At 47.3% G+C, this 68,522-nt stretch overlaps 4 protein-coding genes across 6 annotated transcripts; all 4 read right to left on the bottom strand.

Annotated features, from left to right (window-relative positions):
• Positions 1-479: 479 nt before the first annotated feature.
• On the bottom strand, positions 480-8,082 carry FAM161A (FAM161 centrosomal protein A). 2 transcript variants are annotated; one of them, XM_027902233.1, is made up of 7 exons: positions 7,886-8,074; positions 6,401-6,648; positions 4,779-5,963; positions 2,150-2,249; positions 1,599-1,750; positions 957-1,041; positions 480-653 (listed from the first exon to the last, which is right to left on the bottom strand). In XM_027902233.1, the coding sequence occupies exons 1-7, from the start codon at positions 8,006-8,008 to the stop codon at positions 531-533; spliced, it is 2,016 nt and encodes a 671-aa protein (XP_027758034.1). In that variant the 5' UTR covers positions 8,009-8,074; the 3' UTR covers positions 480-530. The 2 variants fall into 2 exon arrangements, with proteins under 2 accessions (XP_027758034.1, XP_027758035.1); XM_027902234.1 differs by having other exon boundaries at positions 480-1,041; positions 7,886-8,082.
• Positions 8,083-9,293: 1,211 nt separating this feature from the next.
• On the bottom strand, positions 9,294-15,001 carry CCT4 (chaperonin containing TCP1 subunit 4). The gene is made up of 14 exons (XM_027902235.1): positions 14,813-15,001; positions 14,367-14,419; positions 14,017-14,106; positions 13,562-13,670; positions 12,906-13,048; positions 12,449-12,570; positions 12,228-12,360; positions 11,879-12,018; positions 11,557-11,653; positions 11,152-11,262; positions 10,757-10,887; positions 10,436-10,670; positions 9,792-9,905; positions 9,294-9,498 (listed from the first exon to the last, which is right to left on the bottom strand). Exons 1-14 carry the CDS (start codon positions 14,928-14,930, stop codon positions 9,481-9,483), a joined length of 1,614 nt encoding a protein of 537 aa, XP_027758036.1. The 5' UTR covers positions 14,931-15,001; the 3' UTR covers positions 9,294-9,480.
• Positions 15,002-21,791: 6,790 nt separating this feature from the next.
• LRRN4 (leucine rich repeat neuronal 4) lies at positions 21,792-30,285 on the bottom strand. Of its 2 annotated transcripts, XR_003573307.1 has the most exons (6): positions 30,096-30,285; positions 27,984-28,707; positions 26,610-26,814; positions 25,924-26,061; positions 21,996-24,838; positions 21,949-21,959 (listed from the first exon to the last, which is right to left on the bottom strand). XR_003573307.1 is itself a non-coding variant. In XM_027902238.1 (5 exons), the coding sequence occupies exons 2-5, from the start codon at positions 28,669-28,671 to the stop codon at positions 23,095-23,097; spliced, it is 2,775 nt and encodes a 924-aa protein (XP_027758039.1). In that variant the 5' UTR covers positions 28,672-28,707; positions 30,096-30,285; the 3' UTR covers positions 21,792-23,094. The 2 variants fall into 2 exon arrangements, 1 of the variants encoding a protein (XP_027758039.1); XM_027902238.1 differs by having other exon boundaries at positions 21,792-24,838.
• A 4,779-nt stretch (positions 30,286-35,064) lies between these two features.
• On the bottom strand, positions 35,065-52,664 carry FERMT1 (fermitin family member 1). The gene is made up of 15 exons (XM_027902237.1): positions 52,568-52,664; positions 48,911-49,084; positions 47,642-47,875; positions 46,091-46,237; positions 45,352-45,565; positions 44,533-44,635; positions 43,329-43,436; positions 42,333-42,464; positions 42,155-42,204; positions 40,330-40,454; positions 39,818-39,924; positions 39,044-39,259; positions 38,369-38,493; positions 36,430-36,571; positions 35,065-35,672 (listed from the first exon to the last, which is right to left on the bottom strand). Exons 2-15 carry the CDS (start codon positions 49,059-49,061, stop codon positions 35,499-35,501), a joined length of 2,028 nt encoding a protein of 675 aa, XP_027758038.1. The 5' UTR covers positions 49,062-49,084; positions 52,568-52,664; the 3' UTR covers positions 35,065-35,498.
• Positions 52,665-68,522: the final 15,858 nt, after the last annotated feature.

The raw sequence follows: 68,522 nt of genomic DNA, 5'->3' as shown, positions 1-68,522 counted from the left end.
CCACCAACCCCCAGAGCTTTTATTTCCATTCTTTGTTGTGTAGCAGCTGAAATCCTGAGTAACCTGTGTGTGAAAAGAGCTACTCCAGCACTGCTCGACAGAGCTTGACACGACAAGAGTCACCTGAGGTAAACCAGAGGCTCCCTTTGCTGGGATAAAATTGCATTTACTGCTCCAAAGTCTTTGCCAGCACGTGGAAAAAAGCTGGATATGAGACCTCGGTACCTGCACAGCACACGAGGTGTTGTTGTTATTAAACAGTGGTTTAATAACAGATCAGAGGTTCACTAATGCCACAGGAGACTAGAATAAGGAAGTTTAATACAAAAAGGAAATTATTTTCTTGGTGGAAAGCAGCAACTTGAGCTTCCTTACTGGAAAACCAACAAAAATTCTGCACTGGGAGGGCTTTTGAAGCCAAGAGGTAAGAATTCACGGGATTTTGTGTCGGTAGCAAAGCACCGGGTTTCTCTCTGGTGTCTGTTCCTCTTCCAGCCATGGAAGAGGTTCCTGAGCCCCGGGACATCCTGTCAGGTGGCTTCTTCATCGCTGCCTTTGTCTTCAGAATCATAACTTTCATATTCCTCCCCCTCGTACTGGGAGGCCCCCTCGGCCTCAGGGTCGGAGTGACCTTCCTCCTCCTCCTCCTCCTCCTGCTCCTGGGAGCGCTCAGACCGAGGGCTGGGGCTGGAATGATCCTCCTCCTCCTCTTCCTCCTGGGAATGGCCAAGTGACTGATCTGCCTTTGCTTCCTCCTCCTCTTCCTCCTGGGAATGGCCAAGGGCCAATCCTGCCTTTGCTTCCTCCTCTTCCTCCTCCTCACTGTTGCGGATGGAGGGTGGGCTGGACTCGGGCTCAGCAGCATCAGGGCTGGCTTTGGGCTCTTCCTCCTCCTCCAGCTCACTGGACTGCTCATTTGGGGTGGAGGTTTTCACACCTTTTCCCTTCTCTTCCTCCTCCTCCCAGGACTGCTCCGAGTGGGGACTGTCCTCGGCTGCTCCCTCAAGGAATCCCCTTCCCTTCACTTTGATCCTGATGACTCTGAGAAGACAATTTACAGGTGAGATTCTGTTTTCATGGAATACAGGACAAATCCCAGTATTCTTAACTGGGGAAGGAAAAGGGAAGGTGGGGGACACACACACACACCAGAGTCTCTTTTATGCTAAAAAGTAACTCAGCAGTATGGCTTATATATCCCAACTTTTTTATTTCTGCTTCCCTTTAAATCATAGCCCTTCGTGGGTATTGAAAATGACTTTTTATAAAATCATTTTTTAAAAATTCAACTTTGGATTTGAAATTAGGTTTAAATTTTAACACATAAAAAAAAAATGTTTTCTTTGTTTTTCTCTGAAGTGCATTCTGTAGCCAGTGCCCTCCTCTGTTTTATGAAATGCTATTTATTTCAGGGAAAAGGATAAAAATGACATACTACCACTAATGTTAGTAAAGCAAACCACATGGTCAAACAGTTCCCTGGGAAATGCTATAAATAATTAAAAAAACCCGCCCCAAATCTACACACTCAGAATTTCCTTCTAATTATTACACATGCAGTGGGTGAGAAGAACAAAAGCCTTCAGTAATATCTCTACCTTTCTCTGGCGTCAGTGGAGATGAAATCTTCAGCAGTGGAGCACTGGAGCAAAATAGTTGTTTGTCCTTTCTTTGAAACAAACTCTGGGTTTATCCCCAGTGCTCTCAGCCTGTTGGAATAATGCTTTTCTGCAGCTATTCTGGCGTTTTTCTGCGGGGAAAACCACAATGGTTACGCGTTACCTGATGCACTGAACGCCTGCCTTTTGATATTTTATTGGTATTAATCCTCTGTTTCGTTAACTGCAGCTGACAAGTGGAACGATTATTCGCTGCAGGCAAGAACGGCAAAGCCACACTTGAAAATTTTACATCAGATTGTCCTCTCCTGCACTGGCGATTTCTGGTTGTGTTCAGAGCTACTCTTTGTTGCACCTGAACTGGACAGCCTTACAATGGTGAGTCACAAACATTAGTAACATTTACGAGGGGCAAGAGACATTGAAACAGGTAAATGCTGGTCCCAAAAGCGGTTTTCAAGTGTCTTCTCAAAATGTTTGACTGCAAATGCCTTATTCAGTATCTGCAATAACACAGAAACAAGGCAAACCTGAGTGACTCTTTCGAAAAGCAGAGGCCTCTGTTTAACTCTTTCTTCCATTTCTTGCAGCTCTTGCAAATATTCCTGCCTTCTCTGCTTCTCGTTGTTCCTGAGGGAGGCAGAGCACAGGAGGAATTGCGTTATTAATTCACAATACAGCAAGTGACTCATAACAAACTAAACATTGTCCTGCTTAAAGATGAATAAAAGGTGAGTCCTGAGCAAACCCCATCTCTGCAGCTGTCACTTGGGCTAAGCAGAGACAGGTTACTGAGGTTAAACACAGGCTGAGTTTGGATTCTTGGAGGTTTTGGGGATTTAAAAAAAAAAATCTGGCTACTTGGGGGTTTTTAAATGCTGATTTCACCCAGATCTTCCAGTTGCTCTAAGCAAAATTAACCAGAGTACACCATAGGATGTGAATAGCATTAAAAATCAGTGCTTTTCAAGCTTGGAGAGAATCCTGCTGCTTTAGCAGGTGACTTCCCACGTTCTGGATCATGGAACACTTTTTTCCTGGTTGGCTTGTCAGAGGCCCAATCAACAGAGCAGGACGATGAAACTGTTGATTCAGCAACTGAAATGGGCAGTGGGATCCCAGCAAGCACTGGATAATCCAGGTGGGATGGGTTGTAATCCCCACTGTGTGACAGACACCTCACTAGGTCAAGGGTGGGATCCAAGGGGCCTTTTACACTCCTGTCTCCTCCTGCCTCTCTCCCTGCCCATCTGGGAATTCCTGGGGCATGGCAAGTTACTCCCCAGTTTGGGGAGTGAACTTCCTTGTTGCTGCTCACTTGGGAGAGCATTTACACTGAGAGACCTCGTCACCCAGCCCTGCTGAAATGAGCATTAGCAGGTTAAGCCCCTGGAGCAGCCTCAGAGCGTCAGCAGCAGGGAAATAACCTTGCTCTGTAATGGCATCCCCTTCTGTGCAGACAGGAGTAAAGCCCTGAGTGTTTTACAGAGCTCCTCGAATCTGATTAAGCTGAACACCGCAGTGTGAATTTTGCTGGTGAATGAACTCACATCGAATCTGCAAGAACACCTACACTGTCTCCCTTCATTCTCCACCTACTCTGACTCCAGTTGTTTTCTGCTTCTGTCCCGGAGTCAGCAGATTGTCTCCAAGGACACATTCATCATAAAGCTCCTGTTCCCAACAGAATGCCTGCTGACTGGAAATTAGGAGTCCTGTTTGCCCAGGAATCCTGCCCAGGCACGAAGCAGCAGGGGCAGAGCAGTCCGTGCCTCTCACAGTCACCTGAAATCGGTGATGCTCCTGCAGTGCCAGGCCAGACCACAAACCTCGCTGAAGACTCAAACAGGATCCATTTTTTGTAGGATTAGAAAGAGCAAGAAGCAGAAATGGTTTTAAACTAGCCCCAGACCCCAGGTCAGGCAGCAGTTCTGGGAGTAGACCCGTGTCAGAGAGCTGGAGCCGCCTGGAGTGCCAGCTCCCAGCACTCACATCATTCCCTGTGTGCTGCTTTCCTCAGGCATATGGAAACAGTCTGCGAATTGTGTCCCTCCTCCAGGTAACTTTGCATCCCATTCCTCCCAAACACCAGCAGCTCCCTGGGTAGCTACTGTTAACACATGTGAAGTTAAAATAATATTCCTGCTCCAGTTTTCCCTCTCCAGTGGGGCCTGCTGGGACAGGGGAGTGAATTGTGGCGTGTTCACTGCCCCAGTGTAGCGACCCCAGGGCAGTATCCAACTGAGCAAGGATATTCCCTCACTACACTGTTCCTTTTCCTTTGAATTGTCAGGAACTTTCCCTCTTTAGCTGATGTGTCAGCTGAGAAAACACAGGAGTCCCCTGCTAGCTAACCTGGAATACTCTGAGGTGGAATGTATAATATACACGTTCTAATGATTTTAGTATAGATTAACAACAATTTCCCGGTTGAAATACTAAATCTGACCATTTTCACTGTCTGCTTGCACAGTGCTTAATTTCTCACATGCCATTATGTCAACCTAGACTACTTTTTTACACATTGTATGTTTAACATACAATGCAATCCTGAACCCCTCATTCTCACTGTTGGATGAGAGGTTCTGGATTCAGGGGAATGCCACAAAATACCTGAATGTTTTTAATTTGGATTTAGACATCTGAGCAAGGCTCTGATGTGGGTCATTGGCCTCAGCCCGAGCCAGTACAATTTTCTGGAATTTTTTCTTTCTTTGTTTCTGCTTTGTTCTGTTCCTTTTTTGTTGTTCTTCCAGCTTTCTCTTTTCCTCGAGTGAATTCCTGGTGGGGAAAACAAACTAAGGCTGAATTCGTATTAAATCAAGAGCACCACTTCAAAGGAAGCTTTGGCAAAGATGATTCCAAGGAGGAAAACGGGCTTGCCATGAGAGGACACAAAGTATGTGCCATTTTAAGGGATTCAGGATATCCCTTTCCTAGGGACATTCTGAGAAAAATTCACTATTGTTTCTTCGACAATCGTAAACTTTAAGTATTTTGTTTCATATTATTATAAGTTTTATATTATAATTAAGCCCTTATATTAACAAGTTCAGTCCTATATTTACTGCATGGAAGAATTAATTACACGTGTAGGAACACACACAAAAAAATCTACTTTTAAAGTACGTATAAACTAGAGCATCTCTAAATAATCACCTTAGGGCTTGTAGCCTTCGTCTCGTGGATTCTGTGTTTTTGGGAGACTTGGATTTTCCAGATCCCAAGAGCTGGGAATTTGCACTTGGATGCCTCGTCTGGGGTGTCCGTCTGGGAGAGGCGAAGGGCCACCGGGTTTCCTTCAGCTTCTCCTCGTCCTCCTCGATGTCCTTCAGAATCTTGCCCTTGTTTGAGGGGATACAGGAAGTCAGAAGATTGAAGGGCTCGCACACTGTGAGGTCTTTCACTTGCTTTTGCTGCAGGAGCCGTTTCTGGAATCTCTCGTGTAACCTCTCGAAGTCTGGGACGCTGGGGTTGATCCTGGGTCTGTGTTCCGGTTGCTTTGGGTCGGCGCTCTTGTGTTTCTTGGGTTTGTTGGTCCCTTTTAAGGCCAGCCTGCTGTTGGGGACGGAGGAATTCCGCAGCATCTCCTCAGCTCTCATCCTGATCCTGATTTCCCTGTAGAGCTCCTCCTCCTTCAGCCTCTCCTTAAAATCCGGGCTATAAACACACTTGGGAACCGGTTTTGCCCTGAACATTTTGACTGGGTTTTCGGGCACGGCGAGGTCTCTTAACTGCATTTTCCTGATTTCACTCCTTTGCCTCTCTCGTTCGATGAACTTAAAGGGCTTCTGGGAGGCCAAGAGCTTGAGTTTGCTCCTCTCCCTCACAGACCTCCTGCGCTCCTCGTTCCGCTGCACGATGTCGTGGTAGAGCGGCAGGAAAATGGCGGCGGGCACCGGATTGGCCCGGAATTTTTTCTGGCACTCTGCTTCTTCCTCCAGTTGCTTCTTCAGCAGGTGATTCTCCAGCTCGACCTGCGACTTGGATTTCACGTTCTGCTCTTTCTTCTGAGCTTCTCGGATGGTCATCTGGAAAGGCTTGGGCACGGTGACTTTGGGGGACCACTCCTTGTGTTTCTTCCACCCCTTCCTGCCGGTGGGTGAGCCAGGGGGGCTGTCTGGGAGGCGGGAGATGTAATCTTCCACGGAGAAGCCATCCCACATCTTCTCAATCTGTTGCTTAGCGAACGAGGATGATCCGGTTTCACTCCCGTTTCCTTCGAACGCTAACTCCACATCGGACACGTCGGATATAGTTGAGCCCAAGGGATCGCTTAAGTCGGAGTCTGAAAAGGATTTGTGCAAGTTTAGAGGCTGATACGAGCTCTTGTCCCAAGTAGGCCTTGGAAAAAGGGGGGAAAAAGAAAGCTTGGTTTGAGCCAGTCTGACATTGGTGCAAAGGCAGTAATTTCACTTTAAGGAATCATTGCTAGGAGCAAAAATGGCAGTGGCTGAGGGGGAAAAGAGGGAAAAGAGCAGCACGCTGGGCACTGACACCAGATGCCAGTTTTAGTGCTGATCACCAGGTCAGCACTACCCAGGGAAAGGCCCTTTCTTAAACATGCTGCCCAGACCCTGCTGCACACCCTCCTCTAAACATCCCAGCCTGGCAGCGACGTGAGGAGCGTTTTTATTATTAAAACTGTCTGTTCTCTGATCCTGTGCTCACAGGAGATGGGGAGATGAACACTTTCCAGCCCCGGAAACACAGCCTGGTTGATTTACAACTGCCTGCAAAGCATCTGGGAATCTTCAGCTAAGAAGTGCCCCCCAACTTACCTACAAGACTTAAAAGAGGGGTCCTTTCTCCTGTCCAAGGGTTGTGCTCCCTTTAAATGCAGTTTGTTCCGGTACAGACTTTCCAGTTTTTTCATGGTCTCCAGGTGGGCGTTCTTCAGCTCTTCCAGCTTCAGGTAATACTCCTGATTTGAATTGCACATTTGGGAGATGTCTATCCACTTGTCACAGTCTCCTTTCAGAGGAGGGGTCTGCACTCTGTTGGTATTTGAGTCCAAATCAAAGCCATCCTGGAAAAGATGTTTGTACAATTTTCTGACTGTTAAAAGGAAGGGGAAGAAGGTTCTTAACGTTGCTTTATCCTAATTTAGTCTAATGGATGATACAGTAACAGCAAATAGAGTTAACCTGTATATAAATGTTACTGCACAGCTCCCTGGAATGATCTTACTGCATATTAATTTATGTCCTGGGGGTCCTATTTAAAGCCTGTAAAAATTCCCAAGTCTGTCCTGTAATCAATATATTTATACCAGGAATTATGATCAAAAGGACTTACCAAAAGCAAAAACTTCACTATTTTTGTAAAGTGTAATTTTTCCTTGATTACTATGCAGCTCTAAAAAAAGCCTTTAGTTAAAAGCAAACAAAACCAACAGAACCTTCTCTGCCTCCCGTTTCCATAAGAACTCTAAAAATAAGTCATTAGAGATCTGGTGTATAAAAGGTTATTCTCATTTCCATAATTTACTGTGAGATGACAGGGATTCTGTGCAGCTTGTATTTCCAGTACTGTTGGAACTACATCTGCCAGCATATAGATGACTATATATATAATATATATAATATATTTATATAGCTACACATATATATATATAAAAATATACTGGCAGCTGTGTGCAGGTAATATTCTTTAAACATCTTTAAAGCTTACACAAATCAGGGAAGTTACTAAAGCCAGGTTAATCTGCATTACAAACGCTTCATTTTACCCCCTTTTTAAAAAAAAAAAAAAAAAAAAATCACGGGGCAATTTCTCTATCCGAAAAATTAGAATACAAGTCTTCCACACCGGAGGTATTTTAATAAGCTTTGACATTCCAACAAAAAGTCTTGGAGGTTTTCACAGCAAAAGTCCGGCGTGGAGGAAAGGAGTGGCCCAACGCAACGGGAATTACACGATCGCAGAGGGAAATTTGAAGCGAGCGTCGTTACAGAACACCCCGTGACGGGCATTATCCGCCTCTCCCTGGACCTGCCGCCGCCAGCACGGTGTGCAAACCCCTCCAAGCCTCTTCCCCGGGCTGGACACCGCCAGCTCCTGCTCCTGCCTCTGCCCCAAGCTCCTTAAGGGATTGGCGCTGCCGCGGGACCATCTGCCAGGCCTGGCCCTGCCTGTCCCTGCACATCGCGCCCCGTTCCGGGCCGGGAGGTGCCGACCCGCCTCGGGCTGCCGGTGCGGGCGGGTCCCTCTGCGGGGCCGGGTGAGCCCGTCAGGCCGTCCCAGGGATGGATGCCCCGCGGTACCTGCGCGGAGGGTGCTGGCGGCGGCCCCCGCTCGTAGAGCGCGGCGGGCGCTCTGGTGCGCGGGTCCAGCGGGGTGCGCAGGCAGGACGCGGCCAGGCAGGCCGCCCGGTGCGCCTCCTCCATCCCGGCCCGCGGGCTCGGATCGGCCCGGCCCGGCCGGAAAGCGCGGAGGGAAGCGGGGCCGGAGGGAGGGAAGGAAGGAGGGAGGGAGAGAGGGAAGGAGGCGGCTCCCGCTCCGCCCCCGCGCGTTATAACCGCCCTGCCCCGAGCCCGCCCCGCTCCCGCGGGCCCGGCACCGCATCGTCCTCTGCGCCCGCGATCCAACTCCGGGGCTGGGGCTTGACTCCGTCCCCTCTCCGCGTCTGCTGTGATCCCGAGTTTTAGGTCGGTTTTTTTGCAGGATTTTAGTCTGAACCTGCAGCTCCCTCCTTGACAAGCTCGCGGTTTTTACGCCCTCAGGTCACTGAAGCAGCTTTTTCAGGTAAGCAGTACCGGAATACAGCTACACCAGGATAAGCAGGAATGTTCTACCCTAAACTAGGATAAGCAGAAATATTCCCCTCCAGGAATATTCTATCCTAAACTGGGATAAGCAGGACTATTCTTCTGCAGGAATATTCTACCCTAAAGTAGAATAATCAGGAATATTCTACCCTAGGAATATTCTATCCTAAATCAGGGTAAGCAGGAATATTCTGCCTCTGTAGAGGCACATTGATGACTGATGGACCCAGCTGTTGTAGTAGAACAAAATACTTTTTATGTAAAGAAACAACATACCTTTTGTGTAAAAAGATATGAAAAGATGAAATCACACCCAGTTGTTGTTGTAGTTCTTGTGGAGAACTGGAAGTTTGTGATAGTGGGGAATGAAAGCTTTAATCAAAGTGAGTACCTAAACTGAGAGATCCCTGCTGGATGTAACCCCTGTGGGGTAAGGCATCGTTTGCAATTTTAATCAGCCAATACATAATTCATGCAGAACATTAATGCCTAAATCAACTGTCTAATTTATGTAGTTTTATTTTAATTATTCTCTGTGTTCCACTTGGCAAGTCACAGGGAAGTATTTCAGCAACAGCAGGTCAACAACACAGTGGAAATTTCCTCAAAGGCTCCAGCTCCAACCCCTCACTGCCAACTTCAGGAGACAGAGCAGAGCAGGGAACGTGGCAGTGCTCCCCAGCGCTGTCACTGCACAGATCCTCCTCCCCTCCAGCCCTTCAGGAAAGCTTTTGGAGAAGCAGATGTAACCCAGCACGTTACTGGAGTGCACTTCAGGGGTGTTCTCAGAGTACATCACAAGAGCCCACGAGTTGCTGTTAAACTTTACAGAGCTAAGTGGGAACACAGAGGAGCAAATATAAACCAGTGTTCTATAATTCTGCTAGAAATAAGGTAAAGACTCGGTAGGCTACTGTGTGTTTATTGATAAACAGCATTTCCTTTTTGCAAACAAACCGGTTTTAAGTTAACCTGATCAACATACACAAGTCTCAGTGGGGTTTAAGACCATTCACACAGGCGCTTTGGGTGAGGAAACCGCATTCCAGGTTCCAGGGCAGGAGCCCTCGGGCACAGCTCATCAGCTCAGCTCAGCCTCGAGTGTTCACCTGCGAAGAGTTCACACAGTCAGGCATAAGAAATCACAGGATACACCACAATTACTTCTTTGCTTAAAGATCCTGGGGGTTTGGTGACTCCAATTCCTTGCTTTAGGGTGCAGTATTTATACAGTGGTTTTGTCCCAACTGCTGTTACTAAAAGGCCAAACGGTCTTAAGCAGCACATAAACAGAGAATACTACACAGTAATTGTATTTTGAAGCACAGCAAGTTAATGCCATGAACTATCCTGGTGCTTGTGAAGGAAAGATAAACCAAAACACGGTGCCAACACTACTCACCACGTCATCGATCTTGAGAATGCTGCGCACGGTCTCTGTCGCCAGAGTCAGCGCGCTCAGAGACACCAGCAGAGGCTGCACGACCAGCTCCTCCAGGATGTTGGAAATGCCACCCTGGGGGAACAAGGAGCCTTTAGTTTGTGCAAGTCCCAATACAGTTAGATTTAGCACACTCTTTTTCAGTAGAATCCTGAGGGCAGTCGATTCTTAGACTACCACAGGGCTCGTGCTCTCCTATTCGCAACAGCAGCATTACAGAACTCATCTTCTCTCCCCAAGCACTTGACATACCCTGTCAAAATTAGCCAAGAGAAAGGCTAAACAGTGACAACTGAAAAGGAGCTGGGCTGTGGTGCTACTCCTGACAGGAGTACCTTCCACTGCACTTCGTAATGATGGATGATTCTAAATGCATCTACTGTTGTAGCTGAAATGCTTTTGTAGAGACACAGGATCTTTCCTGTCCTGGGGGTAGGGCTTATAACATCTGTTACCAATGCTCAGGGTGAGCTGTTTGTTGGGAGAACAAGCTGTAGTTTCCCTCAATGCTAATTTTAGGGAGACTGTTAAGAGACAAGAACTTGCCCTCTCACTAGTCCAGCCCTAAGGGGAAGCCTTTTCCAGGTGTTACAACTCCTCCTTACCTTCCTGACATTAATGCCAGCCGTTTTCTCTCCTTGGGCATGTCTGTTCCTCAGCTCTGTCACTGTGGAAATGGGGTTGAGGCCTGCATTCTCAGCCAGGGTGGAGGGGATCACCTCCAGGGCATCCCCGTAGGCACGGACGCAGTAGGAGTCCATGCCCTTCAGGGTCCGGGCGTACTCGTTGAGGCGCAGCGCCAGCTCGATCTCTGGGGCTCCCCCTCCTGCAATCAGAGCTCTGGGGACACAAATGAAAACCAAACCTCGTTACAAACAGGCTTTGTGTCTTCCTGACACACCACATCAACCAAAAGGTGTCGTTACCTTTTCTTAACTAAGCATCTTATGACACACAGGGCGTCGTGAATGGAGCGCTCGGCTTCCTCCAGGACGAGTTTGTTGGATCCACGGACCACGATGCTCACGGTTTTTCCAGGGTTTGTGCAGCCTGTAATCTAAACCACAAAACCAAATACTGAGAGTGAGGGGGAAAATAGATTCTGGACAAAAAAACCCACTTCCATTGGTGTTCTCAAGTTCTGGACAGCACCGATGTCTGGCCAAGCAAAATCATGGCACTGCCCAAGCTGGTGCTACTCAGAGCTTAGAAGCAGGTATTTAAATGTTATAAGTTCAGTAGTAAAAACCATGAAGTTAGCACCTGTTACTAAAATAAGTGGCAGATGTTAAGATGTATTAGCATTCTGTCCCTCACTCACCTTTATTAGTTTCCCAGAACCGTTCAGGTTGACCTCCTCTGCCAGCTCAGCAGAGCCCAGCATGTCAGGGGTGAACTGGTCAATGTGAGCCACGGGCTTAGTTCCAATTGTCTGAAAAAATAATGGGGAAAAAAAAATTAATCCAGAGCCTGACTGCAGAGTCAGCAAGTACCCTGCATGTTGTTCTTCTGCTTATCACAGTAAAATGGAGAGTCAGGACTGTGGTTTTACATCCATCCTGAATCCTTCTACAAGTGTCACTGCTTAACAGAACGGGAATGGTTTTTGGGAAATGGCTGGTTTTGCATTATAGTCAAAACATGGAATTTGAGAAAGTGTCATAATAAACAGTTAGTTTTGGGGTAGATTTTAAACACTGCTACTAATTCATAGAACTCACTTTACCTTACATATAAACTCAATGTCTTCTCTTTCAATGTCTTTAACCACCATGATCTTCACTTTGTTCAGAAAATGGAGGGCCAGGTCACTGAGAGCATCCCTGGAAAAGAGAGGGAAGGAGTCAGGCCACAGTGCTCAAATTCCTTCAGAGTACAAAGCAAGGATGGCATGAAACTCAAAATACAGACAATGAGAGTGCTTTCTAAAGGTACAGTCACTGTTACTCTGCCAAGTGTCACTGTTACCATTTGGCTTAATTTTTCCAGGTTTTTCAAACAATTCCAACTGCTCCCCCAGCCACACACAGGAAGTAAATCCAGCACACCTCAGAATAGACTTCTGAATGAGCAGCACATTGCAGCCAGCCTTCTTTATCTGCTTCACCAAATTCAGAATATAGGCTCTCTCTTCACGCAGCACTCTGTCCATCTGAGCATAATCAGAAACGACTATCTGGTTGTCCATCTATTTAAGAATGGAAAAGAGAAAAGCAACTATGAGCAACTGCTGACTTTAAAAGCAAGTGTCAAAACATTCCATGCTCTTTAATTTAGTCCCCAGTGATTCAAAAACAACCAGCACAACAGCATCTTAAAAAAACACGTGTTGCCATTACATTTGCATCTCCCAAGTCCCAGAGCACGAGGTTCCACTCTAGCCCCAGCCTGACTTACATCTGTCTTTGGAGCAGACAAGCAGAACTGGATGAGGCCAATTTTGGCTTTTTCCACTCTGGTTACACCGGTATTTGCCACTTTCTGAGTCAGGACCAGTCCTTCAACCAGTTCACAGTCATCAATTGTGCCTCTGGAAACAAACACAAGCCGTGACTGGAGCGCCCCGGGAAGCCGATTTCACAGGGATAAAATGTATCCAATGACAAGTTGTTCCTTACCCCAACTTCTTAACAATTTTAATGTCTCTGAGGTCCACACTGTTGGCCGTAGTTGGGTCAATCACCTTCATCACGGCGTCCACGCTCATTGGAGAAAGCAAACTGGAATACTGGCACACAACCTGAGGGATTTGGTAACACAGAGAGACTGAACACTGAGAAACAGCCACTTCCAAACCACGCTGTCACTGCCTTTCAGTGTTTGACTTTGGAATTTAGAAATCAAAGCTTGTTTTCCCTCCCTGCCCGCCAAGTGTCTTAGCAAGGCACTTTCCCAATGGCTGCTCCGGGGCAAGGAAGGAGCGACGCCGGAATTTCTCCTTCTTAAAAAAGCACTTAAAGTGAGACTTTTGAGCCCAGATTTATGATGTTCAGGGTACTGTTAGTAAGGGAAGAGCAGCCCAGAGTGGGAAAAGCCTGGCTTGGCTGGAGGTTCCCAGCCCAGGAGCTGCCGCACCTTGGAGTTGAGCGACGTCGTGGCGCTGTTGAGCAGAGTGTCCCTGTCACTCAGCTCCACCGGCTGGGCCATGTTGGTCAGCACTTCAATGCCCTTCTCCAAAGCTTTCTGGAATGACTCCGAAATGATGGTGGGGTGAATTCCTGGCCATAAATAACAAAAGGCTGTCAGGCAGTTCATACTTTTTCAAACCAATGGTTCTTTCTTTTTTTCCTTCACCTCCTTTTTCCCTTTGAAAATTCAAGAGACTCAGGTCAGAATAAACTGAAGAAGACTCATCAACATGTTCTTCACAGGTTCATGACCTCCCTTATTACTTTCCACTGTTAAAACCAAGGGGGAAAGCTGTAACATTCCAAATAACTTGTCCTCACAGACAATTCCTGCCATGCCAGAAACACCTTCCCCAAATTCTCTTTGCCTCTGGCATTCTCAAAGCTGCTGCTGTCCAGGGGATGCCTGTGAGGAGCCTGACACGGATTTTATTTCACATTTTCAAAGGCTGTTTTCCCACAGTCCTGTAGGAAGCTCCCCAGTTTCCCTGGAATGGGATGTACCCTTTACTTTTTCACCTGAGAACAGCTCCTTTAAGTCTTTGTCATACAAGTGGAGAGAAAGCTTTACTACTTGCATATTAAATATATATATATATTTACCTTTTTGAAGGAGTCTGGAACAGGCATCCAGAAGAGCTCCAGCAATGACAACAACAGATGTTGTGCCATCACCAGCTTCAATATCTTGTGCTTTGGACAGCTCTACCAACTAAAGGAGAAATTATGACAAAAGTTTACATCTATATATAAAAAATGAACATCGAATATAAAAATATAATAAAATAGTAAAAATATTAATTATAAATATAATATATAAAAATATTGGGGTTTATTCAATATACTTAATTATATTATTAAATATATATATTCCTGCTCAAGTACAAACACAATAATAAAACCCAAGATATTCAAACCAAGATGTTCCCTGAGCACAATGCACAATGTTTCCTCTCTGTCACCAGTGGGCAGTGCTCCTCAAATCTGTATTTTCTCATCCCAGAAACTGAGCTACAGCACAGATCACCCTCCCAGCCCCGGGAAAAGGAGCCACTCACCATTTTGGCCGCAGGGTGCAGGACCTGCATCTGCTTCAGGATCGTGGCACCGTCATTAGTGATTGTCACATCTCCTTTAGCATCCTGGATCTGGGAACGAAGGGGAGGGGCACAGCTCTCATCAGCAAACCTTTCATCTGAGACTCAACACGAAGTGTTCGCCCTGACAGCTTCATTTCCCACACCCACATGTGCATTTAGTTCCCACTTTCCCTTTAGTAACTGAAACCTGGGAAAAAAAATTAAGGCAAAAGGTGGCATCCTATATAGGACACGTTGCATTTACGGGATCTCCACTAAGCTTAGTGTTTTAAAAACGGGAAAAAATTTAGAAAAAAGTAAGAGTTTACCATTTTATCCATTCCCTTTGGTCCAAGGCTTGTTCTAATCGCATCGGCAACGGCTGGGAAGAGAAGAACACGTTTGCAAGCTCATCCAGAGAACTACAAACGCTCCGGCACCTAAATGTGCCTTCTAAACATTAAGTGCCTGCCACTATTAGACAGCTCCCAGACATACTAAATGATCCCAAATAATGGAATGACGAAAAACTCTGCAGTACCAGGACTGACTCCCACAGATCTTTCTTTTAAAGGATTAATATCCGATGGCTCGATCGCAGCCATTTTAAAACCGAGAGATAACAAAGAAACGCGATGCACGCCGCAATCCCGCCGGGAGTCGTGTCAGCGCCGGGTACCGCATCACCCCTCCACCTCCAGCCGCTAAAACCATGGAATTCCAGCTCCCAGGGATCGGGCCACGCGGTTCTCCCCCCCCACACCCCCTCCCGCACCTTTGCCGGCCGCGATGTTGCTGAAGCGGATCTGGGCGGGCTTGTCGCGGTCCTGGTAGGCGCTCTTGGCCTTGCTGGCGGCCCCGGCGGGGGCCCTGCCGTGCGCGTTGTCGGGCATGGCGGGGATATCGGGACAGGCCGGGAATATCGGGATGGGCGCACCGGGATCCTTCCAGAACGGGGGGCCTTCCGCCTGGGGCTGCCCCTCTGCTCGCCTGCGCGCCTCTGCGCCGCCAGGAAAGCTCGCTCTCTCCGCCTGCCGGCCGGCGAACGCCGCGGTCGCCTATGGAGGAGCCGCGCGCACGGGCGCGCGCGGGGAGAGGGGAGGGGCCCTCGGGAAGGTTTTTCCCGCCCCGGCGGGGCCGCGCGCGGCGCGAGCCGCTCTGAGGGAGCGCCACCGCTGGGGGGCGCCAGGGAGCGGATCCACCGGGATTGTCCTGAGGGGACACCGGGAGTGGAGAGGGGGAGCTGAGGGAGGGATGGGGTAAGACAGGGCTGTAGAGACCCGGGGGTCCCGCCTCATCCAGCCGAGGCGCCGAGGGACGGATGGTGTGTGGGGTGGAGGCCCGGGGGATCTCTCCATCGTCCCCTCAGGGAGCCGGGGCACTGAGGGACGGACCGTGTGGGACGGGGTCCTACAGTTCGGGAGAACGGCCACAACGCCATTATCCCCTCGGGGAGAACGGGGCGCTGAGGGCTGGATGGTGGCGTAGGGTCCTACAGGCTGGGAATACTCTGAAGAATGGGTGGTGCGGGGTGGAGTCCTGGAGAATCTTTCCATTATCCCCTCGGGGAGACGGGGCTCTGAGGAGTGGGTGGTGTGGGATGGAGCCTCGGGGGATCCCGCGGCCTGCCCCTCAGGGGAGCCGGGGCACTGAGGGGCTGGGGCTCCACTGCCCGGGGAGCTCCGGTCACCACCTCCCCAGGGAGCCGGGGAACGGAGGGGTGGATGGTGCGGGATGGGTCCTACAGCCCCGGAGATCCCGCCATCCTCCCCTCAGGGAGCCGGGACACTGAGGCGGGGATGGGGCTCCAGAGCCCGGGGAAGTTTAGGGTGCTACAAGAAAGTATACGGTTTTTTCCATTCTTTTCCTCTAGCTCAAGCCTGTCTCGCGTCACTCTCGACAAAGCTGCTGCTTAGACCCCTTCTTGGCAACGGGTGCTGCAAAAAGATAAAAAGAAACCAGCTGCTCAGAACCTACCCAGAACAGGTGGGCTGGCACAGCAGGTCCCGGAGTTAAGAGGGAAAAGCTGGAAGATGCCATAGGGAGACAAATTAAAGGGGATTGGCTGGGGCTGCCTGGCCCTGGGTCAGAGCGGGACGGGCATGGAGCTACACCCCCATTCCCGGGTTTATGTGGCACCGATATTAAAGGTTTTATAACAGTTATACCTCTTAAGATGATCTTGCCTCGACTACAGTGTTGCCATAAGAGGCTCCTGTATGCTTTTAAAAAATTTCTGAGTAGCTATTGAAATACTTTTTTTTTTTTTTTCACCTGGGAGAGAACACAAACATGACATGGTTTAAATGCAAAGCACACACTTGAAACCACACAGTGAATTCATTCTGTTCAAAGTAACACAGCAGTTCAAAAAAGAGCTCTGAGTGAAAGAAAAGTGTCCATGTAATACCTAAACACTGTAATTTTTTTTTTTTTTTTTGCATATCTCTGACTGGGTATGATAAGTCAGGGTTTAAAGTGCTTCTGTGTAGGGACAATTATCAAAGAAATGTGTCCCTGCACCAGCAAGGTGCTGCTGGTGTCAGATGCTGGATGAAGGATGGGAGCTCTTGAGGTTGTTTTCCATTTCCAGGTGTATCAGGAGCTCATTGCAAGCGAAACACACCCTCATAGTGAGCGATCTTCTAGTGCCAGCTACAGCTTTGTACCGTCAGATGTCAAAATAAAGCATTTCTGCAGTTACCAGGACAAAAAAAATAGGGGGGGAAAAGATTCCACAGTCACGTGATTTCATCACCCTCTCATTTTTAGCAGTTGCCTTCAATTTTTATTTTTCTAGGTTTATGCACCACTGAAACAGAGGTAACTGAGAGGAGGTTTTGGAAGTGGTGTTTGCCTTTTAATATTCAGTTTTTAACAGGCAGGGAAGAAAATAGATGTAAGTGTGAAGGTAGAGAAAGGTATGTCCAGGTCATAGGTGGGGAAAATGTCTATTAGTAATAGTCTTGATTTATATCACCTGGATATAAATCTGGATTTTTTTTTTTTTTAATCACCTCCAAAACCATCAGAAATGCACCATAAATGACTGAAGTCACTGGGAACTCTGACCCTGCTCTTTAGTTCCACCAAACCCTGCATATTTAACAGTAATGTAACAGTAATTGTGGCTGGAATCAGCAGAGACCCGACAGGAAGACACAGCCAGGCTTGTGTTGGTACCAGCAGTTATCACGTGCTGCTCAGTGTTGCCCTAGGGTCAGGAGCAAGGATTTCCCGGGATTTTGAAGGAAAGGAAGGTTGGATCTGATGCTGTCACAGCCACCCCGTTACACACAGCTCTGTGCTTGGCAAAACCAGCCCCTCTGGAGTTGGGAATCATTTGGGGTCAAGGTTTGTTCCGTTGCTGGGTGGAGCCTGGGGTTTGAGTTGGTCTGTAGGGAGCTGCTGAGCTAAGTTTAGGGCTGCTGTGGTTAGTGGCTGCCTTCTTCCTGACAATTTTGGTCTGGCAGGGTTCCTTCCCTGGAGCTGGGCCTCAGGCAGAGTGAGGGTTTCATCAGCCAGCAGGTTGGTACTGGATTTGAGATGACTTTTCTGGCTCATTTAAGGGGTTTTGTCACCCACTGTCACTGCATCTGCCTCATTCTGTGTCCCACAGAACTCCCCTGCTGGGGTTTGATTTGACCTCAGGTCCTTGCAGGTGTGAAGGTGGCATTGGCTGGAGGCTGATCCAGAGCAGCCTCTGGGATTTATCTCTTGGTACCATAAACAAGTCATAAAAATTACTTGTTGCCTGCTAGCTGCAATTTAGATGAGCAGACACGAGGGGCTATCAAGCTGTTGAGTTTTGTTTAGGACTCTGGCTACTACTCATTTTTTTTTTGCTTCATTCTGTGTAAAATAGAGATTATTTTCCTTTTTACTTGCCTGTATTTAGGGGCAGCCTTATGGTTGTGCTTCCTCCTGCAGTGTCCCGTTGACTCACGTCCTTCCAATAGGACTTGGACCTGGTTTTGGCTGAATGGGGATGAAACTCTGCCCGTTGTGGCTCTGTGTGAACCGGCAGCTGCACAGAGGAGAGATTTTTAGTGAAAGGCACGCTGAGGACAGAGCTCAGTCCTCTGGGATATCTGCTGCTGCCACAGTGTTCCCGTGGCTTTCAAAGTTTTATTTTACTCAGGCAGAGGCAACAAACCGCTGCCAGTGGTGGTGATGACAGCAGGAGGAATGATTGCCAAAAAGGGGGTGACATCATTTCAGCTCGTGGCCTTAGATAAGATATGAAGTACCATTCCTTAATCATGCTCTGATAAGAGCGAGTGGCTTCTGAACATTTAATAAACACAATACTCCTGCCTTCCCAGCACAAAATATTGTGCACAGCAAGGATATTTTATTTTTTTCACGGAAGAAGAAAGTCTCAGCCTAGTGCTGAGTGTGGGATGTTTTTTTTCCCCCTCTTCTCTTTGGAATTTCATCCCAGAAGTTATGGCTGCTGAGCCCTGCAGGAGCTGCCAGCCCTGCATGGCAGGGATAGCTGCATCACTGCTTCCACCTCCTGGGGCAGACAATGAATGAGGGATTCTGGTTTTTGTGGATTTTCTTGGCATTCTTTTACTCAGTTTCTTCTGATTTTCCCTCCTCGCTCTTAAGAAAAATATGTACATTATTTTCCTTGGCAAGTGGGCAGAGAAATTCCTGGCCACAAGGCTACAAAAAGAATTAGAGGCAGGGACAGACAAGTTGCTGAGTAACAGTTTGTGGGGCTGGGACTGTTGCTGCTGATAATTCTCAGCACTTCTGCCCTCTCTCCCTTCCCATGTGAGTAGGGAAGGACACACAGGAGAGCACATGGGTAGTGTAAATGAGCCTTGGTCTGTAGGGTGGAGTGCTGTGGTGAAAGGATGAGTATTTCCATGTGGGAGAGTACCTGGGGAGATGATTCCACCCTCTCCCTCTAGATGCCAGCAGAACACTAGCCTTGCTCTAAGGGATTGCTTCCTGAATGTATTTCAGATTATTATTATTATTTGTTGTGCTGCTTGATTAGTCTTCAGAGAGATTGGGGTTACCTTTGTAATATATTGCCCTGCTGCAGAACAAACTTCATCCTTTGGACAGTTGAGAAAAGAAAAAGCACCGGGAGTTTAAACGTGTTCTTTTATGAATATCTCTGTCTGCAAACGCAAAACGTGTTCTCACCTGTGATAAATATCTCTGTATTTCACAGGGAAAGAGGAAATCTTGGCAAGCAAGATCCTGAGCCCTTGGAGCAGTCCTGAGTGTGGTGGTTTGACTTGTGCATCCTTCTATGAAGCAGCTGATGGAGGAGCAATGTGAGCTCCCTGCCTTGGACTGTGTTGAATTAATGGCTGGCCCATTTAATGCCTGTCTCCTCTCTGGCCTGGGACAGCTCTCCAGAGCAGGCTCCCTTCTGTCACTCAGGAGGATCAGGACCAGGCTGAAGCACCTGGTGCTGCTGTTCTGCACTTTCCCACCCACCTGCTCTCAGGGACTGCTGCTCTGAATGACTTTTTCGCATCAGCACCGAACACAAGGTGGTCCCTCTCTGTTCCCTCACAGCCAGCAAGGATTCTGGTGCTTAGAGAGGAGGCCTGTTCAGGGATCTGCTCCTTTTCCCAGTGTGTTTCTGCTGGGAGGCTCCATGAGACTCAGTGACCGATTTCCAAGTGCTGTTAAGGACAGAGCAGTGCTCCCTTCTGCCATGACACCCTGGGGATCCCCCCCGGCACTGCTGGCTGTTGTGGACTTGCTTTGCTTGGACTTGGTTCTTTGGAAAGAAGAAAAACACTGACAACTGAATGGAGAAGGATCTCGATAAGACTTTCTTCTTAGGAAGAAAAGCCAGAAAAAAACCTACAGAAGCTGTTCTAAGAACGCATTGAAATGCTCCCTGTGACCTTCCCCTCACAGAGACACGGGACAAGTGGAGCTGCAGAACTGTAAGTGGAATATTAATTATATATATATTTTTAATGGGTTGGCTTTATATAGCTTTTAAAATTGTTTCAGAGGTGTGTGGTTACCCCGGTCGTGCTGGCAAAGGTTGATGTGTTTGAAGCTGGAGGTACAAACAGAGTTTGCTGTTGAGTGCAAATGGGAAGTGGAGGAGGAACAACCAGGTGGAGCAAAGCTGGGAGCTTCCTCACGTGGCTTTGTGTGTGGGTGGGAAGGTTTCTGTTCAGCCCCTTGGTTGTTCTCACTGCTCCAGTCCCCAACAGCACTGTGAGAGCTCATTCCATTGCTTGGAATATTGGGAATACTGGAAATATCCAAACTGGTTATGAGTCGTGTTTACAAGGACAGCTCTGGGTTTTGAGGTTGTGAGTGGGGATGACATTTTTTTCTGCAGTTACACTTGGATGTTGAAGAAACCAGAAAATGGGCTTCAAGATAACTTTGCTGTATTCATTAAAATATTGCTTGTTGTGGTATAGTTTCTAATTCAGTGGATGAAGCTACAATAAGATACCTAGAGGAGATAAAGTGGTGATTGAGTTTTTCTAGAGGTTTACATCCTTTTTGAGAACTAACAATAGCAGTGCTTCCAAAGAAAGGTTTTATGCTTGAATACTTACTTTGAAAATGTTGTGATTTACTCAAATGAGAGTTGCTCTCTTGAATAATTGTCATTTTGCGTGTTCTTGGGCTGCAGCAGCTTTTTACAAGACACAGGAGTTCTGGGTGGGAATACAGGAAGGACTTTTTTTATCCAAGCTGGAATTTTTCAAGTACAGCAGAATAAAGCCATTTGCTTTTGACCCTTATAAATTATTTCAGTGTCTATATAACATAACCAAGTAAGACTTGTTGTAAGCTTAGCACAAATATCAGGAAAGAGTGAGGAGAAATCAGTTGTGACAAACCCGCATCTCACAGTGGGAAAGGTTCAAGAGACTGAAGTTGGTGTGAGGTTGCACTTCCAGGTGGTGTCAGGTTGGAGTGTGCCCTGGTCGCTGATCCTCAGGGAAGTCAGATTCTGTTGCTTTGTGGCTTTCTGGTTCGCTGATTATAAGCTGCAGTGTGGTAAAGGGTAATTAGATGTGTCCTTTCAAATTTGATTTTAAACAATGTCCTCTTGCTTTGGACTAACTCACAGTTGAGCTGGAACAATCTTTATTTTCAGTTGCAGTATCTATTTTTTTTTGTCCTCCCCTAGGGCTAATCTTCAAGACAATATAAATTGCTATTCAGAAATCTCTTATTTTGCTCCACTTTGTTTCTGTTTCTTGTAAACCAAAATACCCCAGCCAAGGTCTCTGTGTTGTACAAACACAAGGGAATATATGATCTCTGCCCCACTTCGGGAAAATGAGTCTTTGACTCATTCGCTCACTTCAGATGAAATAATGACTATCATCTGTGCCTGCTCACTAACCCTTCCAGAAAATGCAGGAAAAATCAGGCCAGAAATAAATATGAAAGCCCAAGTCCAAACAAAGAAAGGTCTGAACTACCAGAGTGTGAAAATAAGGGATTTTCCAAGTGAAAGGTGACTCCATCCTTCTCCGTTTGCATTTCCCTTCTGTTGTGAATTTTAGTCACGGGGCTCAGCCAAGCTCAGGAGACACACACAGCAGGAACCTGTACCTGTTCAGGGACAGTGTCATTCCCAGTGCCACAAACTCCCATGAAAGGGCTGCCACCCACAGTGGTGAGCATGGCACAACCACCTTCTGCACAGGAAAAACGAAAGCTCTTAAAGACACGAGAGAACACAAATTTACCATCACAAAAACATTTATTTACTAAACGCTGAAAGTTTCTTCCAGAACAACAAAACGAGTTGATTTCTCAGGCTAAACATTGTAGGTGGTAAAGACAACACCAAGATCTGTGTTTAACAAAGGGCCAGAACTCAGCTCTGTAGCTTTTATTGCTGTTAATACTGGAAGCATCAAAACAGACCAGAACAGAGAGGCTCTTGCACTGTACAGCACCTTTCCCTCGGAGGGGACCTTACACAGTGTCAGTACAGGAACAGGAGCTGCTGGAACATAAACCCCTGGGGAAGTATTTGGCTGGCACAAATGTCTCCCCTTCCACAAACACCTCTCTGAATTTTAATGGCAAGCTCAAAGCTGGGATTGTCAGCATCTCTTACTATCATTGTAGCAGAAAGTAGCACCTGAAAATTAATCTGAAAGGTGTCTGCAGAACTCTCTGCTGCCAGTGGATGGGATTTGGGTTTTTTCAAGTCTCAGAAACACACACATTAAATTGTTTCATCGCTCATCCTTTTGCCTCTCTGAGGTAAATCAGGTGCTAAACCTGTGGATGGGATAGATTATTGGGATGGAACAACCATCTCTCTTTAAAATCCATTGAGAAGCAAATGTTACCATGCTCCTCTAACCACTTGTGGGGTCACTGCTGTACTGTAGCAAACCCCCACTGCCTGGAAACTGCTTGTGGGAGCACTTGGGAGACTCCAACATCACACAAAGACACGACAAAACAATGATCCCTGCCCCAAGGATCCTGCACAGTCCTTTTTACATTTAATCTTTGTTTCTTTTTCCTGAACTGAAGTGAGGCTGAGCAGCTGCAGCCTCTGGAGTTGCTTAATGGAGTTAGAGCTGCACAGCACCTTGTCACTGAGCCCTCTCACTCCTTCCAGTAACACTCTCTTTTTGGATCATACCTTTAAAAACCTGAACCCCCAACTTCCCCCTGTGAATAAAAGCAGAGTGTGTCATTCTCAGCCAGATGCACCTTGGATCATGGCTCTCAGCTGTGGCCATGAGATACTGGAGGCAGACAGCTGGCCAGGCAGCCTCTCACTGTGTAGAACTCATGCTACTCTATTGGTAGGTGATTATAAAAACACTTTTTCAAGGTTAGTGTCCAGCTTTGCTGCTGCTTAGCACATGAACCAGAGTCCAGAGACTTTTTTCTGGTCGATACCTTCATTATTAGTTTTAATTTGTTGGTTGTTTGCTCTCCCTTAGAAACAGAAGGGTTATGAAATCTGGGGGTTTATAGTTTTGTTGAAGGACACTTTGAGAGTCTCCCAAAAACATACCAAGGTGATGGAGACGGTGAGTTCTGAATGTGCAGAACAATAACCCAGAGCTAATTGCTGGTTTGTATTTTTAATGGATAATCGAAGGCTGGGTTCTTGTAGGAGACCAAGTGTGTGCCATACTGCTCACTGTGAGGCTTCTTGCATGCCCTGCATAGACATGCAGACAAAACAATCGTGGTAATGAGAAAGAATCCACTTGCTGCAGACAGAGCAACAAAGACAGACTTGTAGCTGGGTTTTGTTTTAAATCTGGTGCACGAATTACCTGGAAATTCCTGAGCTGTTATCTGGCTTGACCCGGCTTTGTTCGAAGCTGTCACGCAAATGTTGTAAGTGGTGTACGGTGACAGATTATACAGAGTGTACTGCCTGGCCGTGGGATAAATATTATCCATGACAAACTGCCTGTCCTCGTTGCCTTGGGCAAGAAGCACCAGCTCATAGGTGTGAACAACCGAATTTGGGGCGCACCAGTGAATCAGGGCAGAGCTGTCGGTGACTTCAGTCACCTCGCTGAGCCTCGGCGGGTCTGGAACCTCGTCTTCCATCGACATGCCCGGGCACAAACACTGGGACACGCTCTGGAGTTCACTGCACGGCTTCTGGAGGTGCCTGCAGGGGTTGTAGTCGCAGGAGAGGTGTCCCACTTGCACTGGGGTTTCCTTGGGCTGTTCGTCGTAGTCGTAGTCATCCACATAGTGTGCTGGAGCCCTGGTGGGGGCAGGCTCTGAGCCAGCACTGCTCCTGGATGAGTTCAGCTGCGGGGGGCTCGGCTGGGGGGTGCTCTGTGGGGTACCCTCCCCACCAAGGCTGGCAGTCGAGTGAATAGAACGCTCAGTGGTGTTGGGGGTTCCTGTTCCTCCAGTAGAATAACGACTGGTGGTCTGGCTGGATGGAGCTTCCTGGGGAAATGTTGTGTCGGTTGTTCTGAGCTCTCCCTTTGGCTGCTCTGTTCCTGTTTGACTCGTGGAGCCAAGCTGAGCAAAGAGCTCTTTGAGGAAAACCGGGAAGGAGGTTACGGATGCAAAGGAAGGGGGATTGCTTGTGGATTTGGAAACTGCCTCCTCCTGGTGGGAGGAGCTGTTGGCCACTGTGAGCATCGGCTCTGTTGGGGGCAGTGCAGTGCTCATTGCATCCCTCTGGATCAGGGAGCTGGTGGAAGTGTCTTTGGCCAGCACTGGATGGACTGTTGTGCTCATTGCATCCCCCTGGTTTAGGGAGCTGGTGTAAGCATCTCTGGTTAGCGTTGGGCTGGCTGTGGCGCTCATTAAATCTCCCTGGATCAGGGAGCTGATGGAAGTGTCTTCATTGAGCACTGGGCTGGCTGTGGCACTCATTAAATCCCCATGGATCAGGGAGCTGATAGAAGTGTCTTCGGTGAGCATTGGGCTGGCTTTGGCGCTCATTAAATCCCCATGGATCAGGGAGCTGATAGAAGTGTCTTCAGCGAGCATTGGGCTGGCTGTAGCGCTCATTAAATCCCCATGGATCAGGGAGCTGGTAGAAGTGTCTTCGGTGAGCATTGGGCTGGCTGTAGCGCTCATTAAATCCCCATGGATCAGGGAGCTGGTAGAAGTGTCTCTGGAGAGCAGAGCCCAGTCTGTTGTTACCGCAGCAGTGGCATCGTAACTGGTAAAGTTGAGAGCATCATGATCAGGAGAGGCTGTGTTTGAATGGAGCACTGTGCCATTGCTGCTCCCCGACTGGCACTTATTGTAGAGCTCCTGCAGTGAAACAAGTGTTGGAGGTCTGCCCCCCTCTTCCTGGGATGTGCAGAAAGTCTCCCCAGCCCTGCAGAGGGGACAAGACAGAACAGTCAAGATCCATAAGAACACTGCAGGCTCCTTAGGCTGCTTGGATTGCAATTGGCAACCTGCTGTCAAAATCCATCTTTATATTAGAGAACAAACCTAGAGCAAAGTGAAGTTGTCTTAATGATAGTCCTATGTTTGGCAGATGGCTCTCCACAGCACTAGCTGAGGGATTCAGCTGACTGGGGTTCTGGTTTTGTAAGGTGCAGGAATATCTTTCCCCTTAGAGGAAACCTCCTTTGGTACAAGGACTGTGAACCTTATCAAGAGTTCAAGGCAACTTGTCCCAAAGGGTCAGACTGTAACGCCACACTAAGAGGGGAACAATGCAGAGAGATGTAACAGGATCCCCGGGATCCTGTAAACCAGCTGGTTTAGGCAGCTGGAGGTGAGATGATTCAGGATGCGCTTTTAAATTACTAAGAGTTCTTTCTTTACTCAGACATTGAAGTTTTGGTAAAGAATGCAACTGCTAAGCCCATCCTGATGACAGACTATCTAATTTTAACACTCTACTTCCCTGCTGTCTCAGAGATTTGATGATAAATCTTCTTGGTGGTCTTTCAAAACCGAGGGAGATCATTTATATGCAAAGCACTTCTTTTTACTACAGCTTGTTGTAATTAGTCAGTAGAACTGTAGGAGAGCCTGAAAACAATAGGTGAGAAATGGTGCTGTTTGCAAGGGGTTTTGTTGCCTGCCTGTACTCAGTTTTGGGAATGCCAGGGTAAGGAGGGAATAACTTGCTAAAGATCTTGCAAAGTCTTCCAGTTTCTGCACCCAGTGCTGGCCCACCGAGCCAGCTCATTTTTTATCTCCAGCTAACAGAGAAATGTGAAGTAGAAAGAAAATATTATTCTCACCTTAAAGTAGAATCCACACCTAGTAATAATTTATGCTTTGTTCCTGAAGGAGACCTTATTTTGCATTTCTACCTCTTGTGGAAGGGAAGAACACACAAGGAATTTGAATAACTTAGATGGTGGGGAATGTCTTCTCCCCAAAAAACTTACACATTGAGGCTGTTTCTGAGGAGCCTTATTTTATCTCCTTGAACTCACTTACTTTTGCAGCACAACTCTCTTGGGCTTGGAGAGCAGCCAGGAGAGCTGGCAGTCACAGAACAGAGGGTTTCCAGAGAGGTTGATGGTGATCCCATCCGATGAGTTGGTGTCCCAAGGATTAAAGGAACTGAGGTTACAGCTGCAAGATGACAAATGCAAAAATTAGCAAACGCTGAGTTATCTTCAGGGGCTGGAATGTGCTCAGTATGCAGAGTGTGTAAGGCACAAAGCAGTATTCCCAGTTCCCTTGGCAGTAGCCAGTTACTAAAATCACCATCCTGCCCTTTCTGTGCTCGGATGCTCTCTTTTGTCTTTATAGTGGGGGATGGAATCTAATGTGATTTTTTCCTTTAAATGAGTTTATTTTCCTTAAACTCGTTCCTAGAACACAGCCAGTGCTCTCATGTTTGTTTTCTGATGTGCTTACAACCTGGGCCTATATTACAGAAATCTTGCTGGGTGCTATTTTGGTAAATCACTTTCAGACTTCTCTTTCTCTTCAGTATTTCAGGTGTGTGACACACCAAGAGGTGTTACCTTTAGGATAAGAACTAAACCATTGCTTTTACTAATTCTAAACAAGGAACTGCATTAACCTCTCACACTGAAAGTGGGATGGACAGGATTGTTGTCTGCTTCCAAGATGCAGATTTAATGGGAGGGAGAACAAAACAGAAACCGACTCACTTCTCAAAGGAGAGATGGCTCAGATGAGGAGCACTGTCAAACATCTCTGTCCTCACAAAACTCAGGGAAGGGGAGTCCTGGCAGTGCAGCTCTTGGAGACCGGGCATGGACTTGACAAAGTCAGTGTGGAGGCTTCTTAATCGTGGCATCTTTGTCAGGTGAAGGGACCTGAGGCTGGGCAAGTCTCTGGTCCACTCTGGTTGAACTGAAGCAGAAAAATATTTACACCTGTTGCCTAAACAGAGCGTTCCTGTGGGTTTCTGCCTAGAAATAGGGTTAGAATTCCTAGGTATGAAGTATCTCTGCCGTCCTCTGCAGCTGCTCTCTTTGGGAAAGGAATAGAGCAAAAATCAGTACAGCAGTGCATAAACACCCATGCAGCTGTAAGTTTGCAGTATGTGTGATTTTTAATTTGTAAAACAGGGCAGAGAAAAAGAAGGGAAGATAGAAGGGCAATAAAGCTGGTAAGAGATATGGAATAGCTTTCTTGTTAGGTGAGATTAAATGAACAGGGCTTTCTCTGCTCAGGGAAGTGGTGGAAATTAGAGATGTCTACAAAGCATCTACTGGTGCAAAAAAGGCAAATAACTTCTCATTTCTCCTAGCACAGGAAAAACAGCCAAGAGGCATGAAAGTGAAAGAATGAGTCTGGTACAAAAGGTCCTCTCCATCCCATGACTGAATTGAGTAACTCACTGCTCACAGGAGGGATTAGGCAAATGAACGGAGGAAATGTGGTGGTGTATCAGTAAATGGGAGCTGCAGTGACACCTCTGCCTTGAGGAGCCCCCAGGGCACGGGCTCTGCCCCAAGCTGAGGGCAGCTGGGAAAGGCAGGGAACATCTGTGTGCCTCAGCACCTCAGTTAGAAAGTGGGGCTGGCAAGAGGAGAAAACTCTCCTGTAAACTGCTCGGGGCAGGGATTGACTCCCTGTGTGGAAGTCTTTGGCTGTGGCTGACATAGAAAGCCTCTCTCTGTGCTCCTTCACTGCAGAGTAGAAAGCAGAGTAGCTGTGGGGACAAAGAAAGATTTCAGCAGCCTGTCTGGAAAGAGAAATTAATTTCCTCTTCTGTGTCCCAAAACTAATCCCAGGGCTGACAGCAGGATGACTGTCAGTAGCAGACTGTGGAATTAGATGGAGGTGGGTGACTCCACTGGGACAAACAGCCCTGTCTCGTGGTGTCTGCCCTTCCTTTGGTCTGCGTGACAGTGCCGTGCACTCTTGGACCAGCTGTTTGCAGCTTCCAGTGTGGGGTGTTCCCCCTCCACCCTGGGCTGGGCCAGGGTGGGAGCCATCATCCCATCATCCAGCAAGGCTCCCGTTCCCCCAGCCTGACCAAACCCGTGTTTACAGTGGGAAATCCAGAAACTTACTTTTCTCAAGAAAAGTCCCGCTCAGATCAAGCACATTGATGGAGTTTCCAGGCCTGTCCGTGGCCTCCCTGGGAGCTGTGCTGATGGCAAAAGCAGAGTCCCTAATTCCTCTGCTGTCCTCTTGCCCCAGCAGCGTCGCAGAGAGGTTCAACACCTGCAGCTGAGGGGAGCAGGAAAAAGCCAGCGGCTGGATTTCCAGCAGGGGATTTCCAGCCAAGGACAACCACCTCAGGTTGGGCAGGGCAGAGCTGTGGCAGGATGGCACAGAGGACAGCTTGTTAAAGCTCAGGTCCAGCTTGAGGAGGCTGCTGAGGGCTTCAGGTCCCCACGAGACCGCCCACAGGTGGTTGTGCCTCAGCGAGAGGACGCGCAGCCGCGGCAGGTTTGCCACCTCCGAGCCGTTCAGCTCTTCCAAGAGGTTGTTGCTGAGATCTAGGGTCTCCAGGGCCTCTGGCAGGCAGACAGGGAAAGTTGTCAGGCTGCTGTTGGTCAGCTGCAGGGTGATCCACGTCCTGTTCTTCCGATGCTCGCAGGACATGCTGGTGAGGTTAACGTTCTCCCAAGGGTCTTCCTGAGCCAGCTGGAAAAAGGTGGTGACATCCCTGGATGCTGCAGGCTCTGCTCTGCTCACCGGGCCAGATGTTGTGCTCCCCACTAGCAGAGAGAGGATGAGCAAGCCTGGAGACATCCTTCTCCGAAGGGACTTGCGATCAATTTCCAAGATCTGTTTGGGTTCTGTTTCTGGATGGGCAGAAAACAAAACATCAATCTTAAGAGCTAAATTAAAATCCCTCCAGGCAACTACAAGCTCTTTAAAACTGAAACATTTTTAAAGTTTTTTCCTTTCAGACAGTGATAAGTGATAATTATTAGCTCTTCGGTAATTAGGCCTAAGTAAACATGAACCCTTGGGGACAGAAGTATCACACAAGCTTAGTCTAAGTGTGCCTACAGTTTTTCATGCAGGAAGCAACCAAGCTGTATCCCACAGCAGTACCCTCAGTGCAGCAGGTTGTCCTGCTGCAGTGTCCAGCTTGGCCAGCCCGGTGGGAAGTTTTCCAAAGGGGTGATGCCCAAGCAACAGGGCAGGTGTGCCCGTGGCAAGGGATTGTTCTCTGTGAGGTTGCCTGTGCAAAGCAGGTGTGTGGATCCAAGGGCTGGGGAGGGTTGTCAGACTTTAAGGGACAGGAGCCCAAACTGGGCTGAGTTGCAGTGGAGTGGGCAGGTAAAAGCGCCTTTCCTGTGTTAGGAAGGGATTTTCTTCCCGTAGTACAAGTTGGAACAGCAAAGCCCCGGGGCTTGCTGGGCTCTGCCGGGCAGTGCTGCCCCATTCTGAGTGACAGCCACGTGGGGACTCCGCAGGCACTTCGGTGCTCCCGAGCAGCCGGCAGTGCCGACAGATTGCACGGCCCAGCTGCTGGGAAAAGGATGTGCAGGAAATGCAAATCCTGAACCACATTTCAGTGGAAGCGGTCAGAAACTGAGTGTGCTCCTGGACCACGGCCCCAAAGGCCTGGGCGCCAAGAAACATTCAGTGTTCCAGTTCCCTCTGCGCTTCCTCCTCCTCCCACCCCAGCTTTGCTTTGTCGTTTAAAAAAGAACTGAAAAGTCCTAAATGACTTGTGAAAGGCCCCGCAGGTAATCTGTGTCACTTCAGAAAATTAAGCCCAGCCCTAAACTTGTGTTTTTCTTACTGAGCTGTCTTTTTGCGCTGCCAGGCATCGTTCCTCATCCAAAAACATATTACGTAGGGAGGTGACCGAAGTAGTATGAAATATCTCACACTTATTCCAAACTTTAATAGCTACTTGCTGTTCCCTGAATGGTGCCAGGTCTTGCCCAGACTGTTACCCTTTAATGCCATGCCAGGTTTGAGGGAGGGACAAACAAAATAGAATATCCTGGACCACCAAAATATTGTATTTTGGTTGCCTGTGTCCTTTTTGTTAGACGGAACCGTGATAGAGCCAAGCAGCCTCAGGGCTTCCCGGCCACCGAATCCCGTGCTCCGCAGCACATGGCAGGGAGAGGATGGGAGGAATCGGACCGCTGGATTCCAGTCTTGGATTTAATCTTAGTCCCTGCCTCTAAACCGCATCCGCTTGCACGTACCTGTCCCACAGCCCCGCTGCCTCGTGTCTCCGCTCCGAGCGGCTCCGACTGCCCGGCCTCGGTTTTATACACTTGGGTGACTCAGCCGAGAGCGTGAAATGCCTATTTTCTGTTCCCAGCCTTCCCTGCTCGCGGCTCTGCCCACAAGCTCAGGCGAGGTTTGTTCCAGGCTCGCTCCCCCGCATCCAGCTTTCCCCTCGCCCAGAGAGGGGGCGGCTCCACGCAGCTTTCCCTGCTCCTTTGGCCCTGGCGGGAGGTGGGTGGGAGGGCTCTTATTTCCCAACACTCAGGCAGGGCTGCTCCTGTCCGTCTTTGTCTGAGAGGCGGGGGGGTGAAGGGATAAAGATCGGTGTCAGTAGTCGCAACTCTCACGTCTCCCCCTGCCAGGGGGGGAGGGAGGGGAATTGTTGTGGCCCTTTGTTGGCAGGTCAGGATGATGTAAAGCTGAGGCTCTGTCTGCTGACACGGGCTTTGGTTTCTCTCTAGGCGCCAATAAAGGGCTTCGAGTGTTTAAAGTTCTCTCTAAGGCTCTTGCTCTTGGGAGTAAATCTCAGAAATGTTCACGCAGGACAAATGACTTTTCTAAGGAGGCCCTTAGGGAATGTCAGAAGTGAAACCCTCACCTGCTCCTCCCGCAGAGAGGAATTCTCTGTGCCGATGGAGAGGGTGGGCGGCATCTCAGGCCGCCTGGGACAGCCTTGGGAGGCCTCTCCTGGTCCCGCTGGGCGAGGGTTGTGTTCCCTGCTCTGCATCTGTGCTCCGCATGGTTTGGGAGAATTCCCTTCCCGTTACTTATCTCGTCTTTTGCTGGAAAAGTGGGATTGACAGCGTGAACCATCTCCCACCAAGGGACCTGCCCTGGGCTGGGTCTTTCAGCACTCCCACAATTCAGGTAATAATTAGGCTGATGGAGAGCTGAGAACAAAGTCAGTATCTCAGAAAGGGATGAATTGGTAGAGATCGTTCCAAAGTGAAAGCAAAAGGGTGGTCGTTCCGTTGCTACTGTAAGACAATTAGTTATTAAAATTTCCAAGGAGAACAGTAGTCAGTGCTTTCCCTTTATCAGGACAAAGAAACAGATCCCTGACACGAAGGCAGCACAGCCCCGCTTTGGTGCTAAAGTGCAGATAAAGGTCTTGCCCCAAAACCTTGAGTCTGGCTGTGCACATGTACTCAGAGCTTATCTCTGGACCGTGTGGTTCATTATCTGCGTGGGGAGAGAGCCTTGAAAAACACCAGAACATCCCCAGAGCGAGATAGGGCCTTTCAGTAGGACTCCCTGGAGCCACTGCCCTTCCCTTGGAGAGATGTACATATTGTTCCCCCGTGGAATGGCTCCAGGGCAGGACAAATAGTTTCCTAAACGAGGGGCTAATCCCATATTAACCCTGGTGGAGCAGACCGGGAGCGGGGCCCTGCAGGCCGGGCACGTGCACCACGGCAGGTACCTCAGGGATCTGCTCTGCCGGAGTTCAAAGGGCGCAGCGGGGCAGCTGAAAAAAATCTGAAGAATTTGCTATAGGAGGACGAAAGTGCAGCTCCTGCCTTCCCTGTGGCTTCCCAGACCTGTTGCACAGCTCCTCACTGGGAAGCTGGAACGCGGGGAGGTGGCCTGGCTTTGCCCAGGGCCATGAAGTGCCTGTGTTGTGTTTGCTGCCTTTAGCTCGGTATTCACAGATAATGAATTCTTAGTGGTTGTTTTAGGGTTATTGGTTATCTTATTGTTTTTAACATCTTAAAAAAAAAAACCCTCCTGGAAACCCGGTGAGCCAAAGCCTGCCTTAACTTTAACGAGTTCAACCTTACTGGCTTTATTTTGGAAGCAAGCAGACTGTCAGACTGGGAAAGCAGCTGCTCGTTTGGGTGAAGGCGGAAAGGAGGTGGAGGCTTTGTTTGCCCAGAGGCTCTTGATTTTGAGACAACCTGTTGCAAGAGGCTGAGCACCCTTGGAAAACGAGCTTTTGCTGGTTTTATTTTCCAGCTTTGTTTCTGCTTTTTGGATGCTCAGTTTCAGCAGCAGGTGTTGTATCTTCCCAGCAAACTCTAATCATCTGGAATACGGTGCCGTATCTCAAGCAGCTGCCCAGGGCAGGCAGCAGCTCTCTCTCACCAGTTTCTTTCAAATATCTGGTAGCAGCAGGCAGAGATCTCCCCTTTGCGGGCCGCTTTTCCCTGTTCTCATGTCACCTTTTATTCTGCTCCGGTTTTTTTCTTCTTTTCCAAGAGTTTCAGCGGCAACCTGAGGGCGTGTTTAGTAAAAGCAGGCATTCCTATCAGCCTTTTCATACGGGTGATGCAGAAGAAGCTGAAGCAGACGCCCCCTCCCCAGGGGTGATTCAGGGCTGCACAAAGCCCCTCTGCCCGCAGGAATGCTCGGGCTGAGCCCTGCATTCCTCAGTGACACCGAGATAAGCAGAGCTCGGGGAGAGCAGGAGTAGGCGAGGATGGTACCAGGCTGTAAAGTTTAAGAGTTGAATGTTTCGCGCTGGCCGCGATCCAAGTGATGGTTAAGGGAGAAAATACCCTGAAAAAAGTCTGGAGAATGGATTTTAAAGCCAACAAAAGGAATGTTTCGCAGGTCTGTCCGCGGAGCAAGCACGAGCAAGACATTTTGTTACAGAGAACAGGGAGAGAATGCAGGAACAGGATTATTTAGCCTGTTATTTAGTTTCAGAAAACTATGGGTGTGTGTCTCTGCTGCAGTAACACACGTTCCGGTGAAATTCCCTGCGGAATTTAATGTAAGAGCAAACAGCAGCCATCTGACATGGGCAGGATTTTACCCTGATCTGAGTTTAACTAAGGGCGATGTACAGAATAGGGCTGTGGCTGAGCTGAAGTATAAGTTTCCTGCAGGTTTTTGTTTTCGTCTAAACAACATTCCTGTCCCGGGTTTCATCTCTATGTTGCGCAACTTTGAGAGCAGCCGCCCTTGCGCTGCTCTCGCTCGCTCTGGGAAACCTCTCCCACATCTGGCCCCGTGGGATGAGTGACTTGGCTCCTGCAGACCCTCGAGCCTGCGGGCTTTAACCCTGGGTGTAAATCAGGTGGGGCATTGCAGGAAATCAGGGAGCGTGATGAGCATTAAGGGGAATGTCTGGAGCGTGGCAGGGATGGGACGTGCTCGGTGACACGGGGTGGGATGACCGATGACTTGGTGCTGTGGCTGGTGCAGGCGTCAGACAGAGCAGGCTGGTGCAACCTCCTCTCGGGTTATCCAGCCTGGAATTACAGAGGTGCAGGATACCCTGGATTGTGCCTTCCTGCTCCAACCTCTCCAAGGGCTGCTTGTAGGAAGCAGCTGGATAAAACCAGATATTTTTTTCCTCATTATTCCTTACCTGTGATGGAAAAGCCTTGCAACGTGAGTGGAGCAAGGAGAAAAGCTAGGTGATGACCTAAAGAAACAGAGGACAGCATCAGGGGATCATTCCTGAAAGCCAAAAGGCAAAGGACAGGGCTGACAGCCAGCCTGGATGAGCTGGCACAGCCTCCTTGCAGAGCAGCGGTGACACATGGGGGAAGATTGAAGGAAGGGCAGGAAAGAAAGTGGAAATATTTGATAGTTTCTCCGAAATCCCAGTCCAGACAGCTTGGATTGCAAGTGGACGTGCTTGTTCAGCACCGAAGTGAACAACACGCTCTCACAATGAGAATTATGTTCAGATTTCCCATGTCCCTGCATTCCTGTGTTCAGGTCACGTAGGCAAGTGGCAATTCCAGGACTTCCATGTAACAGTTGGGCAACAAGCTCTGCTCCGGGAATGACAAGCAGGGGGCTGTGCTTCCAGGCAGCAATTTGTCCATCGCTGCCAAAGGAGGGGCTGCGCTGCAGGCACGGTGAGGATCCTGCCTGCAAAGCCTCAGAGGAGGCTGTGTCTGGAAGGCAGCTGTCTGTGCAAGAGGTGCTGGCACTAAAACGAGCGTTCAGCTCCCCCATGGAACCCCTGAGCAGGCCTTAAATATGGCCAGTGGTTGGACTTGGACAAGGAAAATACTAGGCCTGTGTCAAGCAAGTGAGAAGTGGGTAAATCCTCTACTGCAGGAAACTGGATGGTCCCTCAGCCTGTGTAAAGTGTGCTGAGGAGAGGGAAGTCAGAGGGCTGGGAAGCAGGCTGTACTCTTTTTGGGGTTTTTAGATGTAAAGCTATAGTTTTACATTTATAGTTGACATAGTCCCAGGCACAGTCTGGGAGTGATTCCATCGCAGCCCACTGACAGGGAGTGGAGAGAAGCAGAGGACATGGCCTAACAATCAGGGCTCTCTGGTCCCAGGGATGTTTGTAATTCCACAGTGATTTCTGCAGCATCTCTTGGTGATATGACAACACCTGCCCGTTGTATTCCTTTAGATATGTGACAACAAGTTTTGGTTTGCCCAGCAGTTTCACGAATTCTCCGTTTCACTCCGTCCTTTCTTCACTGATCACTGTGTGTTGTAGGGTAGAATCAAATTTCATTCAGCTCAGGGGGAGTGTGTGGCTCCTTCCAGCAGGCAGAGCTGGAATCAGAGTGGTTTGGGTTGGAAGGGACCTTAGGGTTTATCCAGTTCCAACCCCCTGCCATGGGCAGGGACACCTTCCACTAGACCAGGTTGCTCAGAGCTCCATCCAGCCTGGCCTTGAGCACTTGCAGGGATGAGGCATCTCCCTGGGCAACCTGTGCCAGGGCCTCACCACCCTCACAGGGAAGAATTTCAGTGTGAATCCGTTCCCCAAAAGATCAGTGTTTGGGATCCAGTTTTTCCAAGGTCAATCCTTTGTAGCTTCTCTGACTTTCAGGGAACACTTCAGTGCATGAAGGTAGACATGGGTGCTACATTTCTGAGGAACTGAGTAATCACTACTTGAGTGTCGATAGCTCAGTCTGCAGGACTTTGGAACACTGATGGAATGCTCTGTGTTCTCAGGGCAAGTGTCAGACAAGTCATGTAGCTTTAAAATATGTATTTATTCAGCTTTAGTTCTGATAAAAGCTGGGCTCCTTAACAACAGCCAGTTTAGCACTGGGAGTTGCATGGCTGTAACAGAGAAAATTTGCTGTACAACATCCTCATGTTACATGTCCTGGATGCTTAAACAGATTGCTGCAATTAAAAATACTGGATTAAAAAAAAAGCCCAGGGGCCAGACAATGTTTATTTAAAAATATCAAGCTGTACAAAAGGAAAACAAAGGTGATTTAATTTTCTGAAGTACTGATGATGGAGTTGCCCCAGGGCATCCACTGACCTTACCTTCAATATTTAACAAAAACTGTAAACAGTCCCAGTCATATTACAAAGATTAATTGACATGTACAATAATTAGTAGCCAGCAATGAACAATCAGAGAGATTTTTTTCCATAAACTCTGCTCTTAGCAATAACAAGAAGCAGGCAGAGGGAAGAGAGTTTACTTCATCTCATTCCTGACCTCCAGTTAATTTATGGAAGAGCTCTTCATCCAGGGTTTCATTCTGGTCTTTGGACCGTGTTGACAGGAAGATGTAGCCCCCAATATATTCGTGGATGATTTTGCAGTCTGCACTCAGACAGGTGAAAGCAATGGATACATTCTGGTCAAACTCGATGGCAACCTAAAGGAGACAGGGATGGCAAAATCAGGCACAGGGATAAGCTGGATTGGGAAGAAAGAGTAATTGTGGGAGCACAACTGGATCACAAATCCTGCTTCTGCTAACCAAGATTTCTGTTCTGCTGCACGTTGAGGGTGTTTGGCCGCTTGTTTCTTACTTTTCTGCTGTATCAGGGCCCTCTTGTGGTCAAAATATTTTTGCTTGTTCAGGCAGGCAAGAAAATTTTAATTTTAACCAGTTCCACCCCACAAACCTACAATTTACAGAGTTGGCTTCAAGCTTTGAAACCCCAACTCAGGGACCACATGTTGACAGGGATGCTCACACAGTGGCCTTGCAGTCCCAGTTTGGGATTTGAAAGACAAATCCTGTATCCTCAGTCTGTAACCAAGACTGAATCCCCACAGTTCAGAGGGTGATGCATGAGCTGGACTGCACAGAGAGTTCAGATGAGATTTTTACTGACAGCAGTGAATGTCACATGCTGGAATTCACCTTGGAGTCCCTGTATTTCATCCCATCAAAATCAAGGCCAACTCGTAAAGAATAAACTTGGTAGGAACCTTTGAAACCGATGATCTTTTTTAGTTGCTGACTTTTAACTACAGACTGCTGAAGAAAAACTTCACACAGCTTATTACACAGCATGTCACGACACGCTCAAAATCTTTTCACTGAGGTTTGAAAATATTTTCTGCAAGCATCCTCCAGTGTGCCTGCACTGCAGGGAGTGAAGGCAGGGCTGCTCCAGCTTTACCTGGCGGATTTCCCAGTTCACATTCCACTGCTTCATGTTGGAGAACCTCCACGTTGTGATGGGATCTCCCGTGGCCATATCGATCCGGATCAGCCTGTTGTAGGACACCCCGAGCACGTCATCCTTTTTGCTTCCTTTAAACCTGGAAAAAACACCCCAAACCTTTGAGTAGACCTGGTTTGCAGTGATTTCTGTCTAGAGAGACGTTTCACCTGCTCTCCCCTGAAAAAGTGCAAAAACATGGGAAAAGTCACAACAGCCTGGCATTGAGGAGAGCTTGGACCCGTCTTAGGAACAGGATTGGTTATAAAGCAAAATATATAGGCTGGTGTACCGTGGTGTAATGTGGAAAATAATCAGGCAGGTAGATCTGGATGAAATATTTTCTAACTCATCATTTCCTGCTTGAAAAAATACTATTCTTCCTAAATGCATGGATTTTCATTTTATTTTTACTGGAAAAAAATGCCAACAATAATTTTCGTTCCTTCCTTTCTCTAATGTTGAGACAGGTTGTTCTAGTTACATTAACCTAAATTATATAATCAAATTAGATTTAATGTTTTTTATATCACCATTTTAATATTTTATATATGACCATGAAGTTATCAAAACAACTGCTAGCAATATATACATATTTCTGGCTACAAATGACATTGCAAAAATATTGAGACATTTTAACATTTCAATTTTCTTCTGATTAGAGATGAAAAAGAAGTACAAAAGTATCAGAGCCTTTGGGGGGTGGAAATTTTTGAGTTGGGAATAGCTGGGAAAAGATCTCTCTGGTAAAGAAACTACCTTCCTGATGAGAGCTGGAAGAGATCTCATCTGTCTGCTCTTAGTACTTCCAGTATTTAAGATCCTGTTTGTGAACTTTCTCTCCTTAGATGTACTGGATTTTAGGGAAAGAATGTGACCTGGACACCATTTGTGCTTTACTTGACACCCCACGGAGATAAATTCACCACGAGCTGCTTTGCTTATGCTACGAAATGCAGTGTAGGTGTTGGCTTTGTTGGTGTGTTCAAGGGAGTGGTGACAGATGGGGCAAAAATTCCCAGGGCGCGCTAGTTCAGGCAGAATCCTGGTTCCAATTGACTCGCCAATGACTCCCAGGAACAGTTTAGAAGCTGGAACACCCAAGGACCAACGCGGTCCTGTAGTTGCCACAAGGCTGCTGGGTTTTGGGAAGTCAGAGTTTCCCAGTGCAGATGTGGGCTGTTGTGTGCCAGCTGGCCCCTGTGCCAGGGAACAGCTCCCAGCTGCCTCAGTGCCAGCACAGATGATTCCCAGCCAGCCCTGGAAGAGGTGTTAGCACAGATTAGGGAAGGTGCCTCCAAGGCTGGTTGTGTGAGTGCTTTTCAGCTGTTTGGTGAGAAAAGACTGCAGGTCAGAACCCTGCTGTGTCCAAGGGAAGCTGCTGTGAACAACACAGGACGTTCTTGTGCTCACTGCTCTTCTGGATCAACCTTAAAAAAGGAGCATTTGCTGTTTTTTTAGTGAAATGCCAAGGAAATCTGTGTTTTATCATATTCCAGTGAGCAAGGGTCAGAGTGAACACATACTGCAAACCCGAGCACACCAGCGAAATGTGCAATTTTTACATTTCAGTGAGTCAGGAAGTGATTTTAGTGACTAATAACTAATGAAATGTAGTGGTGTCAATAAGAGTTTAATCCTAGAGATGTGGTATCCAAGCAAACCCCCCCGGTCTGTATGAAGGCAGGTGTGATGGAGAGTCTCGCTCCAGGAATGGAGCTATTGAGCTGTGCTGCTGTACAAAAACCAGCAGTATGGCAATGGCAGTCACCAGAATTAGAAGGTCTGGGGGAGGGAAATTGGGAATGTTTCCAGAACAGGGACTCAAAGAACTTCCTGCAGAGCACTGAGGGTGAACACGTTAGGGCAGCCTGGCATGGCTGTGGGCTGTGATTACCTTACGATGTAGTAGGATAAGCCAAACTCGGGCAGGGACTGCCACGCTTGGATGAAACGCAGCTTGGCCTCCACCAGCGACATCTGGGATATGTTCTGGTGGGCTTCCAGAATGCGAGCGGTCAGCTGGGAAACACGGGAAGGGAGAGAGGCTTCAGTTGAGTGGAGAACAAAAATCCCGCTGCTTTCACTGGATCCAACCCCGTCAGCTCTGACGCCCCGCTCAGACACCTCGTGCAGATGTACCACACAGGGCACCTGGGGACTCCCCTCAGGATGGGCAGGCTGAGCTCTTTTGCAGCAAAAGCAGTGACAAGGAATTAGGTGGGGAGGAAGGAGAGGCACCCAGGCCAAGGGGACAGGAAGATCCTGCTGTTTCTGATGCAGAGTAAATTCTTGTCCTTAAACCCCTCCTTTCTTTCTCTGAGGAGACTTTCAGGGGCAGTGTATCGGGAGCAGAACATCATGGATGACTCAGGCAGGGATGGGGATGTAGGAGAGGTGCTGAGACACCTGTCCCTGGGTTCACTTTAAAGAAAAGGCCTCTTACAAAGGGACAAACGAGCATTGCAGGTGATCCTACTGAACAGCTTCCAAATGCTGTGTGGATCCAGCCTCAACCCTCAGCAACCCCTGCAACCACCCACCCCCCCCCGGCAGAGCCACCTCAGGATACCTGCTTGGACTTGTATTTCTTGGTGTAGCGTAGTGAGACGAAGCATTCCGGTTTCATGTCCACGCTCTCCGGGTCGGAGGTGGCCTGGGCAGACATGTTCTTCATCTGCAGGAAGGACAGGATCTTCTGCACCTCGGGCTGGTAGGAGCTGTCGGCCATGGTCCTGCCCTTGGAGGCCAAAATGCAAGCAGCCATCCAGCGAGCGTACTGATCCTCCTGCAGCATCACAGCACACCGTTGGACACTGCCCAGGAAATCCAGCACTTTGGAAGACATTCCCTTGGGAATTTTATCGCACCACTAGTTTTCACCCAGTTTTTACACAGTGTGGTTGGAGACATTTCAATACAAGTGACATAAACCTTGTCACATTGCCCTCATCTGCACGGGGACAGTTCTAATCCAGAAAAGATCAGAACAAAATCCAAACCTCAGCCCTCTGGAAACATTGCAACAAAACACTGTAACCTCCTTTTATTTTTTTTGGTAGTTTGTTCTTTTTTTTCTTTCTACCAGCCTTACTTGGAAACTGGTGATAAACAGTGATGATAAAATGATATCATTGGAAAATGATACACACACGATTATTGTGCTTTTAACCATCATGTATTTGTTAGGCCACCACATCATTCTTACATTTTTTTAGAGGTCTAGATAACAAACTCTCTACAGCATCCTTATTTTTCTATGCAAATTCTAGGACAGGACAAACAGCTCTTCTAGACAATCTGCCATAAATCTGGAATACAAACTTTCCCTTCTCTTGTTACTCACGTTATCACATCTCAAATACACTTCGTTCATGCCATCAGCAACAGGAATTAGCAACTTGATTCCAAACTTCTTTGCTGCGACATTTACATCTGGTACGACCTCACATCCTGGATCACAGAGAATCAGAAGGAAATTGGTTGGTTTCATTACTGTATCACTGATTTTAGTTTATTATACACACTCTTGCCTTCTGGTCTGTTTGCCAAGGACAGAGCTGAACACAACCATTAAGGTGGAATAAAAATATTTGGAAGTCAAAGTATCCCACAGGTCACTTTCTCTATCCCACTCTTCTCTAAGAATTCAGCAGCATAGGGCATCTTAAAAATCAGGCTGAGGTAATCTCAGTTTGGGTTAAACTATTGAATCCCTTCTGCTCAGGCCTCTCTGCAGGTGTGGTCCTCATCTCAGGGACTGAGAAAGCTCCAGGATTTAATGCTGCTGAGCAGGGATTTCTTCATTTATTCCATTTATGGCCGCAACAGAAGAAGGAAAGAAAGGAAAATTCCTACCTTTTAGGTTTAGTTTCTCGATGGGTTCTCCCTGTGCAGATTCCTTGTTTTTAAAATAAGATATTGAAGTGTCTCTGAAGATAAACCAGTATGACTTGATGGCTTTGAGTGAGAGTTTCCTGGGCCTGCAGGAAGCAAAGGAATCACACTGGTTTCCAGCAGAATGGACAAGCTTCCAAGTCCCTCCCAAATATCCTGGTGGATCTGGAATTCAGGATCAAGCCCTTGCATTCACTGCGTTGTAAGGGAGTAGAGACCATCCTTTTGGCTTTATCTGAATATCTGATTATCTAACACAACAAAATTCTACTCCTTCACTGACTGTAGAGGTTCTGCAGCACTCCAGCAGAGAAAACCAGAGGTGTTAGCACTGTATTAGTAAAGAAATACTTCACAAGTAGTAACAAAGGTCAACAATGAAGTTCAAAGGAAAAAAAAAAAGATAAAAAACCACATTCCAGTCCTTCCCTTTAAATCTCAGCTGATGGTACAAAGAGTAGAGAGCTGTCTGGAAAAGTGATTTATTTTACACACTCTTGCCTTCTCTAGACTCTTCCATAAATCCTAGTTTAGAATCTTTTCTAGAAAATGGTGATTTTTTACGTTTAAATAAAAAAAGTGGATTTTCAAAACTGCCAAAGAATTTGGCTTTTAATTTCCCCATAACAACAACATTCTTCAAAAATAAGGGACTATAATTTTTTTTAAACAGACAAAAATATTTTTCTATCAAAAAAACAAAACAAAACAAAAAAAATCCTGCTGAAAACTTGATGGAAAGCTTTGAATAAATAGGAATAAAAGCCCACCATATGAATAGTAAAGAATTAGGACATGCAGAGCTTTGCATTTTTACAACTAAGCAAATAATTACGGGAGCAAAATGTTGTTGTTCCTTCAAAGAAACATTTTACACCTTACTTAGTTTCTACAATGCCTTAGGTTTAGTCAGTGATTTACCAGGAGTGCAGGAACTTTTTCCTGATGAAAAATAACCCCTGAACGCTTTTTAAAAGCAAACTGCTCCACTGCTGGGGGAAAACAAACAATCCATTGTTAAAAGCTTGAATTCCCTTTCTTCTGAAGCCGCCTTAATAATTTGAATGTCCAATAAAATTCCTAATTGGAAATTAATAATTAACAATCCCCAACAGTCAGCAACAGTCACCGTTTTTCAGGTGCAGTTTTCGGCTCCCTGACCACCAAACACCATCTGTCAACGGAATGAATCTGATAAATATTGGTGTGACAGGAAACTTTATCTTTCTAAAACACAAAGGGTGTTTGATGATAAAAGGCACTGCAGACTCGAGGTCTCTGCAGCCGTTCAGATCACCCAGAAATCAAGATATTATAGCGGGATCACAGAAACTCCTCCTGATATTCGAAAAAAACGGCCTCTTGTTTGGTTAGAAAAGGGGTGATTTGGTTATTTCTTCTGTTTTTACAAAAACCACATTCCCCAGGGTTGCCTTCAGAAATTCTTCTCAGGGAGAAGTGCAAGTTTCTCCTAGTTTTTCACTGGCAAAAACCCAGTAAAATGTGTTTGAAAATAGAACCGTGGACTTCTGTTTAGAGATGAGTGACGAGCGTGGTCTTTTAACAAGTACAGGGATAGTTACCCCAGCACCCCCAAAAGCTGGAAAGATTTGCCAAGAAGCTTTGCCAGAGGAAGCAAGAGAAAGATTGGAAGAGGATGGTATTGGGATATATTGGGGGTATGTGTTAATTTATAACTGCAGGAGCTCCTGTTAGATTAGAGAGCAGAACTCAGGAGATCTCTTGTAAGGTTAAGCCTGTTTTATTATTAATTTTAGCAACTCACCTAACTAGCCTGAGATTATCAGCAAGTTTTGGGATGTCTGTGATGTCCTCCTATTGGGAACAATTAGGAATAATTTTAGTACAATGCACTCTGTTAGAAAACCCAGGAACTGGGTAGGATCATCAGAGCCAACAAATTCGACACCGTGACAGCCATTCCAGGATCCCAGAGGACCTACCAAAATGTTACTTGTGCTTCCACCTTCCAGTGTCACTTCCAGGTTAGAAAGTGCAGCTTCTACTTCATCTACTTCCGATTCGCAGGTGGAATCTTGTGCCTCTGACGATAATGACAACTTGCTTACGTGATACTGAAATGAAACATCAGTAAACAACAGTCAGGATATCAACTAGAAAATCACAAACACAGCATGTGAAAGGGAATATTTGGCCATCTGGGTCTTGGTGTGGAGCTCTGCAGCACAGAACCAGGTTTTTTCCCAAGGAAACAGGGATATCCATTATGATCTCCAGTGCAATGGCTGAAAACAGTTTCCTATTTTAATTGCCAGTGTTTGCATTCCTTTACTGTTGAATTGTCCCTGTTCTGGGGGTCTGACAAGGTGCTACACTTGCATCCTTGGAACTGTAAGCCTTTCAGTGCCATCCATACCCAGTGGAAACTTGGAGCAAAGTTCCCTGGTGTTCTGCAGCGGCAGGCTGTGGATATTTGGCAGCTCCATTCACATTTGAAAGGAAGGAATTTATTATCAACAAACAGTTTGTGCCTTATTACCCACTGTCAGGGACAGTGCTCTCTCCTGTTAAATTCCCGTGTGCTGCACAGTGCCCTCACCTTCACACTGCACTGCAGCCCTTCTCCTGTCTGTTATAAATGTGAATGTCACAGACACACTCAGGAAGAGGTGAAAGGATGGCAGCAACACTTCGTACTGATCCTCTGATATCTGATATCAGAGTGGCATCCTGGGTGTGGTTTGCTCTAGACAATGTCAGTGAGTGGTTCCACACTCGTATGTGCCCGTTCGAGGGACGGTGTTACTGCTGCTCCTGACTTTGGCTGGTTTAGCTGCTGGATGCTGCTTATTGTTTCTCCCCCAGAGAGCAGACCCCAATGCAAGCAGAGCTGTTGGCCTGGGCCCTGTCCTGGTCCTGTCCTAGCTTGTGCCTGCCTCCTGAGGAAACAGGTTTTGCCACTCGGATCAAGTACGTGCCTGTATGGCAGCGAAGATCAGCATTTCCTCCTCCGTGCAGTCGATTTCCTCCAGCAGGATGGCCCAGCGGGCCTGCTCGTAGAGCTGGTTGATTCTCACTGCATCATACTGGAGTAAAAAAAGAACAACACTGGTCACTAATGACCAAGGCACAGATTCATAACCAGCTGATCTAACACCAGGCTGGACCGCAATTGTTTCCTTTCTCCTCCCACCTCTGCCTTGTTCTCCAGTTCCAGCTTGTGGATTGCCTGCCCGGCCACAGTGACTCGCTGAGCCAACAGAAAATGCACCAGGAGCCCTTGGCTGAGGCAGAAGGGGAGATGAAGACACCCCCTTTTGAGGCAGCAGGCCCTGGACTGGTGTAAGAGAGCTGTGAAACCACACCGTGGGAGTGACAACAACGTGACACGGCTGGTACGAGGGTGACACGCGGAACTCTCGTCCCTCACTTCCCCTCTTGGCTCTTTCAGTTCCGGTTCTGCCTTCATTCACCATCCCTTTTTTGGATAGCGAGTGTTTCTTATTAACTACGTGGTTAATAAGCTGAAGTGACTCAGAAATATTCAGCCCCAGAGCTGGTGAAATGGAGGTGCTGGGAGGGTAAAGCTTGGGGCGTGACCTCTGCCAGCAGAGGGGAGACGTTCAGCTGCCTGAAGCTCTGCTGGGCTGTGGCTCCGTGGCTGGCTGGGACAAAGAAGGGAAATGTTTGAGACACGTCTCAGCAGAGGTGACATTGCACCCAAACCCACGCCACGTGAACTGGAAAGTGTCCTGATCACTTCTGAGGGGTTCAGGCCAGAAAAGCTGTGAAATTCAGTGAGGACAGAAGAACAGAAATGGCGATTTTAAGTTCATTTTCAAAAGCAGGGCTTATACCATCACATCATTTAGGATACTGTTGGTCTAGTTTTCCCCTTAATTTTTTCATGTCAAAAGAGAGAAAGTAAACCAGCCTCTCCAGAAATATGGAAACTGTTTCTGGAGCTCTTCAGATCTCATCTTTATACTTAAGACCTCAAGAACAGTGTCCAGAGGGTAAAAGTGCAGCTGTAGCTGAGGGGAAGAAATTGGATTTGCTTTCTGAAGGGCCCGTAACAAATCCTGGCTAAAATCCTATATATATCTATATTCTACATTATTATGTGTCTTCTTGAAAGGAAAGCAAGCAAACAATGAATAGCAGTAAAACCAAAGCTCTTACTTTTGGATTCAGATCAAAGAAAGTGTAATATTTAAAGCGTAGAAGAAGCTGATCGTCCTCCAGGATGCCTTGTTCCATAAGGGATCGAGAGGAATCCAGCCAGCTGGGGAAAAAAAAAACCAACCCACATATTCATCAGCGCAGGAAAACCCACCACACCTGCAGAGCTCCAATGCAATGGTGAAACAAAAGTGGGAACAAACAGCTCTAGTGCCTGCGAGTCCAGGGGGAATTCACTGAACTCAAGGTGGGATGTTCATAGGCATTTCCAACTTTCATTGGATAAACACCATACCTACAATCTTCCTAATGTTTTTTCTCTCCAGCACTACTCAAAACATGAGGAGTAGATGCCAGGAACTAAGCAGTAATTATTTGTGGGGTGACCAATGCTAATAAGATTCTTTCTTCTTCAGTTCCAAAAATGGGAGGTTCAGTTAAACAAGGGGAAGAATCTGCATGTAATAATTTGAATTGCCATTTTGATTCCAGCATTTGGTGGTTTATAATTCCAGCTCCTTCTGTCGTCCAGTGAAATCCAATGAAAATATCCAAGTCACTGTTAAATGCCCCACAGATGACTGACAATCCATATTTTAGTGCTAGAGAGACAATCCTCTCACACTATGAGTGCTCTGTATTCTCTGTAGCGGCCAAAAAGCAAGGTTTGCTTGTGCATCACTCACTAAGTCACCTATTTGTGATGCCAAATTACTGAATTTATCCACAAGCCCGTTCCCATTTAAAGCCTTGGGAGTTTTCTATCCAAACTGACAGTGACATCACTGACCATTTTAACACCAAAGAGAGGCGCCTTACCCCGCGTTGAGCTTGGCTTTGTCAGCCAGGGTGCGTGGCTGGTACATCTCTGCCAGCATTTCTGGGGAGCAGTTGGGGTAACTGAGGGCCAGCACGTTGCAGTTCTGCTCAGTCAAGGGGCTGTCACTGAACCAGGTGATTGTGGAAGAAGCTGGTGACCCACTGACAGGATCATAGATGGGGGTCATGGTTTTACTGTATAGTCCTGGATTTGCTGCAAGGCAAGAGTGGAACATATTAGTCCAGGGAAAACTAGTCTTGTCTACCACCTTCCATCATAAAAAACAGTCTCCTATCTCTGCTGTTCCCCCCTGGCCTTGCCCTTTCCCAGGAGAGGTGACCTCAGGGACAGGAGTGCTCCTTCTTGCTCTGTGAGATATCTCAGTTGTGTGGGACACAGGAACACCCCCTTTCCAGCCTTTATTCCTCATTTTCCTTGCAGGCTGCCAAATTTCATGAATATTTTAAACCTTTCAAAGAGCAGCAGCACATCCTGTGTGCAGGGCCACCTGTTTGCTGGGATGGCCTTTCTCATATCAGTGGAAAGGGAAACATTTGTAGAAACAACAGGAAATTATTGATACATCAGAGATTTCTTGAAGCCACTGATTTCAGGCCGCGTCTCTGTGACTCCCATCCTACATAAACTGGTCAACCTGGGTTTAGCTGCATAACAAAGGGTTTCTTCCTCTTTTTGACCTTCAGTCAGAAGAATAAAATCACAGTGACTCTTCATTACCTGGCAATCCAGAACTCGCTGGGGAGTCACACAGGTTTAAAATGTCTTCTGTAATTGGCTCTTTGCTGTTCTTGTCCTTTTTCTTTTTCTTTTTGAGCGTGTCTCCTGATTGCTTCAGCAAAGACAGTTCTTCTGACCGTCTGATATCTGCAATGGCAGTTTGGGAAGTGAAGCAAGATGAGACTTAGCAGATAAGGGAAGCTCCGTGTCGCAATCTGAATTTTATTTTTAGCAGGTTGAAAGCAGTAGCCCTGGAAAATGCAGTAATTCTGTAACAAGGCTTTGGGCTGTGAGAGGGAATTTTGAGGGAAGTGTAGCTGCATTTTAGAGCACCAGGAAAAACTCTTTCCCCCTCGTGGCTCTGCTGTCACATTTGGGCATAATATCTGAAATGATGAATATATGAATTATCAGTAAGCAGGAACCGCTGTGCTTGAAGCTCACGCCTTTTATTATTTGCTGTATTTCTCATGGAAGTTTCTGTCTGGGCTGTCCACTGTTCCCTGATGCACTGCTCATTCAGACAGGTATTCTCAGCTGCAAACCTGGCACTTCACTTCTGAGAAACACTTTTACCCTGGGGTAAACAAAGGTGTTGTTTTTTTTTTTTTTTGACAGTATTCACTCATGAGGAAAGTCACAGCATTCCTGCACTGACTCAGTCTGGGAGAAATATTTAATTTGGCCAAATGCCAGTTGTATAATTACGGCATCATTATAGCAGAGCTGTTAAGTATAATAAAGACAGGCTACACCTTTCACAATCCACTGCCAGGAGGTGAATTGGAAGCTGCCTTGTGGTCAACACGAGGCAGTGAATTCCTTCTGAAGATGAGGGTGTTATTGGGCTGAGCTTTGAAGATCTAAATTAAAACGAGGATTTTAATCCCCGTTTTACCCTAAAACTAAGGGATTTGGAAGCCTGTGTGCAGACTCAACTTGTTGAGCACAGGCACATCTCTGGCATTCCCCAAAACCTCATCTCCACTTGAAGGTGCCCCACTGTTGGAAGGAGAGACTTGGAGACCCAGTGCTGAGAGACGTTCGTGGGCTGGTGTGGCCTCATTAGGTCTGCCCTGACCTGAACAGGTTGGGGCATATCAAGGTTTTGAACATTCAAAATGTGCTATTCTGAAGTGAATATATAACCAATATGCTAAGTAAAAATAGGTGATAAATCAGTTGACGCCGTAAAACTGCCTGTGGTGAGGGCTGGTGTCGGACACTGATAAGCTCAAGCTCTTGGTCAGTGGCACAGAATAATCAGCACCGAGTCCTGCTCCAGGAGGACAAAGATTCCTACAAAACCCCCGACAGCACCTTGACTATCCAGTCCTCCTGCAGCTCATGGGACACGTTTCTGACAGTGTGTACATCAGCACTCACAGAGACTGAGAACCACTGACATGCACTGCACACTAAAAGCCAAAAAATCTGTCTCAGATTTCTCCTTGAGCTCAACAGTTTTGTGAGGAAGGAGTTTACATCACAACAGTGTCTCCCAATTAAACACTCCAGCTTAGCTGCCAGAGGGGGTTTCTCTCTACTTACTGAGAATTTTGCAGATGTCACTGACAGCTCTGAACACCATGGCAGAGAAGCTGACTTTGAGCCTCACCGTCCTCATGTTCGGCAGGCGGAGCCGCAGCATTTTGTGCTGGGGCGTGAAGAGCAGCTTGGCATCTGCCTGCACCCCGCACTTGTCCAGCGTCCAGTGGGTTTTCAGAAGCCAGCACTTCTTTTGCTCCCACCAAAAAGCATAGTCTGACCAGTCTTGTGATACATCTAGGAAAACACAGTGTGGTTGTTAATAAACTGCGGAGCAAATATGCAAAAAAACTCGGTTTGGAAACAGTTCTCCGCAAACAGGAATATTTATTTATATTAAGCACCGACCACGGCTCCCGAGATCTGAACCCCATTTGCTCAGTACTTGTGGCAGTCACTGGGAACTAACTTTGTCAATGTGTAGCAGCAGGTAAAGTTTCTGTGTGCTCTTGCTCCAGCTGTTCCAGTCTTTTGCATCATTCCCTGCTCCTCCTCATCAACTCTGCCACGCAGAGGCTGCTCCTCTAACACAGCAGAGCCCTGGCCTATTTTGGAGTTCCCCGGTCAAGGCTGTGACTCAGATTCGCTTTAAATATCAATACTGAAAGCTTTTCACACTAGCTGAGTACCAGTGAAAAAAAATACTGTGAAAAATTAGTCTTCTGAGCCCGTGGAAACTCTGGCTGCACTGGTTTCCAGCTCAGCTGTGTGTGTAAGTGTGCAGAAGTATTTTCCACCTGTGCTCACCCGCTGGGACTGCACACAGGGTATTTTACTTTTCATCTCTTAACTTTGACTTGGTCAGTCTCAGCTGTTCCCTCCTGAATGTGTGCAGTGGATAGTGTGGCTCAGGTTTTGTCCAGAATGCCCCAAAAGCACCAGGAACAGTAACTTCTGAAGTGCCTTTGAACAACTAATCCTGTCTCTTTGACTGCCACAGGTAGATAAACGAGGTATCAGCCCCCCCCAGCTGCCCACCTGTAACATCTGTCTGGGAAGGGAGTTGAATAGTCAGCGTGCTCTGATTATTTTTGTCTAACTGGAAGGGCAAACCCGAAGTCTTGTTTGCACTGTGGTAGCACAGGGGCTTTAGTCACAGACAGGGAGGGGTCCTGACCATGTAAAACCCTGAGTCTGAGCATCTCCACGCTCTGTGCCCTGGCACGAGTGAGGCAGCCCCACTTCAAAACCTGCAGCAGCCTCTCTTTGTAGAGGGAAAGCTGCACTCATGACTTTCATGACACTGTGTAAATTAAACAGGTCTTTACTCACTCATTTTTTCTACTAATTTCAGCATCAGTCCTCCGATGTGAAGGTCCCCTGTGACCTGTAGTAAAAATTCCTTTTCTACCTTTTCACGCTGATGGTCGACTGTCAGCAAGAGCCCCCAGGTGTGAGACCCAAAGTCACTTGAGGAACTCATGTTGGAAGAGGTCTGTGTGAGCTCTGCAAAAACAAACAGGATGTTTTTCCTCCGCTCTCCCAAACAAATGCATTTCCCCCCAGCCTCAGCATAATTCCATGCTGCCAAGACTTCGCAGCGGCCTTGGCTGGAACTTCAGAGGTGTTATCTTGTTACCTCTGAACTAGACTCTGCTCTGCTGATTGCTGTTGCAAGATAGGAATGTGGGGGTTTTCTGGTTTTATTTTGATTTCTCTGCGCCCCAAACTCAGTTGCCTCCAGCTGGGGAGAGATGGCCCAGTTTCACCTGGGTTTTACCACCATCCAGGGCTAATCTGCCAGTCTGGACACCAGAGCCTGCAGTTGTGGGTGGGATCTGTTTTGGCAATCTGTCCAGTGAACAAAGGAATTTCATTGACTTGTGCACTCAGAGCTGTAATTTCCACTGTAAATCGACGTTTACACTTGCAGTTCTGCCAGCTTGGTCCCATGGGACCAAATCCAGGGAGTAGTGTTACCTATTTGGGTAGGTGAGAGGGGAGACAATTAACCTTAGTGGCTCTTTGCCAGCAATATCCAGGCCCAGAACTGCAGTTCCTGCTGCCCTGCCCAGGGATGTGTCCTGTCTCAGCAGGGGGAATTGTCTGCCAGGACAGGTAAACAGGAATCGTGCCAAGCCAAACCAGAGGACATGCTCCAAGTGAAAGCTTTGCTTGTCACCAGTTGAGTTCTAATTCCTGAAGAAAGAGCTTGTGGGTATGAGGTGACTGGTGCTGCAGGCAGGATCTGTTTAACCAGAGAGAGAAGATACCACATCAGCTCTCTGTCCTGGAACAAGGCTTTGCAGATGAGGCACTGAAGTCAGTGACTCCCATTTACTGCAGACTTTCAGCAGCACATGGGAACCCAGGTCACAGGCACAGCTGAGGGTGCCCCACACAGACTGCTTTTAACGCAAAAACAACTGGGAGTTGTTTACAAAGAAGGCCAGGGGGGATGTAACAACGGTAACAGGTTGTTGTTGATCTTTTTTAAAAACAAGTATTCAGTAACTTAAAACGTTTGGCCTAAAAATGAAGTCAAACCCAGAAAGATGCGGGACAGTTGGCACAGGTGAGGAGAGATGGAATGGCCTTTTCTAGGACTGACTGCAGGACAAGATCAGACCAGCTCTAGGTTACAATAATGTAAAATTAAGCTAAAGGTTAGAAACAGGGTGAAATTTTAACTTCCCCTATTTACCAAATTTATAGCAACAAAGCTTTACGTTACCAATTGGATAATAAGAGACATTTTTAGTGCCCAAAGATACCCCTGTGGGGCAGTGCCCAGTTCAATGTTCTTTCTGGGCTTCCCTTCCAGACTCACAAGGAGGTTCTTGCACCTGAACAGCCAGTCTGTCACAGCTTAATCTTCCCCAGACTTTTAGGCATTCCCCATGTTTCTTAGCATGCTACCGCTGAAGAATTTCAACGGGAAGACTTTTGATACATTGTTAATTAAGTTTCCTGCAGTGTTTGTGTCAGGGAGTACTGTGTAAATCCAAGTCATCTGTTTCAGTTAAAATCTGTGCTCAGAATACAATTGTGGACATGGTTCCTTCAACTCCTGTGGGCTTTGGCCATGCCTGGTGTCAACCCTACTGATATAAAACTCAGCATGAAAGGGAGAATAGAAATGAGGTGGTAATGACAAACTCTACCGATAAGGAAAAATGAGTCAAATGTTAAGGCAAAAGATTTTAAAGATTAAATGAAGGTTTTAAAGATTAGATGGATTCCCCCTTCAGTGAATGACAACATAAATGAAGCCAAGTCCAGCTCAAAGCCATCCTGACAGGGGGAAATCCCCTTACCAACGAGTTCCACTGGAACAGAGCTGTGAGCCTGCCCGGAAATTCTAAAATTCCAGTGACATTTAGAGAGCCCTAAGTCAGAAACCTGCAACTTCCTAACTGTGTGACTCCCAGAGGCCAATTTACACCCCTGAACAGGCACTATTGTTAGTTGGGATCTTGGATGTGCCAGCCCACACCTTTTCACCAAACAGTTACTAAACCAACAAGGGTTGATACTTATCCAAGAAGTTTGCTTGGCTTGCCTTGGTAAATAAAGGCATTGTGTTGGACACTGGGAAACCCTGTGGCTTTCCTGCCAGAGGATTTGGAATTTGTGCTGCTGTGTGCCACATGGATTTATTTGTGAGCTTAGCCATGCATTAGACCAAGTGGAAGGGAAGGGCTGAGACTCTCTTGAAGCATCCAGGGCTCAGCTCCCAAGGGATCTCCCGGGCAGCTGGGGCTTCCAGCACAAGGGCAATGCAAGGTGCAGAGAACAGCTGTCCTTCCCGACCTTAGAAAAATCAGGATGCCCCTAAGCATCAGTAACAACTGCAACAGTAATCCACAGCCGGCCTAAGGATGGGAACAATGCGATTTTATTTCAGAAGCACGGGGTGGAACGTGGCAGATGAACTAAACCTGTGCCCATCCTTGTTCCACCACAAACCAGCATTGTTACGGAGAAGCACCAGTCTGACCTGCCCTCTTGTACCAGCAAAAACATTTGGGAGCTGACCTGGATTTTTTTTTTCAGTTTGTTTTTAAATTTGCTTTCGCTTCCCAGTCTAATTCTGCACACAAATGCCTGTGCTGACACGGGTGAAAATGAGCAGCCCAAGGGGTGGGTGAAACCCTTTCCTTCTTCATGCTGGGTTGGAAAACCACGGCCTCGGTGCAGCTAATCCTGGCACTTCATCATTCCCTAAAGCCGCTCTCTTCCCCAGTTCCTCTGCAATCCAGGAGGTTTCAGTTTGGAGATAAGGCAACACAAACACTAGTAAATCTACCGGAGTACGCAGCACAAACAAAACCTGGTCGTGAAAATGGGCGCAAGCAAAGCAACCAACTCCTCCTGAGCATGAAAACCCAACCGAACCCAAAGTGCCAGGACTCCAAATCCCACAACCTCCAGGTCAGGCCCGGATCTGCTCGGAACGCGCCCCAGCTCCCGGGCTGCACGTGTGCTCAGCTGCAAGGCCTGGCACGGGCGGATCAAACAGGCCAGAAACGTGTCTGCAGGCTACTGCTCACTCCGGGTGGCATTTCCACAGCGCGCTCTGCCCAACCCAGCTACCGACAAGCAGCGAGGGCTCGACAGACCCAGCTCTGCGCGGCCCCAAACTTCACACGGTGCGTGGGAGTGCAGGAGGATGCGAGTCGTGCTCGAGCAAGGTGCTAAAGACCCGGGGTTAAGGTCGAGCAGGGTGAAACGACGTTTCCCGGAGTATCCCTCGGGCCGGCGGTGCCCGGGGGTCCCGCGGAGCAGCCCCTGCGGCAGCGCCCGCTTTGAGGAAGTGCCGGGCGGTCGCGGAGGAGGCGCCGAACCGCGGCCAAAAGCGCTGGGGAAGAAAGAAATAACCCCGTGTGGCGGGGGGCACTCCCGCCGCGGGTGTCCCGGAGCCGCGCCGGGGTCGCTCCCGCCTCTCCCGCGCTCCCAGAGCGCTGCCCGCGCTCGCAGAGCTCTCACCTGCCGGCCCCGCTGGCAGCGCTGCCCGCGCCTCCCGCGCCCTTCGCAGCCACCTGGCTCTGAGACTCGAGGGGAGGAGCGGCACCCCCAGCGGAGGCGGCCCTTCCTCCCTTCCCCTTCCCTCCTCCCCGCGCGCCGTGGGAGCTCGAGGTCACCCGTGTGCGCTCGTCCTGTCCCGGAGACACCACCCCAAAGGCGACCCCGAGGCCAGCGACACGCCCACCCCGGGTGCCGCTCGGGTTTGGGGCTGCCCTGAGAAAATCGGTTCCAAAGGTGCAACAGTAAAGAGCAGAAATGCAGCGGCAAAGAACAAAAAGGCGTGTGTGGAGGTGGAATTGTGTTAGAAGGCACGCAATAAAAGTGGGTTGAATCGGCAGAAATCAGGCGAGCGCTTCTCCACGAGCCCGATTTCCACAGAAAGTCTGCCTTGCATTAAACTTGCTCGGGGGTGCAGTAAATGCAGCAGAAGAACAAAACCAAGACAACAACGGGAAAGAGAAAATAATGGAAGAAATTCTTTCAGACTAAACTCACACCCTGGGAAAAGACTGCAGAGGTATATAAGGATGTGTCTTTGACACTCCATGGGCAACAAATAGTTACTTTCATGAGAACAAAGCAGATGAGAAGTTGTCAAACCACAGATACTATCGCAGCCTGTTTGCTCCCCTGGGCCCTGTCACTGAGCTGCTCTGATCATGCTCAGCTCCTCAGACTGTCTGTACATGCACCAAGGTTTTGTCATATCAGACAGCCTCGGAGGCACAAACTTGAGAGCTAACGAAGCTTTCCAGGGCTTTCCATCACCCGAGGGCACAGAAAGGCCTTTAATCACCCCAACCAGACCCATCTGGGAGCAGTTCCAGGAGTCCTAAGTTAAGCCCAGGCTAGGAAGTTGTTTGATCCTCACCTGAGTCCAGGCTCATCCCTCCATGTGGAGCAGCTCTGCTTTTGCTGCTCCTTGGCCTTGCCTTGACTCAATGGCCCTTTAGATCTTCCTAGAACAGCTTGGTAAGCAACCTGCTTGTTATTATTATTTATTATTATTTAAATAGAGGTACCTATGCAGATGAGCAAATAACTTTGCATGGAAAAAACATGGTGTAATATAACATTCAGGTTTGGGTTACTTTCAGTAGTTTGCAAAGCAATTAGAAGAACTTTAGAGGTTGTTCTTGGGCCAGAATATTCTGGTGTGTGCTATTCCTGGCTACATGAGCTTTTACTTTTGCTTTTAGTGGCTACTTTTACATCCTAGCCCTTACTTATGAGGTTAGAATGCAAAACTAGGCAGCTTTTCCTGGTGTTCCGTTCAGCCTAAGCAGAGACACGATGTAGAGCTCTTTTCTTGGTTATGATTTTACCTCAACTTGGTTGAAAAAAAAAGCTCAGTATTGAACTCCAGTACTGTTGGGGTCACTTCAGCTCACAGATGCATCTGTTCTCCAAATTCCTGTTCTTATCCCACCTGCCTTACTTAGATTCTCCTCACGTCCTCCACGTAGTAGATGTAAGACTTCCTCCTCCTCTTCCTCCTCCTCCTCCTCTATGAGCAGCATTTTCCGCTCAGGCCGCATCAAAAGCGGATCTAGACCAGACCCACAGGGGGGTGGGGAACAGCAGCAACTTGTTGCAAGAGCTGCATTTCCCCCAGGTCTCTTCAGACACTTGTTCACATCAGCTTCTCCAAGTAATTACTCAGGGGAGTGCCCCGAGTTTGGAGGGCAGAAGGGGAGCTCTGAGTGGAGCCTTTGAGGGGAAATTCTTGAGGAGAATTTGTGTTGTTTCGTGGTGTGGTTTCTGAAATCTGCCTTTGGGACACTCGAGGCAGGCAAATGAGGATTGTTGTTGTGCTAAATAAAAGTATTTTTCACTTGCTGTAGGCGAAGAAGTAATGGTTGTATCTGTATATCCCTGCAATTACTGACAAAGACGTCAATCAATGCAAAGCCTGGCAGGAGCACCAGGCAGCACTGACAAAGCTGTTGAGAAAAGCTGATCTGTGCCACAGGGCGTCCGTAGGCCTTAGTGTTAAAATTATACTCTGTGATAAATGTCCAAGGTGAGAGGTGGCGACTCTTCATCTCTTGGCATCCCTTGGCTGTCCTGCTGGTGGGTGAGGTCAGTAGCCATGGTCCAAATAGCTGAAGCTCTGGGAAAATTCAGCTCCCAGTCCAAGTCCTGTAAGTGCTACTTGGATTAAGAGGAACAATAAATAACCCCCTCAGTCTTCCTCTTGGTTCAGGAGAGTTCAAGCTGCCGTTGCAGACCTGAACTGAGGTCTGAGGTTGATGAGTCGGGGTGTCCCTCAGTGTGCTGACCCATCCATGAGTCAAGCTCACCAGGGGTGTCTCTGTGCCCACCCTCTGGGTGTTGGCACTTCTGGGGGGTTTGTCTGCGTCTCTCACGCTTCAAAAGCAGCCCAGGATGGAACGCTGCTCTGCCCGGTGCAAAGCTGAGTCATTCACAGCGCTACCAAAACCCCCTTGCACAGGAGGAACCCAAGGGCGAGAGGGAGGAGTTTTGTTACCAAAACCGAGGAGGAAAATGCCTGCAGGGGCCCCCAGCAGTGTGTGTGCTGCCCAGACAGCTGACTGGTGACTCAGGGCTCGCTCTCTCATGATGTTTTAGCTGAAGCAATGAAGCTCTGCAGAGCTTTATTTGCAAATAAAGCTGCTTTTTCATGACCAAGGATGAACTCATCCTGCCGTTCAGCCTTTTACCTTCCTTCAGTCCAGTGGTCACAAAACAAAAAATGGTGGTTTGGACTGTCTTTCAGGCTCTTAAAAAACAATCAGTGATTTGGTTGTCAAATGTCAGGTGTTGGTTCAGGAATTCTGGGTGTCACCTTTTCTGTGCTCCTGTCAAGTCAGGGCTGCAGGGAGCTGGTAACAAGTGAACGCTGGCTAACTTTGAAACTTTCGCTTTTAAACATATGCACGGTTAATTAAAGGAAATACATTTTCCTTCTCCACCCTTAGAGACCAAACACCTGCTGCGAGGCTGTAAAAGTTATGGGTTAAAAGCTGTTGTGCCTGGCTGGGTACCTAAGAGTCAGAGGCTACAAGACCCAGCACTATGTCAGGCGTTGGCAGGTGGATTTAGGGTTCACTCCTCTCGTGCTGTGCTCCTTGTAGACCCCAAGGTGCTGGATCTGATGGGAGGGCTCTTGCAGTTGTGTTTTTAGCTGTAGGAACAAGTGAAGGAAAACTCCCAGAGGCTAACATGGGATTTGGTGCTATCCCTTCCAAAATTGGAATGTGATTCACTGGGTTCAAAATAATTGTAACTGTTTTCTTTAGGATACTGTTTCTCAGCTGGAGGGTCATTCCCAGATATTATCTGAGGCTGGATCGGGGCTCTTTGGATGGGAGCTTTTAAGATAAACAGGCTCACCTTTGTTTGACCTCTTCAGTTTAAAACTGTTCATAATAATACTCCCCTAAGTCATTCCTCACCCTTTTTAGACACTTTAAATATTACAGCTGTGCTCACAAGATCTAAATGAAACCGAGAGTTCTGTGTCTGTGCAGATGAACTGAAGTCTTTTGCCCCGAGGAGACTGAAATGGGAGGTGGGAACTTCTCAGGGAAAAAGTTACTGCAACAATTCTGGCTGGATTAAATACGTGGGGCTCTATTAGAGGGTCTCAGGTGAGAGATCTTCCCAGCTCCAAGCAGGAATAACAGCCAGTTATTGGTGGACTTGTCATCTAAGTGATCCTTCTGTTGTGCAAGTCTCCCAAATGAATAATTTCTCATGAAAGCAGTGCGAATGTTGTGTTGTAAACTTGGTTTTTCCCTCCAAATGTGCAATCTTTTTTTTTTTTTTTTTTTTCTCTTTTTAAAATAGAAGCTTTAAGTAAGACTTTCCTGTGTCTAACCTGGCCCCTAAATCTGTGTCAGCCTTCTCCAAAGGGCTGAGCAGCACCTGGAGCTCCCCACAAGGCTTGTGACTGACCTGGGAAAGCTGTAGCATAATTAACACACTGAAAAATCGTGTTGCAGGTTCGTGTGCCTGAGGGCAGGGTTTTTCCTTGGTTTTGTTTTTTTTTTTTTCTTCCCCACCCTTTCCAGTCAGTGTCTGGATGACCAACTCTTACGATTTTATTTTTAGCCCTGTGTTAATTCATGTTTCTCAGAGCTTCATCTCTGAAAGCTAGGCTGGACTTAGAGAACAGTGCAGAAAACTTGACCATATGATTCAGGTGTGTTCTGAACCTGTTAGCAAATATTGTATTGATTATTTAAAAACTCATTCAAGGGAAGAAAAATACCCCATGAGGGCACAACTCTTTAAAAACTGGCAAAGTTTCCAAGCCCTGCTTGAAATATTTCTTTAGAAAGGAGTCCTCTCTGAGGATGCCTAAACCAGCAGTTGTTATGGTGGTGTTACCTGCATTTCTCTTGTTTTCTGACCCTGACCCAAAGGTGGGTTTCTTGCCTGTGCTTGCTGAAGAGCTAGTTATTATTTTATTTCCCATGACAGAATAAAACTCTGATTTCATTGTAAGACCAGGGGAGCGTTGGTTACTTGAATTTCTCCAAGCTGAGAGCTACAATATGATGCTTAACTGCATTATTCAGACTTGGCCCATGTTTATTTTTGCTTTGCTGTCACAGCTGAGCGCTGATAAAGCCGAAACTCCCTAATGACAAACTTCCCCCCTGTGCTGCCACCCTGCACCCAAACCTGCCTGGCTTTGTCCAGCCCAAGCTCAACCTTTTCTCTCTGTTAGGTGTGACTGAATCACATCCTGTGAGCCACACGATGTGCCCCCTCGTGCCGAGATCCAGCAGTGCCAGGGGAGGTCCAAATGTCCCAGCTCCGGGGCTGGCAATAATTGACCCCCAGGCCTTTCCAGAAGGCCAAGCATCAGCTGGCACTGCCCTGTGCTGCTGGTAGGACACTGATACCCGTGGCTTGGCTGCAGTGACACTGTCCCGTCCTGGGGTGTTCACGTCTCCTCAGGCTGACAGGCAGCTGTGACACCTCTTGCTGTAGCGTCTCCAAAGCAACACGGCACCAAGGACAACAAATGACAACAACACGGAGCAGCAGCGGAGGGAAAACAATTGCGCCAGAAGGCTGAGGAGCTGCTCTGTCACGTGAGGAACTTTCGAAGGCGATAACAGTCGCTCTCGTGTGTGTGACCAGCAGGTGCCACTGCAGCCCCAGGAACGGGGACCGGCGCGGCCGTGGCTGGAACTGCCACACAGGGACATCTGGTGGCCTTCTCGGTCCTGCTCAGCTGATGGGAGCGCGGTGTGCACCCCATACGAGGGGTGTACAGGGACACATGGGGCGAAAGCACCTCACAGAGACATCTGCGGGATTCACTCGCAGGGCAGAGAACACTCTTCCTGTTTAGGACTCTCTGGAAAGTTCCTTTTTCCTGTCTGAGCCTCCTCCTTGCCCTTTTGGTGGAAGTGAATCCCTCATGGTGTTTCTGCCCCCACATCAAGGTGTGTAACTCATATTTTCTTCCAGGTTGCTGTTGTTTTGGGCCCAGCAAGCACTGGAGGTTTCTGCCACCACGGGTGTGCGTGGCATCGTGTTCCAGATTTGATGAACACTGCCTGCTGCATGTTCATGGAACAGTGTGAGGGACCTGTACTGGCCTTGCTTAGGTGTAAAGATGACATCTGGGAGAAAAGATCTTCCACTGAAATATTATGTCATTAAAAAACAGGTCATGATATTTTTCATATACTTTTTTTTTAAAGGAAAAGCAAGTAGTGGCAGCCATGCAGCTTCTTCTGTAGTTTAACTCTTAGGTGTATATAAATATATACTTTTAACCTACCTGACTGAAGTCTGTCTGGAGCACTGTCTGCTTAAAAAGTGGCTCTTGTTACTCACACAAAACCTATCCCTGTCAGCGACCTTAAATTGCTGGGAGAAGGCTCTGGGATTAGAACCAGTGCAGCTGGACTGGACAGATGGCTGTTGGTTCTGTTTAAGGTGTTCTTTTGTGCTTTGGCCTGGTGTGAACTCTTTGCTGGACCTTCATGGATCAAACCATGAGTGACTTTTGCCTTGGCTGACACTGGGAAGGTGGGTTGTTGTTTGGGCTCAAAAATCCTGCAGCTCAAGCAGGTTGTCCAGAGAGGCTGTGGATATCCCATCCCTGGAAGTGTTCAGGGCCAGGTTGGATGAGGTTTTGAGCAACCTGGGATAGTGGAAGGTGCCCCTGCCCATGGCAGGGGGTGGAATGAGATGAGCTTTAATGTCCCTTCCAACCCAAAGCTTTCTATGATTCTGATGGATCTTGAAAAAATCCTTTGTTTGTGGGTTCTTCTAAACTGATTACACTAATGTGGTTGTTTCTTGTAACTTAATTATCTCTGCCTTCAATGAGAACAAGTTAATTAAAAGTCTCTTCTTTTGTTATCTGAAATTTATTAGATTTTCCTTCACGGCTTTTGTTTGCTCCCCTTGTCAGAGGCTGGTTTTGTTCAGCACAGCTGTGCTTCCTATTGCATAACAGCTCAATCTAGCTGCTTTTATAGCTCTTCCCTGGAATTACCTCCAGGGATTTGCAAATGTAGGTCAGCAGTGGGAAAACACAAGTCCCACTCCTGTATTCGAGTTTGTTCCCAAGCGGGAAATCGGTTTTGCCTCCTTGCCTTCAGCAGGTTGGATTGCTCTGATGTTGGAAGTGCAGGGAAACTGCTGGGCTTCCAAGCGTGGTCCTGGTGGCCTGGTTTGGGAAGTTGAGTTTTGTTTATAACCAGAAAGGTTTTTATTTTAGAAAGCCCTTGGGAGATGAGCTTGACCTTGGGCTACGGTAATGCCAGGACTGAGCAGGGCTGGGCACGGTTTGTGTTTGGGTTGGTGAGAGTCAGTCCGTGGGAGCTGCCTGACTCAGGGCTGACACACTTCCTCCTGGGTACGGATGCCACAGCACCTTGGTGGGAGGTGCTGCGTGTTCCCTGAGTCAGTAAATCCGAGGCACTGGGTTTTTCCTGCTCATGAAGGATCACTTGGCTGCCTCAGTCAGAGCGTGGCTGTCCTGACTAACCCTGACTCCAGCGAGCTCCCTCCCTGCACTCCAGGTTCATCCTGTGCTCTGCTTTCCTGCTGAACTGCTGCAGATCCGTGGTGTTGGGCCAGGATAGCTGGTCCTTCTTTGAATAGATCCACATAGTTTTTACATGGAGAACTTTGAGCTTTGCAGGTTCCCGAGGGCTTTCTCGGCCTCGTGGGAGCGCTGAACGTGTCTCCTTGTGTATCTGTTTCCCAGAGCAGCTTCCTCGTGTCCCAGGGAATGCCAGGGAGTTCCTGCCAGGAGAGGAGTGAACCATTTCCACTCTAACTGGCAGGAGAGCCCCGTGCCAAGGCCAGTGTGACCTGAGGGTGTTGCAGCACCTCGGTGCTGGAATGTTGTTTATGGGCAAAGGCTTCAGATGTGACTGGGGATGCTGGTGCTCAGGTCACGCTCTGCAGCAGGGAGCTCTCCTTCCTGACCTTTACAGACCTGCAGGCCTTTCCTAGTTTTAGGAATTGCAGGCTCTGATTTGATGAGGATGGAAGAGGGAAAGGTCAGCAATCAAAAATGGGCAGCTGTGCTCCCAGAACCCTGCACAGCTTTTTAGATCCACATCTAGTGTAACTTCCTATCTTGGTGGCTTTGGGAGGTGTCTTTTCCAGCAAGTTTCATGTGTTAATCAAGGAGATTTTAAACAAGAATTTCTTATGCATTGTGTATTATACTCTGCCAGCTCTGACTTCTGTTTGATCTGGAATTTTTTGAGGAATACCCAAGTATGAATGAAATGTCTGCCCTTTAGAGATGAGTAGAGAAGAAGGCTCCATCTCTAGGGGAATATTGCATAATCTTTACAAATATCTTATCTGTAAAGATTGTATATCGATAATATGTTTTTCAAGTTACTTTTTTCAGAGGCCTAGTTCTGTGCTTGTGGAAATTTTGGCTTTTTGAGTGGGTGTCCCATCTTGTTTTGTGTATCAGATGAGGGGCTCAGTTGGTTTCCACTACAGAGATCAATGGGAACTCTGATTTTAGATCTATTATTCCAAGTTTAATTCCAAAAGGGAAATCTTAGCTGCAAGGGAAGTGCCTACATGGAAAATGTAAACTGTAGAGCTTTAGCAATCTTAATCCTTCCCTGGAATGTCTCTGGAAATTAAGGTGACTGTCATTCCGGTGTTTGAGATCTTCCAGGGTATTGGGATCATTCTTAGTACATTTTGGATGTTATTGTCACCATCCAGAACGTGCTTCATCAGAGCTTTTAGAGGCTCCATGACATTCCTAGGATGAGATGGGAGTAGTTAATAACCCTTTGGCAGCAACAGGAGTTGTGTCTTAACCCACTTACTCATTCAATACCTGGAAAACTCCTCCAAGCTCTCGGATCCAGCGTTGCTTTTAAGTGGGTACCTGAGGTAACATTTGTAGCTCTGACACTGATTCCATGCTGTGCTTGTCCTGCCTTCCCTTTTTAGGGGCCTGATCCCAACCCAATTTTGAAATAAGTGGGAAACCTTCCATTGATGTTGATCTGCTCAGGAGCAGATCCTGGACGGAGCTGCAGAGGAAGCGATAACGCAGTGGTGGGTCATGTGTCTTGTGTCTGCAGGGCTGGGGAGCTGATGTCATGTTTATTAGAAGCCAAGATCAGAGTTCACAGGCTCAGGAAATGTCTGCAGAGTTTGGGAATGGTTTGTAACTCCTATCCCAATGACAGGTTTATTTGGCACTTTTTGATAAGTGGCCTGTTTGAAATTTCCTCTCCGAGTAAGCAATTTGTAATTCCCACTTGAAAGGGCTACTGTGGGGGATGGTGCTGGGGCCATATTTGAAACCCATTTATGGTTGCTAACATCCTGGCATCTGTCATCCAGGACTCCTGGGCCTTTATTGTTTTGCTCTGTCCAAAATGACTTCTTTATATAGAAACTGGAAAGCTCTCTTTGTGTCCCGAGTGCCAACAAAAATATTTATGGTCCCTTAAAACATATAAATAGAATCGGTGACTAAGCTGAGGGATCATTAGAAATAGTTCCTCTGTCAAATACTTGGAGTGCTTAAAGAATTGGGATTGTTCAGCCTTGAGCAGAGAAGGCTTTGGGGTGACCCAACTGGGGCCTTCCAGTACCTGAAAGAGCCTACCAGAAAATAGGAGAGAGACCTTTTACAAGGGCCTGGAGTGACAGGATGGGGAATGGATTCAGACTGGAAGGGAGTAGGTTTGGATTAGATTTTGGGAAAAGGTTCTTCCCTGTGAGGGTGGTGAGGCCCTGGCACAGGTTGCCCAGAGAAGCTGTGGCTGCCCCATCCCTGGAAGTGTCCAAGGCCAGGCTGGATGGGACTCTGAGCAACCCAGGATAGTGGGAGGTGTCCCTGCCCGTGGCAGGGGGTTGGAACTGGGTGATATTTAAGGTCCCTTCCAACCCAAACCCTTCTATGATTCTGTATCCAGGAAACAAAGTTTACTGGGAGAGGTCACAGCTTTTCTTAAACTGGCTTGTGTGTTTGGGAGGAGCAAACAAATAGAACTCAAAGGATCTGATAAAGTGAGTTTGAACCCAAAGCTTTGTTCTGTCTTTCTAAATATGTTGGATAATAACCTTTTGAGTTTTGAGAGAATTATCAAGCTCTGCTGATGGGGCAGACATGTCATTGTGTGCTTTGATAGTACTTAGATCCAAGAACTAACTAGAATGCTAACAATGCTTATTTTTCATGATAATTGGGATAAATGAGCTTTTTTATGGTTGTGCAGCTACCCCTCTGAGGCAAAGAAGGAGCATGAGGAACACAGGACAGGTGCCTGGCAAAGGTGAAAATGGTGAATTTACCTTTGGCTGTTTTTTTTCTGTTTTCAGAACCAAGCTGGTGCATCAGACCTAAACTTGGGTTTCAACTACACTGGTTTTTGTTTTGAGAATTAGAGCAGGTTTAGGGAAGTGTCACCAAAACCTAAGCTGTTGGGTTGTTGTCAGAGTTCCTGGGATAGCCAGGTCAGGTAAAGGCCTGTAGGCCTCTTTTGGAACTGGAATACTCTGAAAATCTATTCTGTAGTACATGTGCAACCCTTGGAAATAATTCCCAGTCTCCCATGTGCTTTGTGTGCCCTTAAAAGCCCCTCAGCTCCTTTTTGGGGTAAGGTTGGGTGGGCAAACAACGCCTTCACTGGTCTGATGCTTCCACAGTCTAAATAGATGCAAGAGGCCTGATTTGCTTGGGACAAGCAGTGAGGTTGAGGTGGATCTGGATCCCATTCCGTGCTGCTGCCCCGTTCCCTGGGGCCTGGAGTCACACAGGCTGATCTTGAATCACATTTATGTCTGGTCATTAAAGGTTTAGGCATCAAATACTCCTGACCTGTGTCCTCTTCCAAGGTGAACCAGACAAGCTTATCCAAAGGGCACTTTATCCTGGTGCTGCTTTTGGTCCGTCCTGGGCTTCCCGTTCAGGCCATTCCGTGACGCGTTGCTGATGTCCCAGGATCCCGGGCAGGGCGCTGCGGTTCAGCCTTGCGAGTCGAGTCTGGCTCCTGCCAGCAGAGGACATCGTTGTTCCATAAATTCCTCTAGGAGCCCGTGTGTCGGCATTGGCCGTGGCTCTGCAGCCCGATTGTTTATCGAGTTCTGATGCACTCGGACAGTTTGTGACTCGTTTTTGTTAAGGAGTGAAAACTTCTAAAACCTTAGAAGACAAATTGCGGCTGAGTTATCACCCAGGTCCTGGAAGCAGATAGCTTTTTGTTGTGCCAGTTCTCAACCAGGAAAGCACTGAAATTAAGGAGGGATTTAAAACTGGGAGCTTTGAGAAAGGTGATTTTTTGAGTGCCTTGTGTGAGGGTGAATCTTGATGGCTGCAATGAGCTGATGCTGAATGTCCAGTCAAGTGCCTTCTCTAGGAGGTGGACCCAAAAATTTAGAGGAGCCTTGGAGGGCACAAATATCTTCTTTTGCCAAAACCAACCCAAAAAATTACACTCACCTCTGTGGACAAAATTACAAATTTAGCAATTTTTTATTTTACCTGACGTCTCGCCTGAGTTTTGCAAAATTATTTACTGAATAAAAGTAATGTGAGAGCTAAATATTTGGTGCTTCATAAATGCTTCCAATGTTTACTGTAGTAGAAAATCCATTAATTCACTGTTAATTCTGAAAGTTAAGGTGGAAGGGAAGGTTTTAAACTGGTTTGAGCTGTAGTGTTTTCTGGCTTCTGAGACTGTTGGGCCAACAGGGAGGATTCAGCTTTTTGGTAGCAACAAAATGAACATCCTCTTTGTCCTGCTTCTCCTTCAGCAATTCCAATGGAAAAACCCAAATTTCTCTGTTGTGATGCCTTTTTTGTTTGTTTGTGTTTTGTTTTGTTGTTGTTATTATTTGCTTGGAACCTGAGTGTTGGGGATAGGTCTTTAAGCAGAAAAATATGAGGCTTAAAATTAAAAAAAAAAACCCTAAATCTCCTTTCACAGAGAAAAGCAAATCACAGGCTTACAAAGAGAGACGTGATGAGCTTCATTTTTGCAGCTTCCCTTCCCCACTCCCGCCCTGCAGAAGTTCAAGAGGTTCTGCAAAACCTCAGGATCCACAAAATATGACCATCCCTAATGAAAAGGTTCAAGTATCAACACTGCACAGAGCAATTGTGAGGAGGAAGGGCCAGTAGGTCTCAGCTGATCAGGGGCAGGCTTTGAGAGGCTGAAATGGGTGTTAGTTCAGTGACTGAGAAGAATTCAAACTCTTAGGATTGATTTACTGAATGAATTTCGTGTCACAGAGACTGGGTTTTCTCCTTCCTTGCATGGTGAAGAAGGGAGAGGGCAAGAAGTTTTTGGAATCACAGTGTCCTTGAGCTTTCCTTGCCAAGTGGCCAAAGGCACAGGATGGCTCTTGCTCCCAGGAATTGGTGTGTCCTCCCTCTTCACTGGAAAGGGAAAGGAGGCACCTGGGGACCTGATGGTGCTGAAGAGTCTGGTTTATAACTGACCAGTGGGCACTTACACCAACTACATCACATTTTGGGTGTATAAAACCAGCTGGAGTGAATATGGTAGAGGAAAATTATTTGTTCCTTCCCTATTCCTAAAGCTGAGTCTTTACCCCAAGGTAGTGACCTTTAATTTAAACATTCATTTGCTTAATAATTTTATTTAGCTTTGCCTTGCAGGCCTGTCCAGTCTCGTTCTGTGTCAGACTCCCAGTCCTGCTCTCCCACCTCCCTGCTGACAGCACGGACATTTTAAACATCTCAGCTTTCCTCTGACTTCCCCTGCTGCCAGCCATCCACACCTGGCAGTGGTCAGGGACAATCCATGGCATCCCAGACCTCTGGCCGTCCCCAAACACAGTGCTGTGCTAGGGCTCTGTCCCCCTGTGTGCCTTGGCTTGTGGGACACGTCCCTCGGGATCTGAGCCCGTGGGTCCGGGTGCAGAAACACCAAGTCCCCTTCTTTTGGCTTAAACTGATTTTTATTTGAGGTGTGAGACGAATCGGATGCCAAATGGAAGTTTAACAATAACATTCTCGTGGGTTTGAATTCTTTCTCATAAATGAGCTCTAGGAAGTTAGGAATTTTGAAGCTGGGTCCTTCAAAGGGCAGAAGGAAAAGCTTTGAGTGGGGCCTGACCCGAGTGACTTATTTTCAGAGTGAAGGACCATTTGTAGCTCCCACCAGCTCAGTGAAGGGTTTGGAGGGCCCAGAGCTGGTGAGAATTGGGCTGGGGTTTGTCTCCAGTCCATCCCAGGCTCTTAAGCAGATGTTTACCTTTGATCCTGCGAGCGATGCTGTGTGATGGCCAGGTAGAAGTTAAGAAGGTATTGCTGGAGTTTTTCAAATGAGCCTGTCCCTGGGCTCTGCAAAGGTGACATTTTGTGCTCTTGTGGTTGGTTTGGTGCTAGTGCATGTGTGCAGCCAGAACTGCATGTCTAACGTGGAGATGTGTGTGTGTGTGTGTGCATGTGTCAGATTTGGGGAAATTATTGGAAGCAGCTGTGGGTGGAAGGGAAACAAAGCCCCGGCTCTGTGAGCCAAACAATTAACATAGGAGTGGAACGCTGCAGTTACATCAGTCTTCCTTTAAAAAGCCTGAATTTCTCCCTTATTCCCCAAAGTCCATTATTAATTCTCCTGGCATGTAACGCAGCAAAATGACTGCGTTTATGAACTCGACTACTTCTTTTAACAAGTTCCAATAACTGCTTCCTAAACCTTGTGTTTTTATATCAATTACATACAGTAAGCATTGAAATCAACCAAAGAGAACTGCTGAGGCCAAGAAGGGTTATTTATGTTAAACGGGGATTGCCAACTGCCAAAAGTAAAATGTGGATATAATTTTATAACACCATTTTATAATTAAAGTCATAAGTGAGGTTTCCTGCTATTGTTTAAAAATGTGTCACTGTAAATTTCAATCAAGGATGAAGGCACAGAAGGGGCTACTAAAGAACATATCAGTACAACAAAGATGGTACGGGGAACATGTCTGTTGCAAAAGGGAAACATGTGCTAACAATTTCAGTGAAATAATTATATTTATTGCATATAGATTCTGTTTTAGGGACTATAACCACTTAGGAACTGTTTTCATTCATGTCAGATTGAGGTTAATTTGTTGTTACTGTATGTCTATAGATAGATTTTACTGTCAGAGAAATTTAATATGTTGGGTTTATGATAAGACAGCCTTCTAGCCAGACCAGATTTTTTTTTCTTTTTTAAAGGCCAAGAAATCTAGAAAAAGTTAATAATTTTGCCTAATATTTACGTGTCCGCAGCATTTTTGAGTTAACATTGAAAGAAAAGAAAATAAGGAAAATAAATAAAGAAGAAAATCAGGAAAATAAACCCTTGTCAAATAAGTTCCCAGATTCAGAAAAATATTTAAGCACACATTTAACTTGAACAATTTCGGTGGGATGTTGATTTTAACAGGAGTTAAGCGCATGCCTGAGGACTTCTGTGGGATTCTTTTATCAGTTGTGGCCTGAGATTGAAAATGAAATACCTTCAAATTGTCCAAGTGGCCAGGAGTAATAACAGCCCTTTGTTTTCCTTTGCTCTCTGTCTGAATACACAGCTCTGCTCCTCCGCTGTCAAAGCTCTTCCAAAGGTTTTGGGGTGGTTGGCAAAAGCTCCCCCTTTGCCCAGAAAGGCATCAGTTACCTGGAGGAGCAAGGGGAGATGCTGGGGCTGGAAGCCATTCCTGGAATCCAGTAAATGATCAGCCTAAACCTCCCTGACAGGGTCTAGAAATCTGTGATTTCACAGCCCCTCCAACTAACTCTTATTTAACTTTGAAACATCTTTTTGGCCTCTCAACTGCATTTCTTTTGTTTCTGTAATTTAGCCCTTCACTCTTGCTCTATCCTTGGGGGAAGGAGAGAACAAATAATTGACTTCTCCCCACCCTTTCCCTCTCCCTGCTCTCTAAATCTGATTTTTTCAAGCCAGTTATCTTGTACTTTGTTGTGTTCCGTGTATCCAAGGAATTAGTGTCTGTTTTTATCCTAGGGATTCTACTGTGGTCTATATACTGAGCTAAATGTCCCTAAACTGTTCCCTAACTTTTAAAAACCAGCTTTCTGGTCTCCTGGAGTTCCATGGATGTTTTCAGTGAGCACTCCACAGACAGCCAGGAGTGGCTCAGAGTCTTCCTGAGTGCCCTGCAGTTATCACGTGTGGCTGATCTGGGTATATTTAACTATTCCAAATATTTTTTAACATGGGTTTTCCCCCATAGTCTGGACTGTGCACTTACTCTGTCACTATTAAGCCCAGCTTTGAGTATCTGATCTCAATTAACCTCCTGTAAAAACTGAGGCAGGAAAGGCCATGTTTAAGCTTTCTAGATGTTATCAATAATCAGGGAAAGCATCACAGGTGCCCTCTCCTGTTAAGCAGTTTACTGTCAACAGCCTGAGAAGGCAAACATGGAAATGTCTGGGAGCATTCAGAGGAAAAGACTCTGCTACTGGGAGGGGAGGGGGTTCAGGCTGCCAGAAAGCTTCCCTCTTCACAAGCAGCCTTTCTTACCTAGGTTCCCAAGGATTCTGGGAAACGAGAAAATGCAGATGGCAGTGTTTAAACTGAACTAGAAGAGGGAGTGTAAGGTCAGTCCAGAGTTGGGTAGTGAAGAGGACCTGGAATTTGGTGGATCTGCTGCTTGTATAACCAGAAGGATAATTGTAATTGCTGCAAATTTATATTTGCAGCCCAGGCAGCTATGGCTGGGTCTGAGACCTTCAGCAGGTCTGCTGCTAAACAGGCCTCTCCAGGCTCTGCTGGGGAGAGTCTACATGGGAACTCTTCAGATTTAGAAACAAATCTTATCTTCTTTCACTGCCCGGAGGTCACTGCTGATGCATTTTCTGGATTTCAAAATGAGCATAAGACCATCATCACTCTGCTTGTGCCCAACATCCCTCTGGGATGGGACACAGGCATAACCTAAATCTGGCTTCAAAGCTTTCAACCTCACTCCAGATAATGTGTTGGCCAGTTGTGTGTTTTGACAGCACTGGTGAGAAACACTGGGAATTTTACACCTGCTTGGCCATGTACAAGAAGTATTTGTGCTCCCCATCCTTGTTGCAGTTATTTTCTGTAAATTTTTAATCTTCCTTTAAAAATCGACCTTAAGAGCTGCTTCAGGAGCATTCCAGAGGATACATGGCAGTTTGGAGTGTCTCTCCCTGTCCAGAAATGGTATCCTGGATCCAAGTGCACCGTTGCCAGTATTGCTGAATCAGCATTTTGCAGTTAAACCCTGTCTAACAAGAACAAACCACTGGTTCCTATTTGTTACAGGAGGTCAGTGTTGCTCCAAAAGCTCTTCTCTTGCTCCCTGACTGACCCCTGGAGCTCTGGCCTACAAGCTGGTGAATAACTCCTGCTCCCCTGGGGCTGCTGGATATTCTAATCCAGTTGTCACAGCTTTCCTCAGCAGCTCGTACAACTCTCCC

The sequence above is a fragment of the Empidonax traillii genome, unplaced genomic scaffold (assembly GCF_003031625.1).
Source record: "Empidonax traillii isolate 1590-97213 ecotype Southwest subspecies unplaced genomic scaffold, ASM303162v1 scaffold854:size264813, whole genome shotgun sequence".
Taxonomy (NCBI): domain Eukaryota; kingdom Metazoa; phylum Chordata; class Aves; order Passeriformes; family Tyrannidae; genus Empidonax; species Empidonax traillii.
Note: the sequence above shows the minus strand (reverse complement) of the source record. Positions and strands in the feature narration are given on the sequence as shown.

Excerpts from the sequence above, each read along its gene's own strand:
- LRRN4 (XM_027902238.1), bottom strand. The coding sequence starts at position 28,671 with ATGTCTCCAGGCTTGCTCATCCTCTCTCTGCTAGTGGGGAGCACAACA. Across the intron at positions 26,815-27,983 it reads CGGGACTTTTCTTGAGAAAA|TTCAACCAGAGTGGACCAGA; the intron begins GTAAGTTTCTGG and ends TTTCTGCTTCAG. Across the intron at positions 26,062-26,609 it reads AGCCATCTCTCCTTTGAGAA|CTGTAACCTCAGTTCCTTTA; the intron begins GTGAGTCGGTTT and ends GTCATCTTGCAG.
- FERMT1 (XM_027902237.1), bottom strand. The coding sequence starts at position 49,061 with ATGAGTTCCTCAAGTGACTTTGGGTCTCACACCTGGGGGCTCTTGCTG. Across the intron at positions 46,238-47,641 it reads TGACATCTGCAAAATTCTCA|ATATCAGACGGTCAGAAGAA; the intron begins GTAAGTAGAGAG and ends CTGCCATTGCAG. Across the intron at positions 36,572-38,368 it reads TTATCCTACTACATCGTAAG|GTTTAAAGGAAGCAAAAAGG; the intron begins GTAATCACAGCC and ends TGTTTTTTCCAG.
- FAM161A (XM_027902234.1), bottom strand. The coding sequence starts at position 8,008 with ATGGAGGAGGCGCACCGGGCGGCCTGCCTGGCCGCGTCCTGCCTGCGC. Across the intron at positions 5,964-6,400 it reads CCCTCTTTTAAGTCTTGTAG|GCCTACTTGGGACAAGAGCT; the intron begins GTAAGTTGGGGG and ends CCTTTTTCCAAG. Across the intron at positions 1,042-1,598 it reads TCCACTGACGCCAGAGAAAG|AGTCATCAGGATCAAAGTGA; the intron begins GTAGAGATATTA and ends TTGTCTTCTCAG.
- CCT4 (XM_027902235.1), bottom strand. The coding sequence starts at position 14,930 with ATGCCCGACAACGCGCACGGCAGGGCCCCCGCCGGGGCCGCCAGCAAG. Across the intron at positions 12,361-12,448 it reads AAAATTGTTAAGAAGTTGGG|AGGCACAATTGATGACTGTG; the intron begins GTAAGGAACAAC and ends GTTTGTTTCCAG. Across the intron at positions 10,671-10,756 it reads AGATGCTTAGTTAAGAAAAG|AGCTCTGATTGCAGGAGGGG; the intron begins GTAACGACACCT and ends TTGTGTCCCCAG.